The sequence below is a fragment of the Dama dama genome, chromosome 3, assembly GCF_033118175.1.
Source record: "Dama dama isolate Ldn47 chromosome 3, ASM3311817v1, whole genome shotgun sequence".
In the NCBI taxonomy this organism is placed as follows: Eukaryota; Metazoa; Chordata; class Mammalia; order Artiodactyla; family Cervidae; genus Dama; species Dama dama.
Genome location: NC_083683.1, coordinates 71,965,878 through 72,037,966, shown reverse-complemented (window position 1 = coordinate 72,037,966; position 72,089 = coordinate 71,965,878). Strand labels below are relative to the sequence as shown.

The window sequence follows — 72,089 nt, the reverse complement described above, 5'->3', positions numbered from 1 at the left end:
ATTGGTTTATAGGAGTATCTGAGAATAAGCAAAAATATTTCTCAGTGTTCCAATATGGTGGAGAAGTGGATGGACATGCAGTGCATCTCCCTCCATGGATGCATCAGAAGTACATCCACAGATGGAACAATTCTCTCAGAACACTGGCTGAACATTACCAGAAGACCTTGGTCATTGGAAAGGACTATATGGATCCAAGCATAAGTAGGTAGAATGAAATACAGAAGGTAGAAGGAAAAGGAGGGAAAGAAGGACTAGGCCTGCACCCTGGTGTGGGGAGCTGAACAGGAGAAAGATTCCCACATCTGAGGAAGGCCCCTCACTGTTGGGGAATTTGGTTGAGACAGAAGGGAAGCATTTGAGGTTGTCCAAGGAGGGTGAAGCAGCAGATCTGTGTCAGACTGGATAGAGTGAGAACCACACGACATTGGTGCCACAGCCCTATATACCCCAGACTGGAACCAGTGTTCACCAGCTCACACGGAGGCTGGGAGCTGGAACTGGAGCGTTGCACCTGAATGTTCTTTGCAGCACCATTTACAACAACCCAGACATGGAAGCAATCTAAATATCCTTCAACATAAGAATGGATAACGAAGATGTGCTATGTATATACAGTGGAATATGATTCATCTATCTAAGGGAACAAAGTGGTGCCCTTAGTAGAATTATGTATAGACCTAGAGACTGTCAAACAGAGTGAAGTAAGTCAGAAAGAGAAAAACAAATATCATATAATATCACTTACATGTGGCATCTAGAAATATCACACAGATGAACTTATTTACAAAGCAGAAATAGAGGCAGATGTAGAGAGCAACCGTATGGATACCATGGGAGGAAAGAGCACTGGGATGAATTGGGAGATTGGGATTAACATATATACACATTATGCATAAAACAGATAACTAATGAGAACCCACTGTATAGGACAGAGACCTCTACTTAATACACTGTGGTGAGCTGAATGGGAAGGAAGTCCAAAAATGGGAGGCACTATATGCATAGGTAAAGTAGATTCATATTGATGTACAGTAGAAACCAACAGCATTGTAAACCTACTACACTCCAATAAAACTTAATTTAGAAAAGAATAGTATCAAACTCCAAGCAGTGCTTAAGAATGGTAGCCTATCAATATACTGTATTGTATTAATATATCAACATATTACTGGAATTCTTCATATAAGAAGATGAAGTTGGTCTCAGAAAACTACTTCTTTTTTTAATTTATTTGTTATTGAAGGATAATTGCTTTATAGAATTTTGCTGTTTTCTGTCAAACCTCAACATAAATCAGCCATAGATACACATATAACCCCTCCCTTTTGAGACTCCCTTCCACCTCCCTCCCCATCCTCCCCATCTAGGTAAGAAAATTATATATATGAGAAAGGATCCATTTAAGTATGAGACTAAATCAATGCAATTTAAGAAATAAAAGGACTCAAAATTTTAGCTTTTACCATAACCAATAGAAATCCTAAATAGTATAACCTAGCAAGAAAGAAAAATGCATTAACCAAGAGAGGAAAATATCTGCAGGGTAACAGTAGTGGGGTGTAACAAAATGAGTAACACTTCTTAAACCTGAACTAATGTTGATAACAAAAAGTAAGTATTACCATTCAGCATAAGACACTAGTCAAGAGTATCCTGGGAACTAGTACAAAACAAGAAAAAGAAAGACAGAAATCAGGCTGAGTTACTAGCATTGTTAGGAAGTATGGTCTAGATATCAACTATTCCTGGGTATTACAAGATAAACCCAACACCAAACATGAATGTTAGAATATTAAGGGAAAGCACAGAAAAGAAGGGTTCTTAATACTGCCGAAAAGTGAATGTTAGTCACTCAGTTGTGTCCGACTCTCTGTGACCCCATGGACTGTAGCACACCAGGCTCCTCTGTCCATGGGATTCTCCAGGCAAGAACACTGCCATTCCCTTCTCCAGGAGATCTTCCATGGAGACCCAGGGGTCAAACCCAGGTCTCCTGCATTGCAGGCAGATTCTTTACCACCAGATTCTTTTACCATTTTTTACTGTTCACCAGGGAAGCTGAACTGTACCCTTAAAGGAACTGAGATGGTAAATTTTATTTATTTTTATCAAAAATTTTTTTAAAAATGAGATAGTGTAAACAAAATATATATTCAGAGTCACCACACATAATACAAAACCACAGGTAAATCCTCCTCAGAAGATGTCAAACAGAATGAGCAACTTTGAAAGAAAACTATGAGAGTCAAAACTAAAATTATTTAACTTTATTATTAAACAAAATTAATTTGAAGAATATAAGAGCACCTCATTTCAAAACTACAAAGTGTGAGGAATAGAAAAAATGAATTAATCAGAAAAATACAAATTTTTCTGAACTCTAACATGAGATTCTATTTCAAAAAAAAAATCCATAGACAATTAAAGATGAATAAAATAGTGGAGAAAATATTTGCAACACATGTAAGTAAGTGGTAAATATATGCAGAAGGAATAGCAATAATGCTCATATTTCTAGGGAATATAGTATATAAACAAAGATATTTGTAAAAACTGCAATTTGCATCACAGCTTATAGTTTACTTTGAAAGAAACTATATACATTCATTTTAAAAATTTTGCAAAATTATATAACATCATATCAGCATGAAGTAGTCACTTTTTAATGGAAGAAAATTTTTTAGGAATCATGAAGTTTCGATTGTTAGACTTGATTTCAAACTATAATGGAATGCTCTAAAGGAAACATTACTAGTTGCCCAAATGATTATTTTAATTTATGACTATTGAGATCAAAAGAAGATTATTTTACATTTTTAAATCTTTCAGAAAACAACTCATAAAGACAGTTTCACATTTTGAAATATACCAATTAATATGAATATATTTATATAGAAAATTTCTGGAAAATTGTAACCTAAGCTATTATGATTGGTTGTTATACTTAGGCCTAACTTTTCTACTTTTGCTAATTTAATTTTAGAATAGATGGCAATTTTAGATAACAGCTAGAAAGTACTTTATAATTTAAAATAAATAGTAATTACTAGATTTTATAATATCAGGCTTAGACACATGTGTTATTGTATTAAGAGAAATACACAATGAAAGGAATGTACTTAATACCACTGAACTGTATCTTTTAAGTAGTTGAGATGGTAAATTTTATATGTATTAATTAAAAATCATAAAAAAGAGCATGGCAAAGCATAAACAAAACCAAAAAATTTACTGAGGGTAATCACAAATAAAATGTGTGTATAATTTATAATAAATGGCAATTACTTAAGGAAAGCAATTTCTTTCCTTCTACTAACCTTGGGTTTTGTTTTTTCTTTTTCCTCTAGTTACTTTTAATGTAAAGTTAGGTTTTTTATTTGAGATTTTTCTTGTTTCTTGAGGTGAGATCATATTGCTATAAACTTCCCTCTTAGAACTACTTTGGTTGCATCACATGGGTTTTAGACTACTGTATTTTCATTGTCATTTATCTAGGTATTTTTAATTTCCTCTTTGTCATCTTCAGTGATTCATTGGTTATTTAGTATCATATTGTTTCAGTTCAGTTCAGTTCAGTCGCTCAGTCGTGTCAGACTCTTTGCCACCCCATGAACCTCAGCATGCCAGGCCTCCCTGTCCATCACCAACTCCCGGAGTTTACTCACTCATGTCCATTGAGTTGGTGATGCCATCCAACCATCTCATCTTCTGTCGCCCTCTTCTCCTCCTGCCCTCAATCCCTCCCAGCATCAGGGTCTTTTCCAATGAGTCAGCTCTTCACATCAGGTGGCCAACGTACTGGAGTTTCAGCTTCAGCATCAGTCCTTCCAATGAACACCCAGGACTGATCTCCTCTAGGATGGACTGGTTGGATCTCCTTGCAGTCCAAGGGACTCTCAAGAGTCTTCTCCAACACCACAATTCAAAAGCATCAATTCTTTGGCACTCAGCTTTCTTTATAGTCCAACTCTCACATCCATATAGCCTCCATGTGTTTGTGTTTTTTATAATGTTTTCTCATAATTTATTTCTGATCTCATAGCATTATGGTCAGAAAAGATGCTTGATGTGATTTCAGTTTTCTTAAATTTACCAAAGTTTGATTTGTGACTCAAGATGTGGTCTATCCTGGAGAATATTCCATGTGCACTTGAGAAGAAAGTGTATTCTGCTACCCTTGGATAGAATGTTCTATAAATATCAATTAATTCTATCTGATTTAATATGTCATTTAAGGCTTGTGTTTCCTTATTAATTTTCTGTCTGGATTATCTCTTTATTGGTATAAGTGGGGTGTCAAAGTTTCCCACTATTATTGTGCTACTGTTGATTTCCCTTTTAATGGCTGTTAGCATTTTGCCTGATGTATTGAATTGTTCCTATGTTGGGTGCATAAATATTTATAATTGTTATGTTTTCTTCTGGCACTGATCCCTTGATCACTATGTAATGTTCTTTCTTGTCCCTTATAACAGTCTTTATTTTAAAGTCTATTTTTTTCTGTTATGAGTATTGCTACTCCAACTTACTTTTGATTTCCATTTGCAATGAATATTTTTTTCTACCATTCACTTCAGTCTGCATGTGTCCCTGTGTCTTCACTGGGTCTCTTGTAGATAGCATATACACAGTTCTTGCTTTTGTGCCCATTCAGCCAGTCTAAGTCTTTTGGTTGGAGTATTTAATCCATTCACATTTAAGGTAAGTAGCATTATGTACCTTCCTCTTGCCATCGTCTTATTTGGGGTTTGGCTTTGTAGGCCTTTTTTCTTCCCTTCCTCTTTTGGTCTCTTCTCTTGTGTTTCTTGCCTAGGAAAGTTCCTTTAGCAGTTTTTGTAAAATAGCTTTGGTGATTCTGAATTCTCATAACCTTTGCTTGTCTGTAAAGCTTTTGATTTCTCTCTCAGGTTTGAATGAGAGCCTTGCTAGGCAGAGTATTCTTGATTGTAGGTTTTTCTTCTCTTTCATCTCTTTAAATATATCTTGAAACTTCTTTCTGGCTTGCAGTTTCTGCTGAAAAATCAGCTGACAACCTTATAGGGATCCCCTTATATGTTATTTGTTTCTTTTCCCTTGTTGGTTTTAATATTTTTTCTTTGTATTTAATCTTTGTTAGTTTCATTAATATGTGTCTTGGTATGTTTCTCCTTGAGTTTATCCTGTATGGGACTCTCTGCACTTCCTGGACTTGGGTGTCTATTTCCTTTCCACGTTAGAGAAGTTTTCAACAATGGTCTCTTCAAATATTTTCTCAAGCCCTTTCTCTTCTTCTCAAGCCCCTATAATTCAAATGTTGGTATGTCTAATGTTGTTCCAGAGGCATCTGAGATTGTCCTCATTTCTTTTCATTCTTTTTTCTTTACTCTGTTGGGCTTCCCTGATAGCTCAGTTGGTAAAGAATCAGCCTGTAATGCAGGAGACCCTGGTTCATTCCTGAGTCAGGAAGATCTGCTGGAGAAGGGAAAGGCTACCCACTCCAGTATTCTTGGGCTTCCCTGTGGCTCAGCTGGTAAAGAATCCGCCTGCAATGCAGGAGACCTGAGTTCGATCCCCTGGAGAAGGGAAAGGCTACCCACTCCAGTATTATGGCCTGCAGAATTCCATGGACTGTATAGTCCGTGGGATCACAAAGAGTCATCCCCCTGTCACCCGCCAAGCCTGAGCCAGGAGAGCTGTCCAGCCCCCTACATCACAGTGCAGCTCCCCAGGAGAGTGCGGGCCACCACTCCCCAGGGAACAGCTCCCTTGGGACTAGAGGTGGCCCAGACATCAGTGGCATCTGAGCAGAGAAGGCGCAGTCGTGACTGGCACTTAAACAGGCCTTCCTGGTCTCTCATGGTGACCAGTCCACCACAACCCACAGCCCAACACTCAGACACATAGGTACCTGAAGGAAAAACCTACAAAGTATTAAGAGGTATTAAATGAACAGGTATATTGTTGAAAGAAAATACTCTAAAATGTAAATTGTTTTCAAGTTGACCCATTGATTTAAAACAAGCTCCATCAAAATCCTAACAAATCATTTTTCTATGAATTGACACTCTGGTTCTAAAATTTATATGGCAATACAGAGGACCCAGACTAAAAAAAATAAATAAAAACACTCCTGATAAAAATAATGAAATTATACTGGCAGTAGTAGAGAAAAATAGATCAATAAAAAAACAGGAAGTTCAGACAGAGACTCATGTCAATGTGTCCCTGATTCCATTTCTTCAAGCCTGTCTGTCTATAAATCCCTGCTTCCCTAGGTCTCTCCTTTCCTGCCTCAATCCCTATTTCCCTCTGCTCAGTAAAAGCTCCAGTATTGCTGCTTTTGAGGGCCTACCCTCCTCTCTCAATAACTGACCCACATTCATAAAAGATCTGAAGACATTTCCACATTGGAAGTGTTGGCTATGATTCTATGAGGGTGGATGGGATTTTTACTGTTTATCTTGGATGGGGAGCAGCCTCCAAGCCAGCACAGGCTGTGACATATGACTCCAGCTCAGACTTCTCAGTTCTCAACTCCTGAACTATATGAAAAGCTGGCACTGCTGAGCACTGTAGAAGAGTGGGAGCAATCTCTGGACTTTTGGTCAAAGGTGTTCACTGAGCAACATACACCCAAATCCTGCATTCTTGATAAGCAGAATGACACCTTTGGGTTTAGCAAGGTACCAGCATGTTTAGAGTGTGATTATCCAAGCACTAGTGGTAAAGAACCAGCCTAACAATGCAGGATATGCTAGAGACACAGGTTCAATCCTTGGATGGGGAAGATCCCCTAGAGAAGGACATGACAACCCACTCCAGTATTCTTGCATGGAGAAACCCATGGACTGAGGAGCCTGGTGGGCTACAGTCCATAGGGAGGTGATAGTACTATCAATTTAAAATGTTTATTCTGGGCTTCCTCAATAGCTCATTTGGTACAGAAACCACCTGCAGTGCAGGAGACCCCAGTTCAATTCCTGGGTCAGGAAGTCCACTGGAGAAGGGCTAGGCTACCCACTCCAGTATTCTTGGGCTTCCCTGTGGCTCAGCTGGTAAAGAATCCACCTGCAAGGTGGGAGACCTGGGTTTGACCCCTGAGTTGAGAAGATCCCCTGGAGAAGGGAAAGGCTACCCATTCCAATATTCTAGCCTAGAGAATTCCATGGACTATATATATAGTCCATGGGGTCACAAAGAGTCAGACATGACTGAGTGACTTTCACTTCACTTCACTTCACCTTTGAATAGGACCAGTGGATGAACTATATGATCAGTAGAATGAAATAAGCAAATATTAATTCTCCTAACTGCTGAAATAAGACATTTAAAAACTAATAATCTAGGAAGGACTGCCTTGAGTAGATTATATGAGTGTGTCCAGTAACAAAAAGCATCAAGTGATCCCCAGCATTTAGACCATGTAAAAGAAACATTATGTGAATCAGATTGTCAAATTACCATCTGACTTTTTTCCTGCAACTGATGACTGTTACGGTTGCATTTCTTATCTCTGTGGACACTGTCCCACAAGATCTGGGTAATTTTTTTCTTTTTGCTAAAGTTAATTTTACTGTAGATTCATTAGTAGTTTAAGTAGGGTCACCAAGGACATTTCTGCTTGTTCCCTTAATGGCTCCCTGGGCACTTACGCAAATAAAACCAGTAAAGCACATGCTATTTCTATTCATGAATACTTATACAGTAACTCATTTCTTTGCACAGAGACCTCAGACCATCTTCACTTCCACAGCCAGGGAGAGTTGCTAGCAATTATTTGCCATTGTTTGTCCATTCTTTCAGTCACAGGCTTCAGAGAAGTTTTAATAGTATTTTAATGAGAGATAAGAACTCTCATCAAATTCCATTTTCCACGTGGTGATGGTAAAAGCAAAGGCCTTGGTCTCTAGGTCACTGCATATTGCCTTGCACTTGCAGACACTATTACCTGGAATAAAATGTGGGGCTCAAGGGGATATCAAAGTTAACTCAAAATTATAGCCACTAGCATTTAGTGTTTCTCAGACTCAGAAAGTTTTGCATTAAATTTCCTGAAAAGTTATGGGGAACTACCAGAAAGTAAGTACAAAATGTTTGTTGTTTATGTGCCTAGAAGTTTGAAAAATGGAACCATGGAAGTTTTGTAAATGCAGTCCCTGGGCAAAGGCAGTGAGATCTTTCTGAATAACCTGAGTCCAAGAAGTATCTTCACGTTCAGAGAGGATTTGAAAAGCAGTCTGAGCTGCCACTTTCTTCTGTATAACGTGGTAATGAACCTGAATAAAACTCTTGAGCATTTTTCCGGGAAGTGATTAGAATTAAGGTAAGAAGGGTAAGACCAAATGGAGACACATTAATAATGCTGGGCTCTGGTGTGTTTCTGGGAAATCTCCCTTTCTTTCATACGCTATTCTGTGAGTTTTGGAGCAATGCTGCTGCTGCTGTTGCTTCAGTCATGTCCCACTCTTTGCAACACCATGGACTGTTGCTCACCAGATTCTTCTGTCCATGGGATTCTCCAGACAAGAACACTGGAGTGGGTTGCCATGCCCTCGTCCAGGAATCGAACCCTTGTCTCATGTCTCCTGCACTGGCAGGCAGGTTCTTTACCACTAATTCCACCTGGGAAGCCCTGTAGAAGATAAATGTGTGTGTATCTTATTGTGAAGGACAAAAGTAATGTTATCTTCAAAGAGAAAAATGAAAAATATCAATTTTCCATAATTCTTCATAACAGGATGTGAAACAGTAATAGCCTAAAAGTCCAGTATTAAATGTAATTTCTTTATGTTAATAATTTTCCTCTTCAAGTAATGATTCAAACAGTGATGTGAAGTTATCTAAAAATCTCCCTCCGCCAGTTCCTCTGAACTGTGAACACTAAGTTATGCATTTTCACAATATGTGATATGGTATTAACTGGGAGTCAGGGTGCTGACCAGCATGTAGGCCCTGGGTTATGCAGGCAGAAGGAGCTGAGGAGATGAACATTGGCAGTATGAGTGGGAAGACATATGACTCTCAGAAAAGTGTCACGTCTAAGCCTTAGAGAGCCATCTGATGGGCTCACATTATTGAAAGGTTTCCAACACTCTGGCAAACCATTTACCCCATGAGAGTAGGTGAGCTGACTTTTCCTGTGAAGGTGTCTAAAAATCCTATCACACTGTGGCAATCCTCCTCAACAGAAAAGACATAATGCCTTCTCTAAACTCAGAGGGAAACATCACTTAAGGTATTTTCTGAGTAATATCTTAAAACATCACATGAAAAAACATTCATATTACAAAAAAAATTGGTGTCTTATGGGGAGATTTCTTCTATTCATTTACTAAAGTAAACCAGATGCCCTGGAAATACTGTTTGAACCAAGACATTTGAGCAGCTGATATTTTCATTAATGTGTTATTATTAGAATGGACATCAAAAATCCTAAAATTACAATTTCCTAGAAACAATTAAGCTTTGGATCTGATGTGAACTGGCCCAAATTCTAGCTCTGACATTTCTTAAAAGTTCATTATCACTCTCCTCCCTGGGCGTGGTGGGTGAACAGACAGGAAATGTGAGAAATGAAAAGTGCACAAGGGCATCCTGGTAGGTAGTGAAACGATGGCTTCTTTAACATAAAACAACACAGGGAGGCCATCATGTAGGGAAACTCAAAAGGATGGACTGTGATTCTTTATCTGCTTTTAAGAACATTCACACTTAATAGCCAGGTTCTATTTATTCTCCGTGTCATGTTTAGTCTTTGTTAATATTAATGCCTGATGATACCTGTTCTTTAGGGGAATAGCCGCAGAGCCTGAGTTTATCCTTGGGCCAGACTTCTAAGAACAAAGAGGTGTCCTGAAGCCATGAGAGTAGTAGAAATGATAAGTAACATTCCCAAGGAAGAGGTGTGTCCTCAGAGAGAGAAATCATGGCAAAGAAGGCAGTTCTTTCCCTAAGATGTATTCTAACCCTTCTGCATCTTGGAGGATATAGCCTCAAAAAGATTTTGGGAGCTGAAATATCTGTGCATAAACTATAGAACCCCAATAAGGATCATGGAAGCCTAAGGTCAGGATTCTGTTTCCCGGGAAAACCATCAGAACATCCCATTGGTCAGTGATCTGTGAAGGCTTAGGATGGGTGGAACATTAGACAACAGATGGAATTCCTGTTGAAACAGGAATTTGGCGGGGGTGGGGCGGGGGGGGAGTGGGGAAGGCAGGCTGTTAAAACTGGTACACAAAAGAGACACAAACTAATCTTTCAGCACATTATCTATTATGAAAGGGGCTCAAAGAAGAAATTCTGGAGGGGGATGGGACTTAGGGAATCTCATGGTAACTCTCTTATACTGTTCCTCAGTTCAGTCAGTCCAGTAGCTCAGTCGTGTCTGACTCTTTGCGATCCCATGGACTGCAGCACGCCAGGCTTCCCTGTCCATCACCAACTCCCGGAGATAGCTCAAACACATGTCCATCAAAGTCACTGATGCCATCCAACCATCTCATCCTCTGTCGTCCCCTTCTCCTCCTGCCTTCAATCTTTCCCAGCATCAGGGTCTTTTCCAATGAGTCAGTTCTTTGCATCAGGTGGCCAAAGTTTTGGAGCTTCAGCCTCAACATCAAGACTGTTCCTAGGTCTTGTAAAATCAAGATTAAGAAATTATTTGAAAAGGATAATTTTTGCACAGTATGAAAAATAGTACAACTAAGGCACCGGTGGCTTTTTTATTACCATAAGGTAAAAGAATGACTTGTTGACATGTTGTACTAACAATTAGGAAAATAAAATTTTTATACATCTGTTTCTATTACTCAACATTTATGAGTCTCCTATTCTACACTGAGGATTAGGGATACCACTGTGGCTGCCAAAATTTCAGAGGACTATGACATAGGCATTGAAATTGATCCTGTAACTAGAATGGAAATAAAATTTCAGATGAATGCTTTTCATGAACATTCTGAAGATGAATTTAATGTAGAGTCCAGGGAAATGAAGTATGATTCAATCACTTTTTCTATGTCATGATTATTGATGATCAAGTAAAAGCTTTATTTTTTTTTAGTTCTTTTAGTTTTTTTTTTCATTTATTTTTATTAGTTGAAAGCTAATTATTTTACAATATTGTAGTGGTTTTTGCCATACATTGACATGAATCAGTCATGGATTTACATGTGTTCCCCATCCTGATCCCCCCTCCCGCCTCCCTCCCCATCCCATCCCTCTGGGTCTAAAATGTGCATCTGCTGCCTGTTTCACTACTTTATTCTACATAACTTGTTGAAATTTATTTTTATATTATATTCCTCAGGTTAAACACTTATAGTCTATTAATACAGCCTTCTTATGTATCTGAAGATAGTGATGAAAAATCATTCTTCAATAACAACATTCATCCTACTAGGATTAACAGATGACCCAAAACTACAGGTTTTTCTTTCAGTGTTTCTGTTTCTCACCTACACGTCCACTGTTGCTGGAAATCTAGTCATTATCCTCCTCACTCTGGTGAGCTCTCACCTTAAAACACCCATGTACTTTTTCCTGCGGAACTTCTCCATCTTAGAAATAATCTTCACCACTGGCTGTGTTCCTCGATTTCTGTACAGCATGACAACAGGAGACAAAACAGTGACCTATAATGCTTGTGCCATCCAGTTGTTTTTTGTCATCCTCATCGGGGCAACAGAATTTTTTCTCCTAACTGCCATGTCCTATGACCGCTATGTGGCCATCTGCAAGCCTCTGCTCTACACCACCATCATGAGTGAAAAGGTCTGCACCATTCTGGTCCTTTGCTCTTGGCTAATTGGGTTAATTGTCATACTCCCACCACTTAGCCTGGGAGTTCAGCTAGATTTCTGTGACTCCAATCTCATTGACCATTTTGGCTGTGATGCATCTCCTCTTCTAAAGATAGTGTGCTCAGACACTCAATTTATAGAGCAACTTGTTTTAATCATGGCGGTGCTGACCCTCATACTCACACTCGTCTGTGTAAGTGTGTCTTACACGTACATCATCAAGACTATTTTAAGACTCCCTTCGGCTCAGCAAAGAAAAAAGGCTTTCTCTACTTGTTCTTCCCATGTGATTGTAGTTTCCATCACTTATGGGAGTTGCATCTTTATCTATATCAAACCAGCAAAGGAAGGTGTGGCCATTAATAAGGTGGTGTCCCTGCTCAACACTTCCATTATTCCTTTGATGAACCCTTTCATTTATACTCTGCGGAATAAGCAAGTCAAACAAGCCTTCAGGGACTCTATTAAAAAAATGGCATTTCTTTCCAAAAATTAGGTGACTAAAAATATTTTATAAATTAAAAATATATATACATAAGTATTTCATCTTTTACTATGTGTTCTAATTCAGATCTACAGAGCAGAACTAAAGGTACAGTCTGATTAATCACTGAAATTTCTCCTCTATTTCTCTGAGAACCGTGGGCTGAAAAAAGTGTTATGGCCTTAATTCAAATAGGCCTTCATTCCTTATGGCTTACTTTCATAAGGAGGAATGAATATAGATTTCCAGAATCTATACAACCCCTCACCATCCTGATAGCTGAATGAAGAAAGACAGTAACAAAAATATGAGATGGATTTTTTTTCTATTCATTCCTCTAGTTTTACAGCTTTTGGGGGCAAAATTATTTATCTTAGGATTCCTTCCTGATCTAGCATCCACTATCAAAAAGAATAAGTTGGCCTTCCCTGGTGGCTCAAGTGGTGAAGAATCTGCCTGCCAACACAGGAGAGACAGGTTAGATCCCTGGTCTGGGACGAACCCACATGTCGCGGAGCAACTCAGCCTGTGAGCCACAGCTACTGAGCCTGCGCTCTAGGGCCCAGGAGCCACAGCTGCTGAGCCCACAAACCGCAGCCACGGAAGCCTGTGCCCTCGGGCCCGTGCTCTGCAACAGAGGAAGTCAAGGCACGGGGAAGCCTGTGCACCACGAGGAAGGGCCCCACTTGTTAGCGAAAAGCCTGCACAGCAGCAAAGACCCAGCCCAGCAAAAAATAGATAAATAAAAGAAGAATAGGCAGATGTCACTTTACTAATCTTGTTTCTTATAATGCACCCCACCTTGCTACAGACTAAAATGGAACTATTTCATTATACTTGCTGCTAAACTGTTTTGATGTTTTAATTTTTTTACTTTTGACATTGCAGCCCTTTGTTTTTTCCAGTTTCATTTAGATATAATTGGCAAATAGCATTGCATTAGCTTAAGTTATATGCCATTATGATTTCATATATGTTTATATTGAGAAATGGTTACCGCAATAAGTTTATATAACATCTACCACCTCACATAATTACAGTTTCTGTACTTGTGATGAGAACACTTTAATATCTTGTTTCTTGGCAACTTTTACATAAACTACACAGTATTTTTAACTTGAGTCACCATACTGTACATTATGTCCTCAGGACGTACTTATCTTATGACCAGAATTTTGTACCCTTGACACCCTTTACGCATTTCCCTCAACCTTGGTCAACCACTAATCTGTTCTCTGTTCCTATGCATTTGATCTTTTTAGATTCCACACACAGGTGATATCATACAGTATTTGTCTTCCTTCCTCTGTTTCACTTATTTTACTTAGCATAATGCCCTCAAGGTCCATCCATGTTGTCAAAATGGCAGAATTTCCTTCTTTTTATGACTGAATGATATTCCTTTCTATATATACCACCTCTTCTTTATCCATTCATAGACCATCTATGGATACTTAGGTTGTTTATATGTTTTGGGCTATTTTAAATAATGCCACAATAAACTTGGGAGTGCAAATATCTCAATGATATATGTAATTCCATTTCCTTCAATTACCTAACCAGAAGAGGGACTACTGGATCATAATATACTTCTATTATATATTATAAATCTATTTGTATATTTAATATATATATTATAGTACTAAACAGAGTGCCAAGATTCCCTTTTTCCACATACTTACCACAACTTACCTTTTTATTATTATTGCTATTGTTATTATAGCCATTCTAACAAGTGTAAGGTGATTGTTCACTGAAGTTTTGATTTGAATTTCCCTGATAATTAGTGATATTAAGCACCTTTTCATGTACCTGTTGGCTATTTTATATCTTCTGAGGAAAAATGTGTATTCAAGTTCTCTGCCCATTTTTTGCTTAAGTTGTTGAGATATCTTTACTATTCAGTTGCATAAGATCCTTGAATATTTAGGATAATAGCCCCTTTTCAGATATATGGCTTGCAAACATTTTCTCCCATTCTACAGGTTGTGTTTTCACTTTGTTTATTCTTTCCTTTTCAGTACAGAAGCTTTTTAGTTTGATTCAGTGTCTCACTTAATTTTGCTTTTGTTGCTTGAGCTTTTGGTGTCATATTCAAAAAAATCATTCCCAATATCAGGGAGCTTCCCCCCTATACTTTATTCTAAGAGTTTTACACCTTCAGGTCTTAATATATAAGTCTTAAGTTAATTTTGATTTGATTTTTGTTTATGGTGTAAGATAAGGGTCTCATTTCATTCTTTTGCATGTGGATATATAGTTTATCCCATCATTATTGGAGAGTCTATTCTTTCCCCATTGTGGGTGACCACCTATTTTAGTCCTACAGACAGTATGGTCATCTAAACAACACCAAAGATCTCTTCAGATCAAACATTTCCACTCTTCTGGCCACTATGATAATGACACTTATTTTATCTGTTAGGTTTAAGTGATGCCACCTGATGCCTACACTACAGGTTTCCATCATTCCATTGAATTCAGGGAGCTCTTTTTGATAGCGATATTTCCCATTGTCATCCCTTGCCTTCAAAGACTATTCACTACAGAGCACTTCAGAAAGCCAAATCTCCTCATCAACAATGCATTTCGCAGAGACTAATGAATGGAATGTACCCTAGAACTTCCAGGGCTATTCTTAGACAGTAGGCAAGCAAGTCTTACATAATAAATCTACTTCAGTATTCCAATCTCCCTAAGCCTTTGGATGCATCCTCAACAACATAAAGAAGAAGTTCTGGAATTTCAACTTCATCCAGTGTAGGGAGTCGAGGGGTACTGGGGAAATGAACACATTTTCAATAGGTTTCCCATATTTTTCTACATTTGCTTCTTTTTGTCCCCCTTCTCTATAAGGATGGAGTTTAAAAAAATTAATGCACATTTAATTTGCACATTTGGGCCAAATAGAGTCCTGTCCAAACATTTGAGAGGCCAGAACTTGAAAGGATAAAACTGTTTCTAAATGATTTAAATATTACCAGAATAAACTCAAAGAATCTTCATAAAGATACAGATACATCCAGCCTTCCAGAAGGTAAAATTTATAATGTCTGACTTAATCAAAATTCCCAGACATGTGAAGAAATACAGCATATAATGAGAACAATGAATAAAAATAGACCGCCAAAATGGCACAGATAATATAATTAAAATAGAATATAGCTAAAATAGCAATATAACTATACCCAGTAGGTTGACGACTAGAGAAAAAAGGAATATTTTAAGTAAAAATATTAAAATTCTACAATATTGTAATTAGCCTCCAATTAATAAAAATAAATGGAAAAAATATTTAAATTATTTAAAATATTCAAATCAAACTTACAGAGATGAATGAAAACTGTACCATCTGAGAAAATAAGCATTGAGTAGTTTTAATATCAATTAAATATTACAGAAGAAAATTTTTATTAAGTGGAAGAAGCAGCAATAAAATTCTCTACATAAAACATGCAAAGAAATAGATCCTTAAACAAAATTAACAGAGCATCAAGAAACTGTGAGATAAATTCAAGAGGCCTGATATGTTGTATAGTTAGTCTCCTTTTAAAAATAGAAAGGACTGAAAAAGTTTTTGAAGAAATGAGCAGGTGACATCAGCAACATAGTGAAGTGAAAAATGACTTTGTCTCTCCCCTTCAATCTACAACCAGTAAAACATCCACAATGTAACCCAAGAATATTCTATCCAGCTAAGTTATCATTCAGATATGAAGGAAAAATAAAGACTTTCCTAGACAAATAAAAGCTGGGGAGATTCATCAACACTAGACCTGCCTTATGCATGCCTGCTAAGTCACTTCAGTCATGTCTGACTCTGTGCAACACTATGGACTGTAACTCACCAGGCTCCCCTGTCCACAGGATTCTCCAGGAAAGAACACTGGGGTGGTTCGCCATGCCCTTCTCCAGGGGGTCTTCCAGACCCAGGGATGGAACCCATGACTCTTACGTCTCCTGCACTGGCAGACGGGTTCTGTACCTCTAGCGCCACCTGGGAAGCCCAGACCTGCCTTATAAGAAATGATAAAAAGAACTCTTCTACCAGAAACAAAAAGGCAAAAGCACACTAAACTTTTAGTAAGGTGATAAATAGAAAGACAGGATCAGAAAATTGAAGCTTTATCAGAATAGATTTTCAACCACTTTGTTATAGCATAAGGGAAATTAGAAAAAATAGCTATAGCTTCTTCAATTTGGTAACAAACTCACCATATAAAAAGGGATAATTTAAGACATCAAAACACAAAAAGGGAAGAAGAAAGGATGGAATCCATATAGGTAAATAATGATAAGATACTATCAATAGAGAAATGAGCTATTTTATCTCTGGGACACTTTACACAAACTGCATAGTAACAATAAAACATAAATCTAGAGCAGAGATGCAAAACATAAAAAGATAGGAAAACATCATAGAAAAACTACCAAGCCAAAAGGGCAGACAGAAACACAAGGGAAAAGAAATAAATGCAGACATAGAGCAACCAGAAAATAAAAGACGAAATGGCTGCACTAAGTGCTCATGTATCAATGATCACTGTAAATGTAAATGGATTGAATTCAACAGAGTGACTGGGTGGATTAAAAAACAAGACCCAACTGCATGCTGCCTCCAAGAGACACAGTTCAGCTTTAAAAACAAACACAAGGCTCAGAGTGAAGGGATGGAGAACGAATAGTCCAGGCAAATGACAGCTGAAAGAAAGCTGTCAGCCAAACTCATATCAGACAAAAAGAGACTGTAAGCCAAAAGAGTAACAAGAGACAAAAATGGGCAGTGTCTAATGATCACTGGGACAATCCATCAGGAAGACCATCTCTGCCATAGTCCCTCAGGATGTTTTTCAAAAATGTGCTATAAATACAGAGAGAGAGATCTTCTTTCTCCCCAGCTCATTCCTCTGCCAAGGAACATTTTCACTCACTCTCTCCCAATAATGGGAGAAGTATGAAGTGTCATGTCTATTCAGTGTGAGAAAACTCCATAGGGCAGTAGTGAGTGGCCTAAGGAGAGGAAATACCTGCCCCAGGAAAGGCACAAAGTGCCCTCCTCTGCTGCATCATCTGACATGAGCATCAAGAATGAAAACATCCAAAAATGGCAGCAGAGATAGTCAAACAGAAAGCTTTGTTCAAGGTCACTGGACAGCAATGTGTTGTTCATTGTTCAGTCATGTCCAACTCTTTGCAACCCTACGGACTGTAGCACACCAGGCTTTCCTGTCCTTCACCATCTCCTGGGAGTTTGCTCAAACTCATACCCATTGGGTCAGTGATACCACCCAACCATCTCATTCTCTGTTGCCCCATTCTCCTCCTGCCCTCAATATTTCCCAGTATCTGGACAGTAATAAGCCAAAGCAAAACAAAAAAACATATCCTGGAAAGAGGCAATTTTTTGTCCAATAGTTGGAATGAAAAACTCTCCATTGCTTCAAATACCAAAGATCGTTTCATGCCTACTGGAAAAATCATGAGTAGAAGAAGAAAAAAATAAAAATACAGGTCAAGTAGCCCTAGAATATCCAGTTTGACATTTAAATCCTAGTGAGTCTTCAATATCAGAACAAGCAACTAGGGTAGCATGGAGGAAGAAGCAGGATCTTTGTACTCAGGTAAACTTTTGTTCTGAACTTGCACCACCACTATAGGGCATTATGATTATTCATTTCTCTTTTCCTTAATTTCCTCATCTGTAAAAAGAGGGTAAGAATGTTTTTTTCATTTTACTTTATCTGAGATCTATGTAAAAGAGTAATATATATATAAAGTGTCAAATCAATTTTCAAATTCTAGGAATAATCTTAAGATTCAGCAAAGAACTCAAAACAGAACTCAGATGACATCAGACCACCCTCAGTGTCTCTGAGGACACTGTCTCCGTTGTCACGTGTGTTTTTGCACTGTCGATGAAGCTTCCACCAATTCATTAGTACTTTGGAAACTAGGTCACCAAGGACTATTTTGTGGTTCACTCAAACGTCCCCTGTGCACTGGTAGCATACTAAATAAAAGAAATGTTCCTATTACAGAATTTGTGGAGAAGATTGCCCCCCCGCCCAGGAAGATCTTATATGCCCGAACAAGACTCAAGAGAAGTCTTCCTTTCCTCTGCACCATCTCTTTTCCCTTTGAACTAACAGAAGAACTGGGAAGTTTAGGATCAGATGTCATTTTAGAGTTGGCAAGGGAAAAGGAGACTGTGGCAGGGACCTTTGCATCAGGAGCCGTGAAAATCTGGGAGAGTTCTGCTGATTGTCAGACTTGCCTGTGAGAGGGTGTGTGTGTGTGTGTGTGCGCGCGCGCGCGCGCGCCCATCCATGCAGGTCTGGATGGAGAGTGAGACTGGGAGTTGAGGCAGGTGAAATGTGAGATTAGGAAGAGAAGTGAACAAAAGCTCCTCACCGACTCAGTGCTCCTCAGACTGAGGTTTCCTCAAAGGCTACTGATGGTAAAAATTGTCAGCAAATTGTCAGTGTTTCATTCATCATGAAAGTCTTTTTTTCCATATTCCCTAACTGTAAGCAAAGGGTTAGTTCAGTCAATTTTTAAATGTGGGTTTTTAGTTCATCATAATTATGCAAAAGGTAATCAACACTCATTTCTAGTATATTGTGATGATGGCAGGAAAATTCTAACTTCATGTTCCTTCAGAATAACAACATACTATCTCTCCAGTTAACCATTTTCCCCATGAGTTAAGGGAGGGATTTCTGTTTCAAAAGCATGTCTATGAACCCTGAGCAGTGTGCCTCGATAACTCACCTTAGGTAAGTAATAATGCTGACAATTTTAGTAGAAAGAAAAGAACCTAAAGAAACTGAATGAGCATAGAAAAATATGAATAGTTACATAGTATAACAGTGCTAAGGAACAAACTTGGAGCAGTTATCATCCCAAATCTAACGAGCATTTTCACTTTTATCCGTGTTCCCACGTCACTGAGTATGCACTGCAGTGAAATGTTATCTCCCACTGGTAGCCTGAAGACTCCTAGAGGGAAGAGATCCAGTTAATGGTTGGATCGCCAGTCTCTGGAATTATGCTCTTTAAGTAATAGATGCTTATTAAGTATTTCTTTGTATGAGTAAGTGTAGATTATCTGAATAAACTGTGGGCTTTATTTAATAATAATGTATCAGTACTAGTTCATTGGGCTTCCCTGATAGCTCAGTTGATAAAGAACCCGCCTGCAAAGTAGGAGACCCAGGTTTGATCCCTGGGTTGGGAAGATACCCTGGAGAAGGGAATGGTTACCCATTCTAGCATTCTTGCCTGAAGAATTCCATGGACAGAGGAGCCTGGTGGGTTGCAATTCATGGGGTCGCAAAGAGCTGGACACGACTGAGTGACTATCACTTTTATTATAGTAACTTTATTCATTATAGTTCCAAATTGCAAATAACCCAAAAGTTCGCCATGACTGAGTGGATTAAAAGGGAACATATATGCCAAACATATAGATGCTTCTTAAAAACATCCTGAGTAAAAACCAGATTTAAAAGATGTTTCCATTTATACAAAATTATTGAAAACTAATTTATACTGACAAAAAGCAAATTAATGATTATTTTGGGGGCCCAGAGTAAAGGAATGGATTGAACTGCAAAGGGAAATGAGGGAGATTTTTGATGATGGAAATGCAATGTATCTTGCATTGCATCTTAAGGTATCTTGGTTGTGGTGGTGGTTTCACAGATATATACATTTTTTCCAAATTCACTGAACTGCAAATCTTTTAATGATTGCAGTTTATTATACATAAAGAAAGAAAGAAAGATAACACTAAGTCATTTCCAACTCTTGCGACCCTATGGACTGTAGCCTGCCAGGCTCCTCTGTCCTTGGGATTATCCAAGCAAGAATACTGGAGTGGGTTGCCATTTCCTTCTCCAAGTATACCTTAATAAAACTGAAAAAAAATTGAGTTAAAAATCCCAAATCCTAAATGCCAACAAATCTTATGGAGCATTCTCATATAGTTAAGACTACTTACCCACCAACTCAGATGAATGTTCTTTGAGTTGTTCCTTCAAAAGAATGATGGAATAAGGACTAGCACTTTTAAATGAATGTGTTGCTGTTAAAATTTGGCATAACAAATAAGATGATCAACATAAATACTAATTAAATATTTGCCCAAGCCCATAGATATTGAACACCAAGAATGAACCATAAAGTAAACTAACAGACTCTGAGTGATTCAAGTTCATCAGTTATAACAAATGTACAGCTCTGGTGGGAGTTGTTGATAATGGAGTGGGGGAAGCTATGAATATGTGGAGACAAGAAGTATATGGGACATCTCTGTACCGTCCCCTCAATTTTGCTGTGAACACAAAATTGCCCTAAAGACATGTTTTGATTTAAGAAACACACCAAAAATGTACTAATAGATTTTTCTTGGTTTTGAAAATGGAGCATTTTGGTATAGGGTGAAAAAGCAAAGAAAGAAGAGGATGGGCAAAAAAAAACTTCAAAAATGACATCACTTCCTCCAGCATGAGGGCAAATAAAATCTAGGCCACAAGGCAATATTGTTAAGAAGTTGCATGTCAGATTTATGGCTTTTTACCTTGACATCTTTTTAGATATACTTTCTTTTTCTAATGTTTATTTGTTTGTTTATTAATTTATCTGGCTGCCCTGGTCTTAGTTGCAGCATCTGGGCTCTTCATTGTGGCATGTGGGATGCTGGCATCCCTAACCAGGGATCAGATCCAGGACCCCTGCGTGTATAGTCTTAACCACTGGACCACCAGGGAAGTCCTAAATAAACTTTTTATTTGCAGAATTAGAGGTGTAAGATTCATGATAGGTATTTCTTAAAATGTCTCAGTAGGATGTCAAAGTCACTGGTAACAAACTGATTATTAAGTAAAAGAAAAAAAGTGCATGTGAACTGGCTTGCTGGGATATTTCGTTCAGATTCTAGTACTAGGTTCTTAGGACATTTGTTTCTTCAGGTGGATTCACTCTTGCCTTGGCAGGAGGCAGTGATGAGAAATCATACAGCAGTAACAACGTTCATCCTCCTGGGACTGACAGACGACCCAAAACTACAAGTTCTGCTTTTTGTATTTTTGCTTCTCACCTACATGTTGAGTGTGGCTGGGAACCTCATCATTATCACCCTCACACTTTTGGATTCCCATCTTAAAACGCCCATGTATTATTTCCTCCGAAACTTCTCTTTCTTAGAAGTTTCATTCACCACGGTCTGTATTCCCAGGTTCCTGTATTCTATGGCAACTGGAGATAATACTGTTACCTACAATGCTTGTGCCACCCAATTATTTTTTATTGTCCTCTTCGCAGCAACTGAATTTTTCCTCCTTGCAGCCATGTCTTACGACCGCTACATGGCCATCTGTAAACCCCTGCACTACACCACTCTCATGAACAACAGAGTCTGCACTGCCCTCGTTCTCTGCTGTTGGTTGGCTGGCCTGTTGATCATCCTCCCGCCTCTTGGCATGGGCCTCCAGCTGGAATTCTGTGACTCAAATGTGATTGATCATTTTGGCTGTGACACATCTCCTATTTTACAGATAACTTGCTCAGACACCGTGTTAATAGAGAGAATTGCTTTGAGTTTTGCTGTGCTAACACTCATTTTTACCTTACTCTGTGTGGTCCTCTCCTATACATACATCATCAAGACCATTCTAAGATTCCCTTCTGCCCAACAAAAGAAAAAGGCTTTTTCCACCTGTTCTTCCCACATGATTGTGGTTTCCATCGCCTATGGCAGCTGCATCTTCATTTACATCAAGCCTTCAGCCAAGGAAGGAGTGGCCGTCAACAAAGTGGTGTCTGTGCTCACAACCTCTGTTGCCCCTTCGCTGAATCCGTTCATCTACACACTTCGGAACAAACACGTGAAAGAGGCCTTTAAAGACACAGTAAAACGAGTTATATTTCTCACAAAGAAGTAAGAGACTCTTAGTGTTTTTGAGACCAAGGTAAATTAAATTTAAATCTTGATAAACCAGAAGTAACAATTGTGAATTTGCCAAATAAATGGTTTCTTTATATTCTGTAGATTCATCAAGCTAATTCAACCCCAGGAAGATTTTTCTGTTATAATACAAAAGCCAAAATAAAGCTTTTCCTTCTTTCCTTCAAGCTTATTTCAAGGTTTCTTCAATTAACGCATGTTCCAGACACCAGATTCCCCAAAATAACCCATGTCATAAAAAAGAAATTTAAATAAATAAAATTATATTTCTGATCACATGGCCATCTCATGACACAGAATATAAATGCCCATAGAGCATTTCTCACTCATTGGGAAGACTATGGTATCTAAGACTCATTGGGAAGATACTTCCAGTATCTAGTGTTCAGTTGTACAAGAGTCGTTAGTCATTAAAGATTCTTTACCAAAGCTTTAAAAATGATCCTTAAAATAGTAAAGCTCTCTTTCTCATTTGAAAATGTTTATTTTTCAGGAACGAGTAGACGGTATTAATAGAGCAAGTTCAAAATCAGTAAATATAATTATATCCTTTCTTTTAAATCAATTTATACACAAAAATATTTCTGCTGGCCTTTCGGAAAATTATTTGGCTATACTACATCCTGAAATATATGATTACAGAAGAGAAAGAAAAAGACTTCCAAATGCTGGAGACTTCTACTGACATTACCATCAATGGTGCTTAGACACAGACAAAAGAAGAAGAAGCCCCGAATTTAGGAATAAGATAAGCAAGTCTTAGTTTATTAAGTTCTCCAGTATCCAAACTTTTATCATCCCTTGATTTAAGGAGAAAGTTAGAAATTAGGACGGTTGATCAAAACATCAAAAAGTTCCTGACATTCTAAGGAGTGTTTTGTTTCTCAGCCTAGACTACTGAAGATAAAATCCAGGTATAGTGTGAAAAAAATGATAGATTTACAGAAGATAGAAGTGGTAAAACAGGTAACAGTTACACAAGGACCTTGGTCCAAATGATAAAAATTCTTTCTATTAAATGGTAACAACAGTCTTGGCAGTTCTGCACTTGTGAAAATAAAATTTTGTGCTTTCACAATATTATTTATGTTTATTAACTATCACCTCTTTGCTCACACGTGCTTTTTATTTTGACCATATTTTCAATTGTTCTTTGCACGACAATGACCATAGCGTGAGTGCAAGCTCATTCTGTACTTCAGCAACATTCAGGAAAGACAGGGCTCTATCCTCCAAGGCCTTTCTTCTTTTTCCATTGAAAATTTCTAAAACACCAAGAGTCCATACTGATACAAATAAATGATGGAATAAATTAACAAAGGAGGGAGAAATGTTGTGCAGAAGGATCCCAAATAATTTATATAGATACTCCTCTTATAGAGGAGAAACTGACAAACACTACATCAGTCAGATGATCCAGATCAACAGCATACATCATGTTGATATTATGTATCCTTGACAGCGTGAGAAAAAAAAATTCCACTTTCCCTCTGTGGTCTTCTTCCCAATATTGTCAGACAACTTCCAATAGTGGGGCATCTCTTATCAATAAAATATCTAGTCAGTAATCCTGAAAGCTGCCAAAGTCTTCAAATATAAGAAAGTCTGAGAAACTGTCACTGGCGAGAGGAGCCTAAGGAGATCTGACGACTAAATGTAACGTAGTGCCCTAGATGAGGTCGTGTAATAGAAAAAAAGGTGCCAGGTGTAAGCTAAGGAAATCTGAATAAACTGTGGACTTTATTTGGTAATAATGTTTCAATACTAGTTCATTGGGCTTCCCTGATATTTCAGTTGGTGAAGAATCCTCCTGCAAAGTAGGAGACCCGGGTTTGATCCCTGGGTTAGGAAGATCCCCTGGAGAAGGGAATGGTTACCCACTCCAGCATTCTTGCCTGAAGAATTCCAAGGACAGAGGAGCCTGGCAGGCTGCAGTTCATGGGGTCGCAAAGAGCTGGACACGACTGAGTGACTATCACTTTTATTATAGTAACTTTATTCATTATAGTCCTAAACTGCTTCCCTTGTGGTTCAGCTGGTTAAAAATCTACCTGCAATGCAGGAGACCTGAGTTCAATCCCTGAGCTGGGAAGATCCCTTGGAGAAAAGATAGGCTACCCACTCCAGTATTCTTGGGCTTCCCTTGTAGCTCAACTGATGAAGAATCCGCCTACAATGCGGTTCAACCCCTGAGTTCAATCCCTGGGTTGGGAAGATCACATGAAAAAGAGAAAGGCTGCCCACTTCAGTATTCTGGCCCGGAGAATTCCATGGACAGTATGGGGAATCACAAAGAGTTGGACACGACTGAGAGACTTTCACTTTCACTTTTTCACTAGTTTATCAATGGTAACAAATGCATCATCCTAATGTAAGATTTTAAAAGGATAAATTGGGTATATGTTATACAGGAATCACCCTTACTATCTACTCTGTGGGAGCTCAGTCGTGTCTGACTCTTTGCAACCCTACAGACTGTAGCCCTCCAAGCTCCTCTCTCCACGGGATTCTCCAGGAAAGAATACTGGAGTTGGTTGCCACATCCTTCTCCAGGGGATCTTCCCAACCCAGGGATCGAACCCGTGTTTCTTACATCTGCATTGGCAGGCAGGTTCTTTACGACTAGGGCCACCTGGGGAGCCCACTACCTTCTCCATTTTTCTGTATATCTGAAATCTTCTTTAAAAAAAAAGTGCTTAAAAAAATAAAATCTATTAAAAAATAAATATAAATCCTCAAGTTAAATAGCAAGTATTTCTCCATGCTGAGAAAAATCTATGGTTACTTAAGTGATGGATTTGAAAAAAGACATAAACATGTATCTTGCCAGCCACTCAATGCAAGGATGCCTCCCAACTCCATTGTTCTGCCTCTCATTCTTCTCCTTAGTCTCCTGATGACCTGTGTTTGATGCTCTCATTGCAACTTTCTTACCAATCTCTCTGGGATAACTTCTCTTAAACATCTACTTAAGTTTGTTCTTGGAGATGGCAACAAAAGGTCTTTATTAGTCCCTCAGAACCAGAATCCCCAAGGAATGTATTGTCTCTCAGCACAACTGATCCCAATGTGGCTGTTCTGAAGAGAGAAAAATATGTTACTTTGGATGTTTAAAAACCTCTAAAAGGTTAATGATGGCGCAATGATAAAGAACACACTTGCCAATGCAGGAGACACAAGAGATGCGGCTTTGATCCCTGGGACGGGAAGCTCCCCTGGAGCAGGAAATGGCAACCCACTCCAGTATTCTTGCCTGGGAAATCTCATAGACAGAGGAGCCTGGTGGGCTACAGTCCATGGGGTTGCAAGAGTCAGACACGACTGAGCAACTGAGCATGCATGTCTGGATCTACAGTCTGTGTATATGACAGAAGCACAATACTACTTTCTATTCTGGCAGGACCAATAAGGGGCTAGAACCCACCTTAGACTCAGAAAAGATTAGAAAAGTGAAAAAGTAAGCAGAGCGCATTTCTTTAAGAAAACTGGATCAACAAATATATGAGTCCATCTTTTAAAACTCTTTGGGTTAATCTTTCCACCTGGGCCAAATGTTTCAGGCAAATATAAAAATTAGAAATAATTAGTGATATTTGCTGGCATTAATACTAGATGAAAGCAAAGTATAAGTTTCTTATAGAGTTTCAGTCTGGATGACTGGAATTACACTGCTTTTGACACAAATAGGTAATTTACATGGAGAATCAGCATTGTGCTTTTTGATCATTTCTCCAAATTGGTCTTTCTGCCTTCTTTCAAAATTCTTACTTCTTAAATCCACTTTCCTACTTTTTCCAGAATAATCTTCCAGAAATGAATTTGAGCTTTTCAGATTCCTCAAAAAAATTCTTCAGTGCCTCCTTGAGGACAGATTTTAGTCAAATCTTCTTAAGATAGCACTCTAGGACTTCAGTCATCCAGTGTACAAATTCTTTCTCACTGTCCTCTTCTAATATTTCAGGCCTTCTGTTCAGTCACATGAGATCATTCAGCAGAGTTTCTGCAATGCAGTTTCCTCAGTCTAAAAGATCCATTCATTTTTTGAAAAATAATTGCTTCTAACATAAAATTGTAAATCAACTATACTTCAATAAAAAGAATTTTAATAAATAAAAAATAATTGCTTTATTGATATATAATTCACACACCATAAAATTCATCCCTTTTTATTTTTTATTGAATGAAAGATTATTTAAATTCTATAGTGCTTTACAATTTTCAAAAATTCCACACGTTTTCTTTTTTTTTTCATTTATTTTTATTATATGTTTTCATATAATCCCATAATAATCTTTCTTTTCCCTTTCCCTCCCCTTACTGGTAACCACTAGTTTATATCGCAGAAGTAGAAAACAAACTTACGGCTACCAGGGCGAAAAAGGAGGAGGGCTAAACTGGGAGACTGAGACCGACATGCGCACCTTACCTGATATAAGACAGGTAACTAATACGGGCCTGCTGTGTAACACAGGGATGGCCTATATGGGAAAGAATCTAAAAACGAGTGGATACATGTCTGTATGTAACTGAATCACTTTGCTGTAGTAACAGCAGCAGAAACTAGCACAGCTTTGTAAATCAACTATGAAAGTGTTAGTCGCTCAGTCGTATCCGACTCTTTGCAACCCCAGGGGCTATAGCCCACCAGGCTCCTCCATCCATGGGATTTCCCAGGCAAGAGTACTAGAGTGGGTTGCATTTCTTTCTCCAGGAGATCTTCCCAACTCAGGGATTGAACACAGAGTCTCCTGTGTCTCCCGCATTGACAGGTGGATTCTTTACCATCTGAGCCACCAGGGAAGACATAAATAAATCAGTCTGGCTTCCCTCAGGGAATTCTGAGCAGCTTCTCTCCTAAATTCATCTGAACTATCTCTAGGCCATGTGGAGAGAATCAAGTCTTTTGACTTTTCATCTGATTCTTTTTGTTTTGCAGATGACCTGTTGTTGCATCTTACTTTCTCCAAAGACACACCTCCCACTGATATATGATGAAAACTTCTAATTCAAAGAATTTCTTCAAGTTCAATACACTGTAGATTAATTAGTGACTTTTGAACTTGGGCTCCCAACGGAACTTTGAGTTTGTTTAGTCTGTTGTTCCCTCCACATCTGTGGTGGACTCAGCAGATATAACTAATCCTGTTCTTATAAATTTTAGGAGAAAACCTGTCTGCCTGTTTGAAAAGGCCAAAATCTCAATTTCTCAAGCTGGAGAGAGTTGCAATCAGTTTCCACAGTCTTCCCATCTTCTCAGTTAACCAGAATTCAGTTTGTTCAGTCCAGTCACTCGGTCGTGTCCAACATGCTACATGAACCACAGCACGCCAGGCCTCCCTGTCCATCACCAACTCCCGGAGTCCACCCAAACCCAGGTCCACTGAGTCGGTGATGCCATCCAACCATCTCATCCTCTGTCGTCCTCTTCTCCTCCTGCCCTCAATCTTTCCCAGCATCAGGGTCTTTTCAAATGAGTCAGCTGTTTGCATCAGGAGGCCAAAATATATAAGTAAAGGGAAAAATCAGGAGCCCTGGAGACAGAGTACAGATGGGAAACATTTGAATAGCTACAGTGTGATTAATCATAGTTTCTAAAGAGCAATTGTCTGCCTACTACTGTCCTAATTCAGATACAATTCAGTTCAGTTCAGTCGCTCAGTCGCGTCCGACTCTTTGTGACCCCATGAACCGCAGCACGCCAGGTCTCGTGGTCCATCACCAACTCCCGGAGTCTACCCAAAGCCATGTCCGTCGAGTCAATGATGCCATCCAGCCATCTCATCCTGTCGTCCCCTTATCTTCCTGCCCTCAATCCCTCCCAGCGTCAGGGTCTTTTCCAATGAATCGACTATTCGCATGAGGTGGCCAAAGTATTGGAACTTCAACTTCAGCATCAGTCCTTCCAATGAACACCCAGGACTGATCTCCTTTAGGATGGACTGGTTGGATCTCCTTGCAGTCCAAGGGACTCGCAAGAGTCTTCTCCAACACCACAGTTCAAAAGCATCAATTCTTCAGCACTCAGCTTTCTTCACCGTCCAACTCTCACATCCATACAGGTACAATTAGTTAACTGACATTTACTTTGGTCAAATAGGCAGAGGTGGCATCATACAAAAGATTGATTCTCTACTCAAAAAAACAGGGGAAATGAGAGCATGGAGAAGTCAGTTATCCATGTCCTCCCATTTGCCCAATGATGAAAATCTTATACACAGGTAAAGTGAAAGGAAGTTTCAATGGCAGTATTCTTAAATGTTTAAGAACTGAATCTCTGGAATCAAATTGTTTGTCTGCATATCCCCACTTTACCATACCCTTAATGGATGGTAATCTAGATGGATATTTTAGGTCCCCTAATACTTATGAGGGGCTTTGTTCAAGGCTCACCAGTAAAGAGTCCCACCTGCCAATGCAAGAGACACAGGGTCAATTCCTGGGTCGGGAAGATCTCTTGGAGAAAGAAACGGTAACCCACTCCATTATTGTTGCCTGGGAAATTCCGTGGACAGAGGAGCCTGGCAGACTATAGTTCATAGGTGGCAAAGAGTCAGACACAACTTAGCAACTAAACAACAATACTTACTCCTCATCTTCAAAGTGTGAATTACAATGCTGCAGACTGCAGAGAGTTGCTGCATTAGTTGAGATAAACTATGTAATGTGTTTAACACTATATCTGGCACCTAGTTTAAGAAAAGTGAGCTATTAGCCTAATAAAATTTGAAAGTTAATTTGAAGGAAGAAAAATAGACTTCCTTATCCACAAGCATCTTTTCTATGATTGAAATTTATTATCAGAAATGTACTTTCCAATTAAAACAAAATATCTCTAGAATCAATAGTTCAAAGTATTTTGAGTTTTTTAAAAACTTAATGAAGTTTTTGAAAATTTAATATTGAACCATTTTCTAACTCTACAACAAGAAAACTATTAGAAACAAGTTTTCTGAATAAGAAGACACCCTCACTGAGTGGTTAACCTTTCACATAATAAGTAATTCACTTAAGTTTTCCAGAGAATTTTAGAGACCAATAAACAGAAATAGGTGACCTAGTAATTGTTGGAAGCTAGAGAACACTTTAGAGTTAGAAAAATCTGAATATCACAAAACAGATTCCTAAAACTTTTTTCTGCACACTTTTATAGGAGAGAAAATATATAATTAAGATTCAGGAGACAAATTTATTTTCCTGCCAGTTATGAGCCAGTTATACATATACTTCCAAACATTTGTTCTCAACGTCAAAATTAGAGGACTGAACAAAATGGTTGGCAGTATCAGCTGCATTTAAAATTGTATCAATCTGTTCATAATTTATAAATAAAAATTTTATATAAAGGGGACTGGTATCATCAAGTTTGAGCCCTTTTTTTAATAAACAAAGAGATAAAAGGAAATAAATAACTGTGTGGAAGAGACAGCTAGGTTTGCAGCACAGTCTGAATGAGATATTCTGATTTGACAGAAGGTTTTGAAAGGTCAGGGTACCAGGACAAGTCCAGAAGATAACAAAGTTATGTGCAGTTGGGGAGTGAGCTCAAAAAGAGGTGGATGGATTAAGAAATATGGTCAATATAATAGGCTGCAAACAGTAAATTACAAACCTAAGTACATCTTTCTCTCTTGGAAAGAAGAGATCATACTGTGTGCTACATATATGAAGAGTTCTACTAATGATTAGACTTTCCAAGAAAGCACTACTTGTGAGATTCCAGAAGTCCTCAAAATAAAAGTGGATAGAAAAGTTTATGGAAGTCTGGGAAGTAAATTAAGGAGGATAGAACTATGATCACAGTGAAGGAAAGGATGGAAAGGGTACCAAACTTCACTTAACCAAAGAGGGAAAGTAGGAGACTTCCCTGGTGGTCCAGTGGTTGAGAACTTCCTTCTAATGCAGGGAATGCAGGTTCAGCCCATAGGAAAGGAACAAAGAGCCCACACGTTGTTGTCTAGTTGCTAAGTCACGTCTGACTCTTTTGCAACTCGCCAGGTTCCTCTATCCATCGGGTTTCCCGGGCAAGAAGATTGTACTGGAGTGAGTTGCCATTTCCTTCTCCAGGAGGGGATCTTCCTAATTCAGGGATCGAACCCAGGTCTCCTGCATTGGCAGGTGGATTCTTTACCACTGACCCACCATAGAAGCCCAAGATCCCACATGCCACAGGGCAACTAAGCCTGCATGCCACAGCTAGAGAGGCCTGCGAGCCACCAACTGGTGAGCCTGTGGATTCCAGAGCCCGTGTTCCACACGGAGAGAAGCCTGCAGGCTGCAATGGAGACACAGCGTGGCCAAAAATAAACAAAACCAAAGAGAGAAAGCACTTCACACACGCAACTCCTTTCTAGGGGAAAAGAAGAGCAAAAACACTCAGCCTTTACTTAGTATTAATGCTGTCCCTAAAACTACACTAAGAACCTTGGGTTTAATCTCACTTAATTCTCACCATAATTCAATGAGGCACATGATATTAATATCTACACTTTTTGGTTGATGAAATAAAGAAAGCAGAGGGCAGCAGATCCACTATTTGGCTCATTACCCAGATCATGACCCTAACCTGAATGATTCCAATACCCCAGTCCTTCACCATCACCATTTACAAAATGACCCAGGTAACTGAACTCTGCCTATTCAAGAATTACCTTTCCTGAAGTCTCAACCAAACTTCTAGAGAAGAATTAGGAATGGGGGTAGACTCAAGGGCTGGAACAGAATTCAGTCTTGTAGCGGCTCATTTCCAAAAAGCATTTCTGCACATTAATCCATAATAATGTAAAAACTTTTGTCTGATTTACTCTTGGGCCAAGGCAAAGACACCTGGTGTCAGTTGAGGAGAAGGGCTTCCCAGGTGGCGCAGTGGTAAAGAATTCGCCTGCCAATGCAGGAGCCACGGGAGAGGTTCAATCCCTGGGTAGGGGAGATCCCTTCCAGGAGGAAATGGCAACCAGTTCAGTATTCTTGCCTGAAAAATCCCATGGACAGAGGAGCCTGGAGGGCTACAATCCATGGGGTCCCAAAGAGTCTGACAAGACTTAGCGGCTGAGCGAGCATGCACCCACGTCAGTTGAGGGGACTCGGGTAAAAGTGATCTCTTTACCCTTGATGCCAAAAATAGCTTCAATAAGCTTCGAGACATTATGGGAGGTAAGTAAGACTATACGGAAATAGATGAATGATGTTTCAGTTAAAGGGAAATCAGCCAACTTATTTCCATGTATAAAATGCTTGGTCCTTCTTATTGATTTGAAAAATGTTTACTTAACTCTTCCTGAGTGCCAGACACGTTGCAAGGCAATCCACTGAGAATAGTGAGCAAAACAAACATGATCTGTGTTCCTGTGGGTCTTGCAGTGGGGTAAGAGAATAAAGATGAAGAAGTTTAAAAGAAGTTTAATTGCAAATAGCAAAGGTGTGCCATAAGGTAAACAGTGATGTTCTGAAAACCCCGAGATCGCAGGTTTGTTTAGGAGAGCATAGGACCTCCTCTCTGAAGCTGGAGGAACTGAAAAAGGGCACGCTAAGTGGGACCTGCCGAGTGAGAGAAAGAGAAGAAAAACTGAGGTTGGAGAGAGATAAGGGAGCCAGGTCACGTGGGAATTTTCAGGCCAAAGTGAGAATTCCGCTTTAATTCCAAGTTCAGAAGGAAATCATGAAAGGAACTGAAAGCAGGAAATGACATAGCTCAATGTGTCAGCTTGAAAGGGCACCTGGTTGATGCACAGGAGACGCCGTGTTTGGTTTTTCTAGTTTTGAAAGTAAAGAGAATAGAAAAGCGATCTTGTTTTTTTTTTTTTTTTTGACAATTGATAAATGAGCATGTTTGGCTGTAGAATTCAGAAAAGACAGAGAGTGATAGAAAAAGCTTTAGGAACATCCCACCTTTCATTATAGTCAACTCTGTTTACATTCCACTGAAAGAAGATACCCAGTATTTATGACCAGAAGGATTATTGGCAATCATTCTGAAGTCTTGTAGAGAAAGTGAAGTCACTCAGTCGTGTCCAACTCTTTGCGACCCCATGGACTGTAGCCTACCATGCTCCTCCATCCATGGGATTTTCCAGGCAAGAGCACTGGAATGGGTTGCCATTTCCTTCTCCAGGGGATCTTCCCAACCCAGGGATCGAACCTGGGTCTCCCACATTGTAGGCAGACGCTTTACCATCTGCACCACCAGGGAGGTCTAAGTCTTGTATATAATAATAATAATAATAACATAATCATATATGGTGTTGATTACATTTCAGATAATTTTCTAAGTAGTTTAAACATATGACTCATTTATTCCTTTAGCAACACTATGCAATAAATTCAGTTATTCTCCATGGAATAATTCTTCCGTATGAAGAAAATGGTACCCAGAGATTAATAGTTTGCCTAAAGTCATGTGCTAAATAATGATAATTTGAGCCCAGAAAATCAAGCTCCAGAGTCCATGCCCCAAGCCAATGTGTTGTGCTGCCTCTCTGGTTATAGTATTTATGATAAATAATGTTTTTGCCTTTATTTTTCCTTTTCTACATGACTGATGTCATCTGAAGGAGGTTCATTTTCTAGAGGGCTTTAATCTGGGAGTCTTGTACTGCAGACTTATAAGTACAATGATCAGAATGTTTAATTCAGCTTTTGGCCACACTATTGTATGAATCTTGGAGGAGCATGAATCACTGATACAATCATGCTATCAAATAAAATTATACTGTCTTGCCTGGCATTCTTGTTCTACTCTCATTTCTAAGCCATTTGAACCCAACTCATCTCCAATTTCTACCTTATTTTTAACCAACAGAAGATGCAGACATCAGAGGTCAGTGATGAAAAATTACACCGTGTTAACAACATTCATCCTGGTGGGACTGACAGATGACCCAAATTTACAGGTTTTGCTTTTTATCTTTTTGTTCATCACCTATCTGCTAAGTGTGATTGGGAACCTGACAATCATCACCCTCACCTTTACAGATTCTTGCCTTAAAATACCTATGTATTTCTTTCTCCAGAATTTCTTCATTCTAAAGTCTCTTTTACCACTGTCTGTATTCCCAGATATCTGTATATGCTTGCCTCTGGGAACAATACAGTTACCTATAATCTTTGTGCCACTCAATTATTTTTTCTTATTGTCCTGGGTGTGACTGAGTTTTTCCTCCTGATGGCCATGTTCTATGACCACTATGTGGCCATCTGCAAACCCCTGCATTACACAACCATCATGAACAACATGGTCTGCATCAAGTTCCTCATTGGCTGTTACATGATTGCTCTAGTCATCATTATCCCACCATTTGGCATGGGCTTTGAGCTTGAGTTTTGTGACTCTAATGTCACTTTGGCTGTGACGCTGCTCCCATCCTGAAGATTACTTGCTCAGGCACAGAGTTCCTAGAGCAATTCTTCTTGGTCCTGACTGTGTTGACGCTCCTGTTCACCTTGGTGTGTATAATCATGTCCTATATATACATCATCAGAACCATTCTCAGATTCCCTCCTGCCCAGCAAAGGAAAAAGGCTTTTTCTACATGTTCTTCCCATTTAACTGTGGTTTCTATCACCTATGGAACCTGCACTTTCATCTACATCAAACCACATGTAAAAGAAGCAGTTGCTGTGAATAAGGTGGCGTCAGTGCTAACAACTTCAGTTGCCCCGTAATGAATCCTTTCATTTATACTCTGAGGAGCAAACAAGTGGTACAAGCTTTCAAAGACAGGATCAAAAGGGTTGCATCCATTTCAAAGAACTAAGATTAGTGAACTTAAAAGATCAAAGTGTAAAACAACTTCTTATTATTTCAACAGTTTTATTGAGATGTAACAACTATTATAAAATTCACAAGTTTTGATTGTACCATTGAACACACTCAAGCACGTTAACAGAGCTGTCCAACCACCACCACAATCCACTCTAGAACATTTCCATCACCCCAAGTATTTTTCTGATGACCATCGGCAGTCAGTCACCACTTTCACCCCCTCACCTCCAGTAGGAACACTGATCTATTTTCCTTCTCTATAAATTTGCTTTTTCTGGACCTTTCATACAAATGGAAACATATATGTATTTGTGTCTAACTTCTTCTATTAGGCATAATGTGTTTGAGGTTCACTCATGTTGTAGCAGTTATTAGGAGCTTACTCCTTTTTACAGCAAATAGTATTCCATCCATGGATATATTACATTCATTGCTTCCTTCACCAGCTGATGAACATTTGGGATGTTTCCATGTCATTGTGAGACATATGTTTTCATTCTTTTGTACCTAAAGTGGAGTTGTTGAGTTGTATGGTATCTACAGAGCTGTTTCCTAAATCTGTGCCGTGTTAGTCCCACCAGCAATATGTAAAGGGTCCAGTTTCATCACATATTCACCAACACTTGAATTTTAACTCTTTTTATTATGGCCATTCTCATGAATGTGTAATGGCACCACATTATGGGTTTAATTGGCATTTCCCTAGTGATGAATGATATTGAGTGTCTTTTCCTATGTTTATCATCTGTTTGTATATTTTCTTTGGTGAAATTTCTATTTGAATAATTTGCCCATTTTTAATTGGGTTGCTTGTCTTTTTTTTTTTTTAATTTTTATTGCACTACATGGCATGCATGGTTCTCAGTTCCCCCACCAGGTATTGAACCCATGCCCCCTGCATGAGAAACCTGAAGTTTTAACAACTGGACTGATAAGGAAGTTCCAGGTTGCTTGTCTTCTTACTGAGTTGTAAGAACTCTTTGTATATTTTGATCCAAGTCCTTTATCAGATATTTGATATTTGAAAATCAAATATTTTCTCCCAATTTGTGGTATGTGAATAAATCTGTGAAGCAATATTCATTTAAAGTCATTCTTTTCAGCATTTCTTGTAATAGCAAAAGGCATTAAGTGCAATGTTTTTCAACAGAAGACTGCCCTATTCAACAGAAGTTCCATTCTGTAGAATACCTTACATTTATTAAAAAAAATAAAGTAAGCTCTTTGTGTATTGGCATAGAAAATTTTCCATTATGCTATATATTTAAGTAAGAAAGATGCAAAACAGGGCATACATCCTTTCTGTTTAGAAAAAGATGAAAACATCATCTAATTATACATATGCCTAAAAATGCATTAAAACACTAGAAAAATAGCGGAAATATATGGATAGGTAACCAAGCATATAAGGATAAGGCGATGAAAATGAGCTTTCACTGAATATCTGTTTATACATTCTGCTGTTACAAAGCTTTAAAAGCTCATATAATGATATGAGTATTCATCATGTAAATATATAACAGTACTATATATGAATACAACTTATACAATATATTCCATCAAAAGATGAACTTATATATGCTATATAAAATACATTTATATTTCATTAATATTAAAATCTTATATTTACATTTTATCCACATCTGTATTTAATTCATATCATTATTCATGCAAGTTCATTCGTAATTCATACAATTTAAAATATAAGTTTATATTGAATGTATCTATCATAAAACTGAATACCAATATGACACATTCAAGCATGTATCATGCACTGAAAGTGTTCATTTGAGGCATTTTTTTAAAGAAATATTTCTGTTTATTTGAAATTTAAATGTCACTGGTGATCCTGTATCAGTAGCCAGATTTGAAGGGTATTTTTAAACTTAAATGCACATATTTGGGAAAGATGACCCAAGTTAAACTTTCAACTTTAATGGAATTTTTTAAAACTCTAAGCAAATATATTAAAATATAAAGATAAGATATAAAGACAGGATCAGAATGGAGAGACTTTGATAGATAAAACTTAGGTAGCAAAGATAAAAGTGCCTTAAAAATATTATATCAGTAAATGTAAATCTTAGTAAAATGAACTACTTCTTTTTAAAATGATCTGAAAAAATAAAAAGCTTAAATGGTCCTATAAAATTTAAGGAAATTAATCAATAGTTTTGGTTTTTCCAGTTGTCATGTATGGATGTGAGCGTTGGACCATAAAGAAGGCTGAGCGCCAAAGAATTGATGCTTTTGAACTATGATGTTGGAGAATATTCTTGAGAGTCCCTTGAACTGCAAGGAGATTCAACCAGTCAACCCTAAAGTAAATCAATCTTGAATATTCATTGGAAGGACTGAGGCTGAAGCTGAAGCTCCAATACTTTGGCCACCTGATGCAAAGAACTGACTCACTGGAAAAGACCCTGATGCTGGGCAAGATTGAAGGCAGGAGGAGAAGGGGACGACAGAGGGAGATGGTTGGATGGCATCACCAACTCAGTGGACATGAGTTTGAGCAGGCTCTGGGAGTTGGTGACGGATAGGGAAGCCTGGTGTGCTGCAGTCCACGGGGTCGCAAAGAGTCGGACACAACTGAGCAACTGAACTGACTGAATTTTGTTGCTGTTCAGTTGCTAAGTTGTGTCCGACTCTTTATGACCCCGTGGACTACAGGATGACAGGCTCCCCTGTCCTTCACCATCTCCCAGAGTTTGTTCAAATTCATGTCCATTGAGTCTAATTTACTAGATGTTTCTAAAATTGATAAAATTCAAAATGCATTCTTGATAACTCTTAGTGAGTTATGAATGAAAGTGAATTGTGGAGTGTCCAAGTGGACCTGAAATCATTAGTTTTGCTCTTTCCTACCCATGTTACTTACAAAAAAATAAAACCTTCTGATAGTGAGGTATGTTGCTTTACTCTAGAATCATGAGTGTGCAATCTCCTAAGTACTTGTAATAATGAGTTGTGTAATTGGGCAAAACACACGTGAGATGAATGGGTGCCCAAAATCAAGAGAAGAGCTAATTCTCCTGCAATAGAAGAAGGTGTGGTTTCACCAAGAGCAGCAACTTTGCATTCCCGAGAGCTTCTTCCCTGAACTCAGCAGAATTCCTTAAACAATGAAAAAAATGGTGAAAAGAAACCACACTTATGTTTCATCAACAACAAACACTTACTGTTTTGCACCTGACCTATTTCTGATTCTATCGTTACATCTTCCTTTCTCCAAGGACATAGTTCCTATTGAGAACAGTATTTTTTCCACCCAAAGTTAATTACAAAATAGGTTAATTAGTGACTTTTGAACCTATGGTCCCAAGGCGTTGAATTGTTTAATCAGATGATCCCTGCTAACCTGTTGAGGACCAGATATAACTTATACCATTCTTGTTAATACATAATTTGCAGAGAGTGCTCTCTGTACAGAGGTCAAGATATCAGTTTGCCCAAACCAAAAAGAGTTTCTCACCAACGACAAGAGTCTTTAATTCTTTTAACTATACAGAACATATGAGCATTTTTCCTAGAATTAAGTCAGAAAATATCCTTCATTTGGTTTCCTTATAAGACTGTAGAAGGTAAAAGGACATCTGAGAAAACTCCCTGGGAAATTGTGGGCAATGGGACCCTAAGAGATCTCTGCTCACTCACACACTTGCCAGTGAATGCAAGTGTGTGAGTGTGTGAAAAATATTGTAGGACACACCATCAGCTAACAAAGTCTTCTCAGTTCTGAGTCACCCTAAGGATCTTTGTGGTTAAATTGCACAGAAGCCATGAGCAGCTATCTGAAAGGTGAGTATGATTTACTTGGTTCAAAGTTACAAGACAGAAAGCTTTGACCTAGGTGTTTCAAAACCCAGGTCCAGAAGAGTAAAGAACAGTGTTTAACAATAGAAATCAATAGTTATATCCAATGTTATTCTATTCTCTGACATGTGACATTTGAATTCTAATAAGACTTCAGAAAGGTGTCCTCTGGAGAAGTTTGAAGGCTAGGACAGTAAATTTTTAGGAGAAGAATATAGTCTCCCATGTGTGAGACCCTAAGACTTCCTTTTCTCTTAATCCAGCAAAAATATCTCCCTAATGTTTCTATTTTGCTCAAAAGCTTGCATATCTACCATTAGAGATAATTCCCTGTATTTAATGAGCAGTACCATAAGATATACTTGAGAGGGTAAAACATTGTGCTGTTAATAAGTGTGTGTTAGTCACTCAGTCGTGTCCGACTCTGTGACCCCCTGGACTGTAGCCTGCCAAGCTCCTCTGTCCATGGAATTCTCCAGGCAAGAATTCTGGAGTGGGTTGCAATTTCCTCCTCCAGGCGCTATCAATAAGATGCCACAATATATCAATGAACTTTTGTATGTTATTCTGCATGAGTTTACCCAATATGTTCCAGGTGAGACTAAGATAATAACAGACATTTGCAAAGAGAGAAGTTAGAACATTGTGGGCTCACAGGGCTTATCCCAGGTTGAGGAGAGCTTGGTGGACCCCATGTGTGGGCACTGGGAATCCAGATCAGAAGACAAGGAGGGTAATAGGAATGCTACTCAGCTTTAACATCTGGTCAGGCGTGGCCACTCCCTGGGTGGTTCCACAGCACCTGAGATAGAAGCAGTATATTGACCAACCATTTATTACACACCCAAGACAGACCCCTGTCCATCAATGCAAGACATTGGACTCTGAAGTGAGATCTGAGCACACACTGGAAATGGATGCTGCACCCCCAGTGAGAAGGGAAAAGCCACATTTCCCTAGTCTCAGGGGAAACTCGCCTGAAGATCATTATGGGAAATAGGTGGAAACATCCAAGAAAAAACATTCATGTTCCAAACTAATTGAGATCTCCTGGGAAGATCTTGTTCCATCCCAGTGATGAGAGAAGCCAGAGGCCCTAGAGACAGTGACTGCAAATGGGAAACATTCCATTTGCTACAAATGTGTGCATTAGTTGCTCACTCTGTCTGATTCTTTGCGACCCCATGGACTGTGTAGCCCACCAGGCTCCTCTGTCCATGGGATTTCCAAGGCAAGAATACTGGAGTGGGTTGTCATTTCCTTCTCCAGGGTATCTTCTTGACCCAGGGATCTTCCTGACCCAGGAATCGAACCAGCATCTCCTGCATGGCAAGCAGATTCTTTTACTGTCCGAGCCACCAGGGAAAGCCTACAAATGTAATGAATTATTGCTGTTGAAGATCATCTATCACTCTACTATAACCCTTAGCTCAGAAATAAATACACCCTGGGCATTGATTTATTTCATTCCCTGAAAGTTACTTGACAGATAGCGTCACAGAGAAGATGTTGGTCATTTTCTGTTTCTCAAAAGATAAAGAGCAGAAATAAATCAGTCAAATAAATAGTTGAGAAGGCAGTGTTTTAGAGTGGTTATGAGCTGGGTCATATAGACAGATGGTTAATATTCCTGCTTTACCAAATCCTAAGTCATTGACCTTGGGCACAATTCTAAATATTTCTGGACTGTGATTTCCTCAATTATAAAATGAAGATTAAATTACAACCAGCCTCAGAGAGCTGTTTTGAGAATTAAATGATGTACTCTAAATGTTTAACATAATTATTAACATTTAGTACCTGCCTTATAAATATTACCTTCCTTGAAGAATTTTGTAAATTAAATTGAATAAAATGAAAAGGGGATTCTCTATGCTGATATCTCCATTAAAAGCCTATTCTTATCCCAGGAATTTCCTCATGAGAAGTTTATTCTTCAATTAAAAACATAAATATGCCTGGAGTGAGTAACATAAATATGGTTACCAGCTTCTAAAACCCTAGGTGAATTTATTTCTTCCTACAGCACTGACAGTAAGTGTTCCCTGAAGTAATATAGAGACTGAGGAATCAGTTAGAATGGACTGAGTACCCTTGGAAGATTAAAACACACACCCATACACACACACACACACATTAGAAGTGGCGAACTTCCTAAGGGGTGAGTGGAAATCAGGGAAACCAAAAAAACCCTGAAATTCTCTCCTAATTTTGGCACAGTGAAAAAAAAGCATAGAAATCAGATTTAGAAAACTTAGATTCTTCCTTAGACTTTGCTCCTAGTGAGCCTGGTGACTGCTGACCCTCTGATTTCTATCTTTAAAATTAGAGGGTTGGCTAAAATAATTATTAAGGTGATTTGTATCTCAATTTTTTGTGTGTGTGTGTATCTCAATTTATGTAGCCCTCTTAAGTCCTTGACTGTTTCATTTACTGTAACCTGGTGTCCATTTGACTAAGGTTTTTTTTCTTCTCTCTTGTTCCTTTGCAATAGTTCAAAGAGAAAGAGATAAGGCAACATGTAGAGGTCATAAAAGAGATTTCTTATAAATTAGTGGGGGGAATTTCTGGGGAGTTCTCAAGTACAATGAGATGAAACAAGAGGACCCTAGGACAAGGAGAGAACATGAAAGCTGCAGTTACTGAAAGGAAGTGAATATCCCAAGGAACAATGCTTGAATTAAGAGACTTGGGCAGGAAATCACATTAGAAAGTATAAAGAGTGTAGATGATGAATATATGAGATTCAGAGAGAATAAGTCACATGTTACACCGTAGATAGTTGAATTACTTCCATGTAAACAGACTTATCAATGAATATTACATTTGTGGAACTTAAGAGGACCTTATAATTTTGTATTTAACCTCAAAGATAGCAGCAAACTTAAAATATGTATACAGAATACAGTAAGAGGTGAGAGGTAAATCTAGGGATAAGGTGGGGAAACCTATGAGACAGTATGTGAACACAGAGAGGCAGTAGGTCCGGGAAGAAGAAACAGAATGAATAGAACGTATTTGGTATCTGCTCTATGCCAGGCAGGATGCTAAGAGCCTAGAAGAGTTAATGTATTTAATCTTTACACTAACCCAGGAAAAACATACAATTATTATTTGCATGTCACAGACCAGGAAACAGAGCCCATTGCTGAACTTTCCAAAGTTTCATGACCATGTGTGAACCCATTATCAAGCCCTGGTATCTATTTTATTCCAGAACTTCCACTCTTGGCCCCCATCTCTCTGTTTTTAAGCTTCTCCGGGTCTTCACTGCTGCGGGTGGGCTTTCTCTGGTTGCACTGAGCGGAGCCCATTCTCTAGTTGTGGTTTCTAGTTGAGGGTTTCTCATGGTGGCTTCTCTTGGTTGTGGAGAAGAGGCTGGAGAGCCTGTGGGCTTCAGCAGCTGTGGCTTGCGGGCTCTAGGGTGCAGGCTGAGTAGCTGTGGTTCACGGGCTTAGTTGACCTGCAGCATGTGGGATCTTACTTCCCGAACCAGGGTTCGAACCCATATACCCTATCTTGGCCACCAGGGAAGCCCCATATCCTCCTGCTGGACCACCAGAGAAGTCCCATTCCTATGTCTTATAATTAACCCAGCTGGGCTCTCTCAGAGGAGACCTAGGACTGGGTGACAATTCTCCCCAGCCAAGTTCCTGCTGAGAAAATGAGGCAAAGAGATGAACAAAGTGAAAACCTTACCACCAGGCCACCTCCTTCCCTCTGCAATCCTTCCTTCAAGACACCACTCTTAACCCCAAGTAGCTTTAAAAGATTAATTCTTATTCAATCTTAGGTACAGATGACGTAGTTTAGTGTAATTATGGGAGATGATGACTAAAATTGATCATTTATCTTTCTGATTTCTAGAATTGCCTCAATACACTGAGATCCTTAAGTGAAGATTAAAACCTAAAATATAAGTGAACAATGTAACTTTTCAGTTACACTTTAAACGAAACTAGTCTATCAGTTATCGAGGACAAAATGCCCAGCCTCATTCACTCAGTAAACTTGTATCGGTATCTGCTAGTGCCAGGAAAAAATCTAGCCCTGGGTTTACAGTGGTTTACAAAATAAATCCATCTGTGCTCTCATGGAACTTGCTATCAAGTAGAGGATGAAAGTAAAAAGTAAATGGATAATAAAAGAAATAAACAGAGAGTGTGCTCACAACATTGGAGGTAGAAACAATACAGATAGGATCCTCAGAGATGCATCTTTGAGGGGATTATGTTTAAGTTGGCACCTGAAAAATAAGATCCAGAGTGTGAACAGAGCATTTCTAGAAGAGAGAAAACTGCAAAAGGTTGTGAGAGAGTCATTTCCTAGGCAGGTTGATAAGTCTAGGGGACCCCAAGGAGAGAGGGGTCTGGAATTCTCAAGGAGGAAGAAAGGACAAATTTTTTTCCCCTCTACATTCCTTAGGATTATATAACAATAATGAATCCTGCCTGAGGAGTCTCTGGATTAAACCTTCTGGCTAATCCTGTTATCTTAAAATGTAAATTATGGGAGTAGGTCTGGTGAGGTCCTTACAACCTCCAGACATTCTTTTGATTCATTGGAGAATATACAACTCCACTGCTAACACTAGCAGGGGGTATTCTTTCTGCCCCCTTCTGATGCCTATGTCAGAAGCTTTCTCTATCTCCCTTATACTTTTATAAAACTTTATTACATGAAAGCCCTGAGCGATCAAGCCTCGTCTCTGGCCCTGGATTGAATTCTTCTCCTCTGGAGGCCAAGAATCCCAGCGTCTTTTTTGAGGTTCAGCAACAACCTTTCAGTCGGGAGTAGAAAAGAATTTGGCATCTTCAAGGAACAGAAGACCCAAACAGCTAAACTAGAGACAAATTAGGAGCATTTCACAGCAATGAAATCATGAAATATCTTATAAACCAGAGGAAAGAGTCTTTTATTCCAAGGGTTATGGAACTCCAGTGAGTGATTATAAACAGAGAAATGGATCTTATGTAAGGTTTTGAAAATTACTTTGATTCTATCTTTTGAATAGACTTAGGAGCATACTTCTGTGCGGTTTAAAAGGGAAGAGAGCAGAGAGATGTGAGGCACCTTAGAGGAGAATGTGGATTATCATCACAAGCAAGGAAGCAGAGGTGGAGAGGAGAAAAAATTTAACTTCACAACCTTAACTGTAGTCACCCCTGTATCCCATAGAACCAAGATGACAGCACAGCTTGAGGTTTTATTGTCAGGAAATTATAAACCATGCATATTTTTATGACAGTGTTTTTCAGTTCATTAACACTGATAAGAAAGCCTAGCTTCTTTTCCATTAGGTTGTTGACCAAATAATTCCTTTGCTATTGAATTAATACTACATTGATATAGTAATAAGAATCTTTAAGTAGAGCCTTCTGACTAGTATCCAGTATAATGCTCAGCAGTGGGAATCCAGTAGCAATAATGGTTAATTAACTGCTGCTCCAATAGCATTCTTCATTAACAGGTAAATAAAATAGCATTCTTGATTCACAGGTAAATAAAATAAAACCTTGGCTTATGTAACTAAGTTAACATTAGCTAGGAATTTCATGTCATCTCTCTGCTAACTCATGTAACAGTCTAGTTCTCTGATCTAATTTCTCTCTTTCTTTTTAACACATAGACACAACCACAGTCAGGAATCAGGGATGAAAAATTATACAGCAATAACAACATTCATCCTTGTGGGACTAACCGATGACACAAATCTACAGATTTTGCTATTCATCTTTTTGTTTCTAACCTACCTTTTGAGTGTTGTTGGAAACCTGATCATCATCACTCTCACTTTGGTAGATCCTCACCTCAAAACACCCATGTATTTTTTCCTCCGGAATTTCTCCATCTTGGAAGTGTCATTCACAACCGTCTGTATTCCCAGATTCCTCTACACAATGGCATCTGGAGACAATACTGTTACATACAATGCATGTGCCACTCAATTATTTTTTGTTGTTATCCTGGGTGTGACTGAGTTTTTTCTCCTGACGGCCATGTCCTATGACCGCTATGTGGCCATCTGCAAACCCCTGCATTACACAACCATCATGAACAACATGGTCTGCATCAAGTTCCTCATTGGCTGTTACATGATCGCTCTAATCATCGTCATCCCACCATTTGGCATGGGCTTTGAGCTTGAGTTTTGTGACTCTAATGTCATAGATCACTTTGGCTGTGACGCTGCTCCCATCCTGAAGATTACTTGCTCAGACACAGAGTTCCTAGAGCAATTCGTCTTGGTCCTGGCTGTGTTGACGCTCCTGTTCACCTTGGTGTGTATAATCATGTCCTATATATACATCATCAGGACCATTCTCAGATTCCCTTCTGCCCAGCAAAGGAAAAAGGCTTTTTCTACATGTTCTTCCCATTTAACTGTGGTTTCTATCACTTATGGAACCTGCATTTTCATCTACATCAAACCACATGCAAAAGAAGGGGTAGCTATTAATAAGGTGGTGTCAGTGCTAACAACTTCGGTTGCCCCCGTAATGAATCCTTTCATTTATACTCTGAGGAACAAACAAGTGGTAGAAGCTTTCAAAGACATGATCAAAAGGGTTGCATTCAATTTCAAAAAACTAAATAATTACTGAGTACAAAAAAACAAATCGTAAAAGAATTCCTTGGTATTCATTGTATTTTTCTCTAATGGTATATTAGCCATGGTTTTATAATCACAACCTCATTCTGTGACACTTAGTACCTACCATTAATACGTGTATTGATAATCCTTTTAGCTCAATCTATCTCCAGGAATACATGGGGGAAATTCACTGTTAATATTTATAACAATATGTCTGTTACTTACAGAACCAAGAAACGTAGGCAATATCAATGTACTATTACATGGTGCTCAGCTACTCCTTTTACTGACTGATATGTCCTAAGCTGAGTCCCAAATCTCCCAGGAACAGCAGTGACAACGGTTTCACCAGTGTATGAATATGTCTGAACTCATTGTGTACATTAAATAATGTGAATTTCTGTGAAAATATGTAATTTACACATATGCTAAATATGTGAATATCAATTATACCTCAATAAAGCTGTCTTCAAAAGGGGAAATTATTTGTGAAGTCATATGCACAGATTTATTTCCTTATAGGATACACTTTCTGTCAAGTATGTGCTTGTTTGCCACTTTGATACTGATGACTGTATCTCTAAGACAACATATTATGGTAATCAATTATAACACCTTAATGTTTTTTCTTAAGAGATGATCAGACTCTAATCTTAAAAATGTGAAAAGAAAACTAATAAATCTTCTAGATGAAATTAGAAGAATATTTCCATGATCTTGGGGTAAAGAATCTTTTGTACACTGGTGTGTAGCTGATTGACAATGCTGTGTTAGCTTCAGGCGGACAGCAGGTGATGCAGTTATACATATGCTGCTGTTGTTTCAGCCACTTAGTCATGTCCGGCTCTAGTGGAGCGGGTTGCCATTTCCTTCTCCACCAGTTGTACATATACATGTGTCTATTTCTTTCTAATCTTTTCTAATTCTTTCCCCATTTATGTTATTACAGAATATTGAGCAGAGTTCCATGTGGCTAAAGAATATTTTTTTAACTAAAAACAGAAAATATTAATCATTTTTTAAAAGCCTAAAAAAATAACTTTTTTAAGTATGGTAAACTGAACTATTTTACAGTTAGGAAGGTTCCATTCATCAAGAAACATTAGAGAATGAAAGGCAGATATATGAGTCTAGAAGAGTATTCAGATAAATGTGGGAGTATGAATTTTCCCTGGATTTCTTATTGTTCCTATAAAATGTCAACTCTTGGCTGGCACTTGGGATTGCTAATTGGCAGTTGAGAATGCCAATTCCCAACTCTTCTCCTGCCTTAAGAATTAGACCTACAGCCATTTGGCTAGTTAATTGCTCTGATCCAAAAAGATAATAATAAATTTCTGTTTCCCCTAGTAAGTCAAATGGTTACAGCCAAAGACTGTCTTTAGGTTAAACACCAAGGTTCCAGGAAGACTAGAATAGTTTCCCTAATTATTGTACACATCAAGGAAGAAGGAAACTCAGGAACTTGGCTGCCATCTCTAAATTGTAAAAGCTAAGACCTGCGTGGATCTATCTGACTCCTGGAGACATTTTATTTCCCTATCAAACGGCTAGAGTAAAGAGAAGACCCTTTCTGGAAAGGAGCAGACAGCTGCCTCCTTTTCCTTATAAGCAGAGAATTATTTCTCCTCGTCTGCTGCCTATGGGCTTCCCAGGTGGCGCTAGTGGTAAAGAACCTACCTGCCAATGCCGGAGATATAGGAGACGCAAGTTCGATCCCTGGGTTGGGAAGATTCCCCAGGAGGAGGGCATGGCACCCACTCCAGTATTCTTGCCTGGAAAATCCCATGAACAGAGGAGCCTGGCGGGCTACAGTCTATGGGGTCACACAGAGTCAGACACAACTGAAACGACTTAGCACGCATGCATTGCCTGTGGGTCTAGAATTGCTCACACAGGGTATCTGACTTGGTTGTCATCAGGTCACTGCAGTGACTAGACTTAGGGTGAGGAGACCTAATATACTTATTACTTATTTGTGTTAGTCGCTCAGTCACATCTAACTCTTTGAGACCCCAAGGACTGTAGCCCACCAGGTTCCTCTGTCCTATGGGCTAATAAAGGTTTACTAATAAAGGTTGAATCAGATGCACTTTCTTAAGATCAGAGGATTACACAGCTACTCACCAAATGTTGAAAATGTTAGTCACTCAAGCATGTCCCAACTCTTTGCAACCCCAGGGACTGTAGCCTGCCAGTCTCCTCTGTCCATGAGATTTCCCAGGCAAGAATACTGGAATGGGTTGCCATTTTCTTCTCCAGGGTATCTCCCCAATCCAGGGATCAAACTGGAGTGTTCTGCATTGCAGGAGGATTCTTTACTGTCTGAAACACTAGGAAAACCCCATTATTTATTTACTGAGAGGGGTCAAGACCATCCCCATGGAAAAGAAATGCAAAAAGGCAAAATGGTTGTCTGAGGAGGCCTTACGAATAGCTGTGAAATGAAGAGAAGTGAAAAGCAAATGAGAAAAGGAAAGATATTCCCATTTGAATGCAGAGTTCCAAAGAATAGCCAGGACAGATAAGAAAGCCTTCCGCAGCGATCAATGCAAAGAAATAGAGGAAAACAATAGAATGGGAAAGACTAGAGATCTCTTCAAGAAAATTAGAGATACCAAGGGAATATTTCATGCAAAAATGGGCTCAATAAAAGACAGAAATGGTATGGACCTAGCAGAAGCAGAAGATATTAAGAAAAGGTGACAAGAATACACAGAAGAACGGTACAAAAAGGATCTTCATGACCCAGATAATCAGAATGGTGTGATGACTCACCTAGAGCCAGACATCCTGGAATGTGAAGTCAAGTGGGCCTTAGAAAGCATCACTATGAACAAAGCTAGTGGATGTGATGGAATTCCAGTTGAGCTATTTCAAATCCTGAAAGATGATGCTGTGAAAGTGCTTTATTCAATATGCCAGCAAATTTGGAAAACTCAGCAGTGGCCACAGGACTGGAAAAGGTCAGTTTTCATTCCAATCCCTAAGAAAGGCAATCCCAAAGAATGTTCAAACTACTGCACAGTTGCACTCATCTCACACGTTAGTAAAGTAATGCTCAAAATTCTCCAAACCAGGCTTCAGCAATATGTGAACCGAGAACTTCCAGATGTTCAAGCTGGTTTTAGAAAAGGCAGAGGAACCAGAGATCAAACTGCCAATATCCACTGGATCATCGAAAAAGCAAGAGAGTTCCAGAAAAACATCTATTTCTGCTTTATTGACTACACCAAAGCCTTCGACTGTGTGGACCACAATAAACTGTGGAAAATTCTGAAAGAGATGGGCATAGCAGACCACCTGACCTGCCTCTTGAGAAACCTGTATGCAGGTCAGGAAGCAACAGTTAGAACTGGACATGGAACAACAGACTGGTTCCAAATAGGAAAAGGAGTACATCAAGGCTGTATATTGTCACCCTGCTTATTTAACTTATATGCAGAGTACATCATGAGAAACTCTGGGCTGGAAGAAGCACAAGCTGGAATCAAGATGGCCGGGAGAAATATCAATAACTTCAGATATGCAGATGACACCACCCTTATGGCAGAAAGTGAAGAGGAACTAAAAAGCCTCTGGATGAAAGTGAAAGAGAAGAGTGAAAAAGTTGGCTTAAAGTGTAACATTCAGAAAACTAAGATCATGGCATCTGGTGCCATCACTTCATGGGAAATAGATGGGGAGACAGTGGAAACAGTGTCAGACTTTATTTTGGGGGGCTCCAAAATCACTGCAGATGGTGATTGCAGCCATGAAATTAAAAGACGCATACTTCTTGGAAAGAAAGTTATGACCAACCTGGATAGCACATTAAAAAGCAGAAACATTACTGTGCCAACAAAGGTCTGTGTAGTGAAGGCTATGGTTTTTCCAGTGGTCGTGTATGGATGTGAGGGTTGGACTGTGAAGAAAGCTGTATGCGAGACAGCAAGAGAGACACAGAGCACTGAACAGTCTTTTGGACTCTGTGGGAGAGGGCGAGGGTGGGATGATATGGGAGAGTGGCATTGAAACATGTAAATTATCATATGTGAAATGAATCGCCAGTCCAGGTTCAATGCATGTAACAGGATGCTCAGGGCTGGTGCACTGGGATGACCCAGAGGGATTGGATGGGGAGGGAGTTGGGAGGGAGAATCAGGATGGGGAACACATGTACACCCATGGCAGATTCAAGTCAATGTATGGCAAAACCAATACAATGTTGTAAAGTAAAATAAATAAATAATTTAAATTTTAAAAAAAGAAAAAGAAAGCTGAGCACCGAAGAATTGATGTTTTTGAATTGTTATGTTGGAGACGACTCTTGAGAGTCCCTCAGACTGCAAGGAGCTCCAACCAGTCCATCCTAAAGGAGATCAGTCCTGAATATTCATTGAAAGGACTGATGTTGAAGCTGAAACTCCAATATTTTGGCCACCTGATGAAGAACTGACTCATTTGAAAAAACCTTGATGCTGGAAAAGATTGAAGGCAGGAGGAGAAGGGGATGACAGAGGATGAGATGGTTGGATGGCATCACCGACTCAATGGGCAGGGGTTTGAGTAAACTCTGGGAGTTGGTGATGGACAGGGAGGACTGGCGTGCTGCAGTCTATGGGGTGGCAAAGAGTCGGACACGACTGAGTGACTGAACTGAACTGAACTGAGAGGTAAATAATAAGAAATCTGCCTCTGATCTATAATACCTCGATGTACATTCAAGAATAAGATTAATAGAAATAAATATTTAAAAATCAACAATAAAATAGTATTATATTTTATACTTTAGTTTCAATTTAAAGTTACTGTGTATAACATCAACATACAAAAATCAGTTGTGTTATCTATATGCCAAAAACAAACCAGTAGAATATGAAACTAAAATAAGACACCATTACAAATCAAATAGTGATGAATGAATATATGCAAGATTTATTGGAGAAAAATATAACATTCTATTTGTAGGCATTTTAAAGATTCAAATAAATGGCTGTCCCGTACTTATGGGCTAGAAAACAAAACATCTTAAAGATACCACTTTTCACAAGTTTACTATAGGTATAATGCAATCTCAGTAAGGATTTCATAGATTTTTTTTGTAATATTTGATAGGCAAAATTTTTGCTTATTTACAAAGCATAAAAAATAATGACACACTCTAAAAGAAGGATAACAAAATGAAATTATCAGAGATCACTAATTATTCTAAAGTGAAAAAGTGAAAGTGAAAGTTGCTCAGTCATGTCCATCTCTTTGCAACCCAGTCCATGGAATTCTCTAGGCCAGAATACTGGAGTGGGTAGCCTTTCCCTTCTCCAGGGGATCTTCCCAACCCAAGGATTGAACCCAGGTCTCCGGCATTTTGGGCAGATTCCTTACCAACTGAGCTATCAGGGAAGACTGAGTTAATTAAAACAGCATATTATTGTTGTAGGAATAGACAAATAGACCAATGGAAGATAACTGAACTTAGAAACTGACTCATATATATGTGAACCCTTAATTTATGATGAAGTTATCACTAAAATGGAAAAGGACAGTCTTAACAGCAAACAACTCTGGGAATATTTGATGTCTATATGGGAAAAAGTGAAATTGGGTATCAATTACAGATGAAATCAATTTCAAATGAATTATAGACATAAACCTGAAAGTCAAAAAATTAAAGATTATATAGAAGAATATTTTCATAGCAATGGGTTAGGGAAAATTTTTCTTAACTTAGGTACAACAAAAAATTGATGAATTTTACTGAATTAAAATTAAGAATATGTTCACAAATGAAAATCATTAACAGAGCAAAAAATAGTAAGATATCTGCAACTCATATAATCTAAAATGTATTTATCTCCAGAATATATAAAGAATTCCAACACATCAACAGAGAAAAGACAGGTAGCCCAATGAAAAAGAAGTGAGCAAGAGACTGGAAAAAAGACTTCAAAAAAGAGAAATATAAATGGCAAATATTGCTATAGAAAGTTCTTCACCTACACTAACAATCATGGAAAAAGCAAATCAAGATCACATTAGTTCAACTTCACATAATCGGATAGGTAAACATTGACAATCTGAAGTCCAAGTAGAGAAGCTATGGAGAAGAGAGTAATTGGATATTGTAAACAATTCAACCACTTTGAAATCAACTCAGTATTACTATTAAAGTTGAAATAATACATACCCAATAACCCAGCAGTTCCACTTGTGGAATGCATGTGTCAGTAGAACTGTACATTTCATAACATTTCCAAAATGAAAAATAAATCCCTGCTAACTGAATGAGTGAATAAATGGTGGCAGATTCATACAATGGAATATTATAATGCAAATGAATGAGTCACAGCTACCAGCAGCAACACAAATGAACTGTATGCATAAAACTGAACAAAAGAAGTAAGACGCAAAGGAAAACATACAGTGCAATTCCATTTTTATAAGGGTTGAAAACAGGCAACACAAAACTATATTGTGTGAGGATCCATAAAGTGATAAAATTGTAGATGTAAGAAACTTAATTTGTTGAAATTTTCTCATATATAAATGGAGATACAAATAAGTCCAGATTCAAAAGATTTCTGAGATAATTGAAGTAGCTAATCCATGTAACAGACTGAGCCCCCACTTAAAAAGAAGTAGAGATCACTTAATAGCACGGTTATTTATAATTTTCTCCTTGGCCTTGCTATTAATGCTCGTGGTGTTAGTATCGCCATTGATTTTTTATCTTTTGAAATCTCTGAGAACACAAACATTTTTTTTTTTAATTTTTTCAGTGGGTTTTGTCATACATTGACATGAATCAGCAATAGATTTACACGCATTCCCCATCCCGATCCCCCCTCCCACCTCCCTCTCCACCCGATTCCTCTGGGTCTTCCCAGAACACAAACATTTATCCAAAATAAAGTGTCTCACAACATATGCTTTTTTTTTCCTTTTTGAGTATAATCTTTGTACTTCATTCTTATAATATCAAGTGATGAACAAGAAGAAAAAAATGGACAGAAAATAAGATTATATTTGATTATATTTGAGGGTAGGTTGTGGATGAATGACCATCATAATTTGAGAGATGGCTTAATTTCTAATGAATTTAGAAGTACTATACAGGGCCACTCACACTCCTACAAATGAAAGAGCCCCTAATTGTGCTGATTTTAGAAAAACTATTCACAAAGTATTTTCAGAATGTAGGGTTCTTCAATGACCCTCAAATTGTGTAACCAATGTGGTAGCATGTTTCAGTGATAACCAAGTGGTAATTTTTCTGGCCATCTTCAAAGGTCTCACCTCACTACTTTCATCATCTCTCTCAGATTCTTAGGCTGTAGATGACTCTCTCACTGCATTTTTTTTTCTTTTTTTCCCAAATATATTGAAATATAGTTGACATATAATATTGTGCAACTTTAAGATGTACAATGCGATAATTTGATACTCTCCTTGGCCCTTCTTCTCTCAAATATGTGTCCACAACTTGCTCACAAAGCTGTCAACAATTGATGCTCATTAACACCTCTGAACTTGAGTCCACAGGGCATCTTCAGCTTCTAAAGGAAATTGATCCCCATGTGCATTCTCTAAAAGGAACAGATAAAAACCTGGGTCACTGTTGATAACACAGGATCTGCAAAAAATTCCATATCTTGGCTTCTAAGGAGAGCAACATAATTTATCACAGATCAGAAAATTTAGGGTATTTTCAGTCTGATCAGTCCTCCTTTTTAATCCTATCACTGCTACTTTTTACAATTTTTTGGTATGCTATTTTGCCCTTGTTAAGTAGAACTCTATCTCTCAAGAACTGAGGTTTAATCTAATTTGAATTATTTGAAGTAATAGAGAAAATAATTCACTTACTATTTAGCTAAGCCTTATAAGGTTGATACTTCCATGAAAGAGCATGACAGGAAAAGGAAAGATAATATACATAAATTATGCTAATTTTTTGCTATTTGTAGACTCATATGTGAATCTCACCTTTGATTCATCTTTTAGTATCAACCAGGTAAACAAACCACCACAATCATTCAAACTGTGAACAGTATAAGCCCTTTATGTTTCTAGTTTCCAAAATCACTGATGTAATCATTGGTGGACATAGACCATGAAGTTTTACCATTATGAAATTCTGAAAGAAAATGTAAAGCTACTGTTAAAAATTTCAGGTGAGTACAACCAGGGAAATAAGATCCAGATTTGAGAAAACCAGATTCAGGTTTCACCGTACCTGGTCTCTCAGTATTCATGTATGGCCATCATGGGGTATCAGTGATGTCTGAAAGTATATGACTTTTCTAACTAACATACAGGTTGATTAAAGGATCCCTTAAAATGTCCTTTGCCACAAGAATATTTTTAATCAGATAAGGCTACAGGTGCAAAAATATGTAACTATCAAATTTGCCTTCCTTAGTAACTACCAACATATCTACAAAGAACAACTATAACCAATAATACTGGCATTAATTTCCTCATTTCTGTGCTCTGAGAACAGTGGAAACACATATTTTTGAGATTTATAACCAGCTTCTACTCCTAAATACCATTCAGCAGTCTTCAAAACTTTGAGCAAAATCCATTCTGGGAGCTATGTCCTATGACTGCCACAATATCTCTTTCCCCAGTTGTATGCCAAATCAGTGCCCAGAAGACTCTGGCAATGAAGTGTAAGTGAAAAGTGAAAGTGTTAGCCGCTCAATCATGTCCAACTCTTTGCAAACGCCATGGACTGCAGCCTGCCAGTTTCCTGTGTCCATGGAATTCTCCAGGCAAGAATATTAGAGTGGGTTGCCATTCCCTTCTCCAGGGGATCCTTCTGACCCAGGGATCAAACCCAGGTCCCTTGCATTGCAGGCAAATTCTTTACCATCTGAGCCACCAGGGAAGCCCATAAAGCATAATGCTTAATGCATATCAATACAATTTAGTCATGGCAGAAGCCTGGACATAGGAAAAGACTTATGGCATAAAATGATAACATTCTGAAACAGTCTCATAATCTTAAAGGCCAAATAGACATTCATCCAAAAAAAATTCAGGAAGGTAGCAAAAAAAAAAAAACAGCTTTGGATTTGGGGTTTATAGCATTGCCTGTACTGGGAGAATTTCCACAGTTTATTTTAAAGAGGAAACCAGGCAACTAGACCGTGAAGGAGATGAGGATCAGCTACATATATGATGAAGTATCAGGTAGTGTATGAAGGGGAACACAAAAAGAAGAGAAAAGAGGAACAAAGAGAAAAACTTATGCCAAGAACATAGAAGTAAAAGAGACATAGAGAACTAAAATCAGATAAGATTATTTAAGTGTAGGAAATTTATGAATATTTTATAAGAAAGAACAGGTACAGTCAGAGTCATTCTTGTGTGACATGTCTGTGTTAAGAACCCAGGAATAGGAGAAATGACCAATTATTAATTGAAACAATATTTTATGTTTTGGTGTTTTTACTCCATTATATGAATTCTCTATGCACATCATTCCTGTGTGTCTTTTAGATCATTCTTTAGGTTTAATCAATTTCATTCATGTTTTAATGTGAAAATATTGATCTATTAAAGTATTCACTTGCTAAAAAAAGGGCTTTATGAATCAAGCCACTCACATAGGAACCCTGGGTCCTCCAATGAGCCAACCCTAGTCCAGTGGGACGCCATTTTGGGCCAATTTGGATGAAGAGTAGATAATATGACCTGATTCTGTTGGTTGCAATTAACTTCATTTTTCCTAGCCTGAGAAACTCTAGTTTTCATCACTGACCTTTCATTTTCCCTTTAGATCTACTGAAGGTCAACAATGAAAACCAAACCACATTTACCGAGTTTATTCTGTTGGGCCACACAAATCCACCTGAATCCAGGTGGTGATATTCCTCTTTCTGTTCCTCTCCTACTTGCTAAGCATCTTAGGAAATCTGACTATCATCGTACTCACTCTGGTAGACCCTCACCTCAAGACTCCCATGTATTTCTTCCTCCAGAATTTCTCCTTCTTAGAAGTTTCCTTCACATCCATTTTTATTCCCAGGCTTCTGACCAGCTTGACAACAGGAAATAAAGTCATCAGCTTTGTTGGCTGTTTGACTCAGTATTTTTTTTTTAATATACTCCTTGGGGCAACAGAGTTTTACCTCCTGACTTCTATGTCCTATGACCACTATGTGGCCATCTGCAAACCCCTGCATTACCTGACCATCATGAGCAGCAGAGTCCGCATACAACTTGTGTTCTACTCCTGGTTAGGGGGAGCCCTGGCTATCTTGCCACCAATTATCCTGATAAGCCAGATGGTTTCTGTGCCTCCAATGTTCTGAATCAATATTACTGTGATTATAGACCCCTCCTAGAGGTTGCTTGCTCAGACACAAGCCTTTTAGAATTAATAGTCATCTTCTTAGCTGTTTTGACTCTGGTGGTTACTCTTTTGCTGGTGACACTTTCTTATACATAGGTTATCAGGACCATTCTGAGGATTCCTCCTGCCCAGCAAAGGAAAAAGGCTTTTGCCACTTGTTCCTCCCACATGATTGTCATCTCACTCTCTTATGGCAGCTGCATCTTTTTATACATGAACCCATCACCAAAAAAAGGAGGGAATTTCAAGAAGGAAATATCTCTGCTCATGACTTCAGTTAGCCCTTTATTGAACCCCTTTATTTATACCCTAAGGAATCAGCAGGTGAAGCAAGCTTTTAAGAGCACAGTAAAAAAAATTATAGAATTTTAATAATCAGAATTTATTATTTTAATTAGTGAAATTAACAAATAATTGAGTTAATACATATCTAATAAGTGTTGATGATGTTTCAAGAGATATTCTGGGCACTGAGAATAGAAATACAAGAAACATAGCTTCCAAATTTCTAAGAACCTCCAGGCCAGTATCATAGAGATATATAAAAGCACCTAAATTATAATGAAACTTATTAAATGCTATTACAAAGAAATAAATGGGATGCCATAAAGAATTATTTGCTCTTGATATCATGATTTCTCACTTTTGAGACATTTGATTTCTCACTTTTAAGACATTTAAGAGGCAAAAATAGTGTATAATGGGAACAGTAGAAAGATATTAATTTAGAGTGAATGGTAGGAGCCCAGTAGTGAAGATATTTATTGCACATTTAAGAGTTTACTAAATATTACTGAGCCAAGAGAAATTATAAGAAATTGATATATCAATTTTGCTTTATGAGGAATATAATAAAGCAGTGAATAAATTAACTTTATTAATGTATTAACATATTGTAATGTAATGTAATGTATTAAAGTAATAAAAATTACATACAAGATGAGTGATAAGCAGTTAACCAAGAATAGCATTCAAGCAAACAATACTAAAGGTTTCATTATAGTCCATAAGATAGAGAGAAAGGACACAATTGCAATCTCGATTCAAGCAATGTAGTGGACAGAGATGAGAAAGTTCTTCAGCTTGGAAGACTGCATGGTTGATAAAGCCATAAATCAAATGAAGGATTCAAGAGAAAAACATTTGTCAGCTTAATACTCACAAGTTATATTTAATCAGGTTTGTCTTGAAACACAGATGAAAAAATAAATGTATGAGAAGCATTTGTTCCTCAGTGTATAATGGACTCAGCTTTAGGACGTGTGAAACGTAAGATTACTTTAAAGGTACATTTGAGCAAGCTATCCAAGCAACACGTGAGGTTTGGACATAAATGTCCGGCTTTTATCTCAGAGTGACTGAAGAGCACAGACTTAGAAAACAGTCTGAAAGATAGTTTCTAATCAAGGATATTCTGAAATAAAGTCTGCCAATAGTAGCCATCAGAGAGCTGAAAGAGGAGGAGGAGGAAGGAGACAGTGGAAAGAGAAGAAGGGAAGGAGAAAGGAAAGAGGGGAGAAAGGAAATAAAGAGATATTATAGAAAAGGAAGTAAAACGTCCCCCTGGAAGTCAGAAATTATAGGGTTAAAAATTGTCAGAACTGGAAGCAAAGCAGTCGAATTGGCAATGTTAAAAATGTTCACTATACCTTCAGTTTTATAAGTGAAGTTCAAAATTATTTCACTCTAGTAATGCCAGACAACTAGAGGTCATGTGGAGAAGGAAAAGACTGTCATACCTAATTTTAAAAGAAATTAAAGTTTTAGACATGCAAGGTAGACACTGAAGGAAATAATGAGAACAAGAAAAATCTTGAATCTACTTGCCTGGCAAGTAGAAGCATTTCATTGTGCCTCTTTTCATAATAGCAATCCACCATCTGTGCTGTTTGATATTTTCCCTAGAATTAGTGTCTTATGATTTCTTCTGAAAAGCTGCCTCAATTGTGTTTTTTAAATTTATTTTTAATTGGAGGATAATTGATTTCTGCCATACAACAACATTAACCAGCCGTAAGTATACATATGTCCCCTTCCTCCTGAATCTTCCTCCCACACAACCCATCCCACCCTTCTAGATTGTCACCTGGCACTGGGTACAGATCCCTATGTTATACATAAATCGTATTTTAAATGCACAGGTGAAAAAATAAATAAATAAATAAAAATAAAATAAAATACGTGCACAAGTGGGAGACTTTGAACATTTTAAAGAAATTAACTCCATCACTCAGTCATGTCCAACTCTTTTGCAACCCCATGGACTATAGTCTGCCAGGCTCCTCTGTCCATGGAATTTCCAGGCAAGAATACTGGAGTGGGTTGTCATTTCCTTCTTCAATAAATACAAGTGGTACCACACAATTACATTATTTTCTTGAACAGCTTTTTTTATTGTCTAGCGACAACTTTTTATTTGACACTATTTGCCGTACCTTATTTTCAAATGTTTGTCTGTTAAACTTTCTATTGAGTTCTCTTTCATCCTTAAGACCTCACTTCTAAGGCTTCCATCCTCCTAGTCCATCTGTACAAGTGGCCTTCTGTGTATGTTCAACAGTTGTCCTATATTCACTGTTGGTTAATGGACTAAAATGTGAAATCAGATGTAATTTTTAAGAGTAAAATGGGTTATAATCACTCAACAAGAATTACAACAATGGGAGAACATTACAAAAAAGATAATAAATCAAAAACAAAGACTCAAAATACATTTGTGTATCATAAAATTAAATAATAAGATGTTTCAACATGTAGGAACAATTCCTGAGACCCACAGATAAGGGTTGTTCTCGGATAAAGATTATCTCAGATGCTACAAAGACAGCAGGTATTATTGTCTAGATAAATGCCTTAAGAGGAAGTGAGTTGTACCCACCAACAATTGAACCTTTACCTAGCACATATCATCAACTGGGAGAGTAGGTAATGTGAAATTTTGGAAATCTTTTATAATCGTTCCCATAAGCTTATAATGATTGGATTGTGGCAAACCAGTGAACGTCTGGTCCCCTCAAAGTAAGCAGACTCCAAGAGTGTACATATAAAATGTGTACATATCATTCCTGGAATGTTCTATGATTGCTACAAGAGTCCTCCAGTCATTTTGATCCACAGAAGAAAAAGCTTGCTTTGTGTAGTTGAACACTTTTTATAGGACAAGCTTGAGAGTTGGAGATGAAAATAAATAAACTGGTGTTCATATAATTGGTCCCATATTTGCCCCCTCTTCATTGGTTAATCCTGTGTTTTGAATTTGTCGAGCTATTTCCTCAATGGTATTATGTTTACCTAGGAGAACAAGGATGTTGCAAGGATGGTGCATAATGTGATTTCCTATTATATCTTCCATGGTTGGCCTTAAGACTTCTTTGGATTCTGGTTTTAGAAGGTATTATAAAAATTTGGAAAGAGGTTTAAACAGATTGCTCTGAACCTCAATAGTCTCAGCTCTAATCATGGTGCCAATGTCAGTGGAATGTCTGATTAATAAGGAATCTAGGGCTTCATGGAGTTCATCCAATGTGTTTTACTTAGACATAAGGACAAACTATCTCAACTATCAAGGCAAAACAACCTTAGATTTCCTCCAGTCAAGAGAATGTATGTACCATTATAAATATGTCCTGCTGTACAATGACAAATTACTCTTACAAAGTTAAACAATCTACATCCATATTTTAAAATATATAGTTATCTAAGGTAGAACCAAATAAAAAAAAACAAAGACATGCTTTTGGAGCCCAGATTTAGAAATCCAGGACAATGACAATTTGCAAATTTGAATAGTAACCTTTATCTAAGTTTGTCTGCCTTACAGGACCTGATATGTGGTCTTCAAGGTTGTAAAGTCATGCAGTATATGCCATGGCTAATGATTCAGCAACTGGATTATCTAATATAAAGAAATCAATAAGATCTATGCAGCAGGAGATTGAAATACTGTTGAAAACAGTGTATAATCACAGCCCACTCAATAGCAATACAGAACCAGCTGATTACACACACACACCAAAAAAATTATCTGTTTTGCATCACAGGCTGGAAATTAAATAGTGTGGATGCTACAGTTTTGTTATTCTTTTCAAAATTGTTTAGACTATCTGAGTTTCTTTGCCTTTCTTTATATGTAAGTTTTAAAATCAGCTTATCTATATCTACAAAAAATCCTGCTAGAATTTTGACTGGATTGCTTTTTCTTGGTAAATATTTATTTACTAATTTATTTATTTGGCTGCACTGAGTCTGAGTTGTGGCATGCATGCTCTTCGGGCTCTTTAAGTTGCAGTGTGTGGAATCTAGTCCCTGACAAGGAATCGAACCCAGGCCCACTGCACTGGGACCTTGGAGTCTTAGCCACTGGACAACCAGAGAAGCCACGACTGGAGTGCTTTAAATCTAGAGATCACACTGAGAATTTATTTCTTAAAAGCATTAGAACGCCTTCCCACTAGAGTTGTTATAAAGGGCTGCCACTGCAGGAAGTTGTGGTTCCCCAAAGGCCAGGACCCTTTTCCCCAGGATCACAGCAGAGAGTGCACTGGTTTGAGGGAGCTGGATTTCAGACCCGCTGCAGGACAATGAAGACAGGAGCAGCATACCCCCAGGAGGTAGCAAATCAGCAAGGGTCCCCAGTACATGATCACCAGCATGTGAGTATTAGAACAAGGATCATTTTTGTCTCATCAGGTTTTAGAGAACTGAGAGCTGAATAGTGAACAGCAGTACGCAGATTTTGAGAGCTGGCAGCAGCAACAAGTCACCCAAGACACAGTGGACCACAGGATGGCAAGCATGCTGAAGCAGGGGCAGAATCTGAAGTCTCAAGGACTGTGGTCACCATCAGCTTAGACCCTGATGACATAAACGGCTTCAAGATTTAGGCTAACAACATGGGGAAACATGCTCAACTTGTGCTGAATATCAGAGAGATAGTAAAAGCATAAGAAGAGCCTCACTGAGGTCTTGTATTGTGGCTTCAATGGTAGCATGTCTGGAAGGAGGGGGGAATACTATTTCCAAGTGTCTACCATGATCCAAGAATAGTAACTAACAACAGATGGAGTCAATTGCCTCATAAATCTATTTGCCACTGGCTAAGGGCTATCCCCCGGGAGATAATCTTCTTCCATTATATAGGCAGGGGCACGTTTTCCCTCATAAGATGCATGGTTAGTCACTACATTATCTTATGTTCCCACTGGAAAAGGGAAGTCCCTTTAATTCTTCTCAGGCCTTGAAGGCAGAGGCCATACTACAGACTGGTATTTCATGGGCCCACCAGGAAGAGATTAGTGGCATCAGATCTGAGACTGTACCAGTGTATGTTTCAGAAATCCAAGCTAATTTATCAGCCTGTACATTGTAATGAGGCTCTGAAAATTGAATTTTAGTATTTGACCTTGATTTGCATTTTGAGTATCTGTGGTGCAATAAATTCCTGGAGTTCTTTACCCTAAAGGAGAGTGTGAAACAGCTTAGATAAGGGATTGTTGTTGCTGCCATTAGCCAGACCATGTGACCATATGGTGGGCAACAGACCAAGAGTCTATAAAAATGTGAAGGGGCCAATTGTTGGCCATCACATCCTCCAATATTATAATGACTGTGCTGTGGTGCACTGGGATTACCCAGAGGGGATGGGATGGGGAGGGAGGTGGGAGGGGTTTCAGGATGGGGAACACATGTACACCCATGGCTGATTCATGTCAATGTATGGCAAAAACCACTACTATATTGTAAAGTAATTAACTTCCAATTAAAATAAATAAATAAATAAAATGACTGTGCTGACCCCTGGGTCCCACGTTTGATTAGGGATGTCCCAGTGCAGAAGATTTTCAGTGAGTTCATCCTGTGTGATGTTGGTGCTGAATTTATAAAGTATACAAATTCTATTTCCTGACCACTCAGTTGATCCCAAGAATCTCCCCAAATGACCAATGGATACTGGTGAGGGGTGACCTCTTCAGGCACCACTGCATCTAGCAAAGGATTGAGGACATGGAAATCATTTCCTCCTGAGAGTGGGATATGCCAGAAGGCCCAGGTTTGGCTCTCTAAGTAGCATTTTCATTTGAATAATGAGACCTCTGTGGCCATGCCAAGTTTGTGGGGTGGTGCCTCAAAGACCCAAGGCATAATGAACAACTGGATGCAGAGTCAAAGGTTCAGGATTTGTAAAAGCACTTATTCCAAGAAAGATCCACTACACAGTCAACAGTTGCCATCCTAATGTTGTGAAATGTGCAGCCAGAGAAGGCAGTTTTTTGCAGCAGAAACCCATGAACAATGACTGATTCAGGGACTCCGAAAGGAACAAGACAAGGTAGCCAAAGCCTCTACAGTGAAGAAGTTTGGGGGGTTGGGACGGTAGAATGACACTGATAGAAGTGCCTGTTTTATTGCAACTTAGAGCTTTTTGGTTTGAGGTGGCAAGCCACTCAAAGCAAGCCAATTTACATTCAGCCACTATGAAAAACAGTATAGAGTTTCCTCAAAAAACTAAAAATAAAACAATCATATGATCCATCAATTCCACTTCTGGGTATTTATTTGAAGAAAATTAAAACACTAACTTGAAAAGATACCTGTCCCCCCACATTCATTGCAGCATTATTTACAATAGCCAAGATATGGAAACAACCTAAGTATTCTCTAACAGATGAATGAATTAAGAAAATATGATATATATATAACTATTTAGCCATAAAAAAGGAGAAAATCTTGTCATTTGCAACAACATAGATAGACCTTAAGGGCATTATGCTAAGTGGAATAGATCAGGCAGAGAAAGACAAATAATGCTTGATCTCACTTACATGTGTTCGCTGCAGCACTGTTTACAATAGCCAAGATAGGAAGCAAACTAAATGTCCATTGATAGAAGAATGAATAAAGAGGTTGTGGTGTATATAGACAGATAGATAGATAGATAGAAACAATGGAATGTTACTCAGCCATTAAAAAGAATGAAATTATGCCACTTGCAGCAATATGGATGGATCTAGAGATTATCATACTAATTGAAGTAAGGCAGAGAAAGACAAATATTATATGATACTCCTTACATATGGAATCTAAAAATAAAGTACAAATGAACATACTTTTAAAAACAGAAATGGGTCACAGATATAGAAAACAAACTTACGGTTACCAGGTGGGGCAAGGGGGAGACTGGGATTAATGTGTACCCACTGCTACCGTATATAATATAGATAACTATTAGAGACACCAAGGGGACATTTCATGCAAAGATGGGCTCAATAAAGGACAGAAATGGTATGGACCTAACAGAAGCAGAAGATATTAAGAAGAGGTGGCAAGAATGCACAGAAGAACTGTACAAAAAAGATCTTCGTGACCCAGATATTCACGGTGGTGTGATCTCTCACCTAGAGCCAGACATCCTGGAATGTGAAGTCAAGTGGGCCTTAGAAAACATCACTACAAACAAAGCTAGTGGATGTGATAGAATTCCAGTTGAGCTATTTCAAATCCTGAAAGATGATGCTGTGAAAGTGCTGTATTCAATATGCCAGCAAATTTGGAAAACTCAGCAGTGGCCACAGGACTGAAAAAGGTCAGTGTTCATTCCAATCCCTAAGAAAGGCAATCCCAAAGAATGCTCAAACTACCGCACAATTGTACTCATCTCACACGCTAGTAAAGTAATACTCAAAATTCTCCAAGCCAGGCTTCAGCAATACGTGAACCAAGAACTTCCAGATGTTCAAGCTGGTTTTAGAAAAGGCAGAGGAGCCAGAGATCAAACTGCCAACATCCGATGGATCATTGAAAAAGCAAGAGAGTTCCAGAAAAACATCTATTTCTGCTTTATTGACTATACCAAAGCCTTTGACTGTGTGGATCACAATACACTGTGGAAAATTCTGAAAGAGATGGGAATACCAGACCACCTGACCTGCCTCTTGAGAAACCTGTATGCAGGTCAGGAAGCAACAGTGAGAACTGGACATGGGGCAACAGACTGGTTCCAAATCAGGAAAGGAGTACATCAAGGCTGTATATTGTCACCCTGATTATTTAACTTATATGCAGAGTACATCATGAGAAACTCTGGGCTGGAAGAAGCACAAGCTGGAATCAAGATTTCCAGGAGAAATACCAGTAACCTCAGATATGCAGATGACACCACCCTTATGGGTGTCATCTTATGGCAGATGCCACCCTTATGGCAGAAAGTGAAGAGGAACTAAAAAGCCTCTGGATGAAAGTGAAAGAGGAGAGTGAAAAAGTTGGCTTAAAGCTTAACATTCAGAAAACTAAGATCATGGCATCTGGTCCCATCACCTCATGGGAAATAGATGGGGAGACAGTGGAAACAGTGTCAGACTTTATTTTGGGGGGCTCCAAAATCACTGCAGATGGTGATTGCAACCATGAAATTAAAAGACATGTACTCCTTGGAAGGAAAGTTATGACCAACCTAGATAGCATATTAAAAAGCAGAGACATTGCTTTGCCAACAAAGGTCCATCTAGTCAAGGCTATGGTTTTTCCAGTGATCATGTATGGATGTGAGGGTTGGACTGTGAAGAAAGCTGAGTGCTGAAAAGTTGATGCTTTTGAACTGTGGTGTTGGAGAAGACTCTTGAGAGTCCCTTGGACTGCAAGGAGTTCCAACCAGTCCATCCTGAAGGAGATCAGTCCTGAGTGTTCACTGGAAGGACTGATGCTGAAGCTGAAACTCCAATACTTTGGCCACCTCATGCGAAGAGTTGACTCATTGGAAAAGACCTCCTGATGCTGGGAGGGATTGGAGGCAGGAGGAGAAGGGGATGACAGAGGATGAGATGGCTGGATGGCATCACTGACTCCATGGGCATGAGTTTGAGTAGACTCCAGGGGTTTTTGAGTAGACTCCAGGGAGGCCTGGTGTGCTGCGATTCATGGGGTCGCAAAGAGTGGACACAACTGAGCGACTGAACTGAGGGCTTACTATATAGCACAGGGAACTCTGTTTAATGTCATGTTTCAGCCTGGATGGAAGGGGAGTTTGGGGGAGAATAGATACATGTGTATATCTATGTGTATATATACATATACATAGGAGAAGGCACTGGCAACCCACTCTAGTACTCTTGCCTGGAAAACCCCATGGCCAGAGGAGTCTCGTGGGCTGCAGTCCATGGGGTGGCGAAGAGTCAGGCACGACTGATCGACTTCACTTTCTGTTTTCACTTTCATTCACTGGAGAAGGAAATGGCAGCCCACTCCAGTGTTCTTGCCTGGAGAATCCCAGGGATGGGGGAGATTGGTGGCTGCCATCTATGGGGTCGCAGAGTCAGACACGACTGAAGCGACTTAGTGGTAGTAGCAGAAGCATACATATACATATATGTGTGTATATGTATATGTGTGTGTGTGTGTATATATGTGTAGCTAAGCCCCTTTGCCTTTGTCTACCTGAAATTATCACATTGTTAATTGGATACTCTAACACAAAACAAAGTGTTTAATAAAAAGTGAAATAGATGATTAGTAACGACTTACTGTATAGCCCAGGGAACTCTACTCAACACTCTGTAACGACCTGTATGGGAAAAGAATCTAAACAAGAGCAGGTGTGTGTTTATGTGTAACTGAGTCAGTTCGCCGCACACCTGAAACTAACAGCACCGTAAGCCAACTGTTCTCTAATAAAGATTTTATAAATCAATAAAAAAAATTAAACTCATAGATACAGAGAACAGACCGGTGCCAAAGGTGGGGGATGGAGCTGGGAGACATGGGTAAAGAGAGTCAAAATATATGAACTTCCAGTTATAGAATAAATTAGTATGGAGATGTACTATATAGTATGGTAACTATAGTTACTAGTATTGTATTGTATATTTGAAAGTTGCTAGGAGAGTCAATCTTTAAAAGCTTTTATCACAAGAAAAAAATTCTATAACTATGTATGATGAAAGATATTAATTAGACTTAGTATGGTGATCATTTTGTAATATATATAAATATCTACTCATTATATTGTATTAATGTAATGTTGTATTCAGTTATGCTAATTGTAAAATTAATTAACTTTTTAAAGAAAAACAAAGTGAGTCCATTTGCAAGAAGCAAACCTGCAAAGAAGCAGCAGGTTTGCAAGAAGCAGCATAATGGACTGAAATCAAATTCCTAAATGAGGAGCATGTTGCCTCTGAGAACCAATTAAGCATGTAAATGCTGCTGCTGCTGCTGCTGCTAAGTCACTTCAGTCGTGTCCGACTCTGTGAGACCCCATAGACGGCAGCCCACCAGGCTCCGCTGTCCCTGGGATTCTCCAGGCGGGAACACTGGAGTGGGTTGCCATTTCCTTCTCCAATGCATGAAAGTGAAAAGTGAAAGTGAAGTCGCTCAGTCATGTCCGACTCTTTGCGACCCCGTGGACTGCAGCCTACCAGGCTCCTCCGTCCATGGGATTTTCCAGGCAAGAGTACTGGAGTGGGGTGCCATTGCCTTCTCCGATGTAAATGCTGAGACTCCTTTGAAATAGCAAATGCTAATAAAACTGGAGAATTGGTTCCTTACTACATCAGGTATAAATCACTCCTGGGCAGAGGAGTATTGTTCAGAAATTTTAGTGCAACAGCGGGGCCTTGAGTGCAATAGGCAAGGCAGTTGGAATATCTCACAGGGAGGCAAGTGAAAACGTACTATTCCTTCAGAAGGTGAAGGCAAATAGCTTCTGCGAGCCTGTAGAACTCTAGAATGTATACATAAAATAGAACATTAGTCAAATCTTCCATAGAAAATATTTTGCAGGTGCTGATTGGATGGAGTATTAATTTCAGAAATAATAAGTATCAGATCTTAATGGGGGATACCATGGCATTAAAGTTGTTGTTGTTGTTTAGTTGCTAATTCGTGTCCAACTCTTTTGAGACCCCACGGGACTATAACCCGCCAGACTCCTCTGTCCCTCGGATTTCCCAGACAAGAATACTGGACTGGTTTGCCATTTCTTTCTCCAGGGGATCTTCCCAACCCAGGGATCGAATCCACATCTCCTGCACTGGCAGGTGGGTTCTTTACCACTGAGCCACCAGAAGCCCCAAGGTTGTGATAATCCACTGTGAAGTTACATTCATTTATATCAGGTTTGAGTACTGGCCAGCTAGTTTATTAAAGGGAGAAATATGGGAATAATGACTCCAGCAGGCACACCAATCCCCTGGGTTCTCACTCCATCATTCTCAACATCACAAACCTCGTGACTGTGGCAGATTCTTTCATGGAAACCTTATGGTCTCTCAGGAACTTCTCTCCTCAGCCACATGTTTACAACTTGTTCTCCAAGCTGTCAACTGAGGTTTATTTGCACCTTTTGTACTTGGGTCCACAGGGCAATCTTTAACTTCTTTAAGAAATTGATCCCCGTGTGCCTGCTCTAAAAAGAGCAAATAAAATCCATGTCACTCTAATGAACATAGAAACTGCAAAGAAGCCCACCAATATCCTGCCTTCTAAGGACTCTGCAATAATCTTTCTTAGAACAGAAACATTAAGGTTGTTTTCAGGTTATTAAAGTCCCCTTTTCCAATTCTATTTTTGCCAGGAGAAGGGGGCAATTATTTGCTGTTTTTTTTTTTAATTATTATATGTCTGAAGAACTCTGTCTCAGAAACTGTGATTTGATTCTGACTCAGATTCAAAAAATAGAAGTAATACACTTCCTTCCCAATTAAGCTCTAAAAATTTGGGTACTTCCATTGAGAGAAGAATTGAATGTGGATGGGAAGCCAATTTTTAAAAATGCTAAATTTTATACAACTCAGAGACTCACATGGCACATCTCACCTTTGATTCATCTCTTGGGGACAACAAGGTAAACAACCCACTACAGTCAATCAGATCATTGAGGGTGTGAATACTGTATGTGTTAAAGTAAACCATCCATTTAATCCATATGGATGGATTAAATTCTTCAACTGTGAAAATCTGGATGAAAATGAAGCATTTGCCAAAGACTACAGGTTAGTACAGACAAGGAAGGCAGGGTTGTTGCAGGATACAGGTCAATACCTACAGAAGCTATATGGAATAATGGGGAGGTTGACAAAAATGATTGTGAGGGCCTAATTCTTGCAGCCATGAAATTAAAAGACGTTTACTCCTTGGAAGGAAAGTTATGACCAACCTAGATAGCATATTAAAAAGCAGAGACATTGCTTTGCCAACAAAGGTCCATCTAGTCAAGGCTATGGTCTTTCCAGTGATCATGTATGGATGTGAGGGTTGGACTGTGAAGAAAGCTGAGTGCTGAAAAATTGATGCTTTTGAGCTGTGGTGTTGGAGAAGACTCTTGAGAGTCCCTTGGGCTGCAAGGAGATCCAACCAGTCCATCCTGAAGGAGACCAGTCCTGAGTGTTCACTGGAAGGACTGATGCTGAAGCTGAAACTCCAATACTTTGGCCACCTCATGCGAAGAGTTGACTCATTGGAAAAGACCCTGATGCTGGGAGGGATTGGGGGCAGGAGGAGAAGGGGACGACAGAGGATGAGATGGCTGGATAGCATCACTGACTCGATGGACATGAGTTTGGGTAAACTCCAGGAGTTTGTGGTGGACAGGGAGGCCTGGTGTGCTGCGATTCATGGGGTCAAAAAGAGTCGGACACGACTGAGCGACTGAACTGAACTGAACTGAATTTTTCTTACTCTTACACATGTGAATTAGAGTGGCCTTTTACATTGTTTTTGCTTCTTAATCAGAAAAATCTAAAGAGGCACACAGGATACCACCAGTAAAATTTCCTTCCTTGGGAATTACCAATTTATGTAGAAGGACTCATTGTCAGAAACATGAATGTTCCTCTTCCTGGGTTTGGTATGCCAAGAAAATTTGAAGCATGATAAATTTATCATCCTTAGTTTGCCACTGAGGACTCTTTGAGGCTTTGAGCAAAATCTACTCTGAGATGCTGTCTGTGGATCTCTCAAGATTTCTATTCTCAGAAATATAGTCCAAATCAGTGGGTTCAGTTCAGTTCAGTTGCTCAGTCGTGTCCAACTGTTTGCGACCCCATGAATCACAGCACACCAGGCCTTCCTGTCCATCACCAACTCCTGGAGTTTACTCAAACTCATGTCCATCGAGTCGGTGATGCCATCCAGCCATCTCATCCTCTGTCGTCCCCTTCTCCTCCTGTCCCCAATCCCTCCCAGCATCAGGGTCTTTTCCAATGAGTCAACTCTTCGCATGAGGTGGCCAAAGTATTGGAGTTTCAGCTTCAGCATCAGTCCTTCCAATGAACACTCAGGACTGGTCTCCTTCAGGATGGACTGGTTGGATCTCCTTGCAGTCCAAGGGACTCTCAAGAGTCTTCTCCAACACCACAGTTCAAAAGCATCAATTTTTTCGCACTCAGATTTCTTCACAGTCCAACTCTCACATCCATACATGACTACTGGAAAAACCATAGCCTTGACCAGACAGACTTTTGTTGGCAAAGCAATGTCTCTGCTTTTTAATATGCTATCTAGGTTGGTCATAACTTTCCTTCCAAGGAGTACATGTCTTTTAATTTCATGGTTGCAATCACCATCTGCAGTGATTTTGGAGCCAAAAAAATTAAAGTCTCTCACTGTTTCCAGTGTTTCCCCATCTATTTCCCATGAGGTGATGGGACCAGATGCCATGATCTTAGTTTTCTGAATGTTAAGCTTTAAGCCAACTTTTTCACTCTCCTCTTTCACTTTCATCCAGAGGCTTTTTAGTTCCTCTTCACTTTCTGCCATAAGGGTGGCATCTGCCATAAGATGACACCCATAAGGGTGGTGTCATCTGCATATCTGAGGTTACTGGTATTTCTCCTGGAAATCTTGATTCCAGCTTGTGCTTCTTCCAGCCCAGAGTTTCTCATGATGTACTCTGCATATAAGTTAAATAATCAGGGTGACAATATACAGCCTTGATGTACTCCTTTCCTGATTTGGAACCAGTCTGTTGCCCCATGTCCAGTTCTCACTGTTGCTTCCTGACCTGCATACAGGTTTCTCAAGAGGCAGGTCAGGTGGTCTGGTATTCCCATCTCTTTCAGAATTTTCCACAGTGTATTGTGATCCACACAGTCAAAGGCTTTGGTATAGTCAATAAAGCAGAAATAGATGTTTTTCTGGAACTCTCTTGCTTTTTCAATGATCCATCGGATGTTGGCAGTTTGATCTCTTTGGTTCCTCTGCCTTTTCTAAAACCAGCTTGAACATCTGGAAGTTCTTGGTTCACGTATTGCTGAAGCCTGGCTTGGAGAATTTTGAGTATTACTTTACTAGCGTGTGAGATGAGTACAATTGTGCGGTAGTTTGAGCATTCTTTGGGATTGCCTTTCTTTGGGACTGGAATGAAAACTGACCTTTTCCAGTCCTGTGGCTACTGCTGAGTTTTCCAAATTTGCTAGCATATTGAATGCAGCACTTTTGCAGCATCATCTTTCAGGATTTGAAATAGCTCAACTGGAATTCCATCACATCCACTAGCTTTGTTCCTAGTAATGCTTTCTAAGGCCCACTTGACTTCACATTCCAGGATGTCTAGCTCTAGGTGAGAGATCACACCACCGTGAATATCTGGGTCATGAAGATCTTTTTTGTACAGTTCTTCTGTGTATTCTTGCCACCTCTACTTAATATCTTCTGCTTCTGTTAGGACCATACCATTTCTGTCCTTTATTGAGCCCATCTTTGCATGAAATGTTCCCTTGGTATTTCTAATTTTCTTGAAGAGATCTCTAGTCTTTCCCATTCTGTTGATTTCCTCTATTTCCTGTATTTCTAAATCAGTGTAGTAGACTTTGAAAATGGCAGAGAAATAAAAGTAAATGCTAATGAATTTGATTTATTAATGCTGTAAACTTGTTCATGTAGTCAAAATAAAATGATAAAATATTGAACTAAAGGTCTTTAAGTCCTAAAGCACTGTTACAAACTCACCTTACAAAAGAACTGGTGTGTGCATGCTTAGTCATGATCAACTGTTTGTGACCCCATGACCTGTAGCCCACCAGACTCCTCTGTCCATGGAATTTTCTGGCAAAAATACTGGAGTGGGTTGCTATTTTCTACTCCAGGGGAATCTTCCCAAACCAGGAGTCAAATCTGTATCTCTTGTGTCTCTTGCAATGAACTGACAGATTCTTTACCAAATGTGCCACCTGGGAAGGGGGGAGGGTCTAGAAATATCAGTTATGCATCGGGATCTTCAGGATTATCTACTTGGGGAAATTTCTATTGGTTGCTGGAACAAGGGAAGTCAGAGATCTGTATAGTAACAGAGATGAGGATCTGTGGCAGGTATCCATCTAAACATTAAATAGTACAAGGAGGGGGAATATTACAGGGAAGGGAAAATAGTATAGGGAAAGCACCAGAGGGGAGAGGGAAGCACAGAAAATAGAATCAGGTAGAAATATTTCTACCAAGTGCCCAGAAGTATGAGATTAATAGAGTCAGAGAAATGTGACTTCAATATGGAGACTTTGTAAACATATTGGAAGGAAAAGATGGGTACAAAAATTTATTCTTCCAAAAAAATTAAGTAATTATTCTGTAACAATTCTCTTATGTGTGCATGAACTTGAGGAATACATGAACTTGAGGAATTACAAAGACTTTAGGAATAAGGTCCTTTACATGAGCAACAGGGGGGCTTCCATGAAACAAGTTTAGTCCAATGGACACTGGTTTGGGCCAACTGGATGGAGAGTTATATATGATCTGATTCTGTTGATTACAATGAGCTTTATCTCCCCAACCCCAAGAAACTTTAGTTTTCATCATTTTCACCTATTCCCTTTAGATCTACTGAAGGTCAACAATGAAAAACCGAACTACATTTACTGAGTTTATTTTGTTGGGCCTCACAAATCAACCTGAGGTCCAGGCAGTGATATTCATCTTTCTGTTTCTCACCTACATGCTAAGTGTCCTAGGAAATCTGACTATCATCATTCTCACTCTAGTAGATTCTCACCTACAGACCCCCATGTATTTCTTCCTCCGGAATTTCTCCTTCTTAGAAGTTTCCTTCACATCCATTTTTATTCCCAGATTTCTGACCAGCATGACAACAGGAAATAAAGCCATCAGCTTTGCTGGATGCTTAATTCAATATTTTTTTGCTATATTTCTTGGGGCAACAGAGTTTTACCTCCTGGCTTCCATGTCCTATGACCGCTATGTGGCCATCTGCAAGCCGCTGCACTACCTGACCGTCATGAACAGCAGAGTCTGCATACTACTAGTGTTCTGCTCCTGGCTAGGGGGATTCCTGGCTATCTTTCCCCCAGTCATTTTAATGGGCCAGGTGGATTTCTGTGCCTCCAATGTTCTGAATCACTATTACTGTGACTATGGACCCCTCCTGGAGCTTGCCTGCTCAGACACAAGCCTCTTAGAACTGACGGTCATCTCCTTGGCAGTTGTGACTTTGATGGTTACTCTGGTGCTGGTGACACTTTCTTATACATATATTATCAGGACCATTCTCAGGATTCCTTCAGCTCAGCAAAGGACAAAGGCTTTTTCCACTTGTTCCTCCCACATGATTGTCATCTCGCTCTCTTATGGCAGCTGCATGTTTATGTACATTAATCCTTCTGCAAAAGAAGAAGGTGCTTTCAACAAAGGAATAGCTGTGCTCATTACTTCAATTACTCCCTTGTTAAATCCCTTCATTTACACTCTAAGAAATCAGCAAGTGAAACAAGCCTTCAAGGACACCATCTCAAAGATTGTAAGGCTTTAACAAAACAAAATACACTTCAAGGAAAGATATACTTCATTTAGTTAATATGTATTGAGTGTCTACTATAATTCAAGTGCTGACCTGGCACTTAAGGATAAAAATATGAAAGGCATATGTCCAAATTTCAGGGAATCTACAGTTTAATGTGATAGAAATGGATACAAACTGTAAATTGTCAAGTTTGCAGTTTACTTGTAAGTCATAAGCCTGCGTGCGTGCGTGTGTGCTAAGTCACTTCAATCGTGTCTGATTCTCTGTGACACTATGGACTGTGGCCCGCCAGGCTCCTCTATCCATGGGATTCTCCAGGCAAGAATACTGGAGTGGGTTGCCATGCCCTCCTCCAGGGGGTCTTCCCCACTCGGGAATTGAACCAGCATCTCTTATGTTTCCTGCATTAGCATATGGGTTCCTTACCACTAGAGCTACCTGGGAAGCCCCAAGTCATAAGTTTACAAAAAATAAAAGAATATGATAAGTGTTAATAGAGAAGGATGAATGAGAATGTCTAAAAAGAACAACTGGAAAAAATTAGCTGTTTTCTGAAGTAAAACTGGACATTGGGGAGTCAAGAGATGTTTTAGACAC

The 72,089-nt window shown here is 38.8% G+C and overlaps 4 protein-coding genes and 2 pseudogenes across 4 annotated transcripts; all 6 read left to right on the top strand.

Annotated features, from left to right (window-relative positions):
- The first annotated feature begins 11,346 nt into the window (after positions 1-11,346).
- On the top strand, positions 11,347-12,282 carry LOC133042724 (olfactory receptor 6C2-like). Its single transcript, XM_061123625.1, has one exon. It carries the CDS (start codon positions 11,347-11,349, stop codon positions 12,280-12,282), a length of 936 nt encoding a protein of 311 aa, XP_060979608.1.
- Positions 12,283-21,275: 8,993 nt separating this feature from the next.
- On the top strand, positions 21,276-22,214 carry LOC133042720 (olfactory receptor 6C2-like). The gene has a single exon (XM_061123613.1). The coding sequence runs from the start codon at positions 21,276-21,278 to the stop codon at positions 22,212-22,214; it is 939 nt and encodes a 312-aa protein (XP_060979596.1).
- A 10,843-nt stretch (positions 22,215-33,057) lies between these two features.
- On the top strand, positions 33,058-33,987 carry LOC133042712 (olfactory receptor 6C2-like; annotated as a pseudogene).
- Positions 33,988-43,465: 9,478 nt separating this feature from the next.
- On the top strand, positions 43,466-44,416 carry LOC133043468 (olfactory receptor 6C2-like). Its single transcript, XM_061124345.1, has one exon. It carries the CDS (start codon positions 43,466-43,468, stop codon positions 44,414-44,416), a length of 951 nt encoding a protein of 316 aa, XP_060980328.1.
- An 8,082-nt stretch (positions 44,417-52,498) lies between these two features.
- On the top strand, positions 52,499-55,108 carry LOC133043462 (olfactory receptor 6C4-like; annotated as a pseudogene).
- A 15,463-nt stretch (positions 55,109-70,571) lies between these two features.
- LOC133042708 (olfactory receptor 6C4) lies at positions 70,572-71,501 on the top strand. Its single transcript, XM_061123588.1, has one exon. The coding sequence runs from the start codon at positions 70,572-70,574 to the stop codon at positions 71,499-71,501; it is 930 nt and encodes a 309-aa protein (XP_060979571.1).
- The last annotated feature ends 588 nt before the right edge of the window (positions 71,502-72,089 follow it).

Excerpts from the sequence above, each read along its gene's own strand:
- LOC133042724 (XM_061123625.1), top strand. The coding sequence starts at position 11,347 with ATGAAAAATCATTCTTCAATAACAACATTCATCCTACTAGGATTAACA.
- LOC133042708 (XM_061123588.1), top strand. The coding sequence starts at position 70,572 with ATGAAAAACCGAACTACATTTACTGAGTTTATTTTGTTGGGCCTCACA.
- LOC133042720 (XM_061123613.1), top strand. The coding sequence starts at position 21,276 with ATGAGAAATCATACAGCAGTAACAACGTTCATCCTCCTGGGACTGACA.
- LOC133043468 (XM_061124345.1), top strand. The coding sequence starts at position 43,466 with ATGAAAAATTATACAGCAATAACAACATTCATCCTTGTGGGACTAACC.